At 46.8% G+C, this 72,089-nt stretch overlaps 2 protein-coding genes across 4 annotated transcripts; one reads left to right on the forward strand and one right to left on the reverse strand.

The window, feature by feature from the left end:
• Nucleotides 1-667: 667 nt before the first annotated feature.
• TP53I11 (tumor protein p53 inducible protein 11) lies at nucleotides 668-48,686 on the reverse strand. 3 transcript variants are annotated; one of them, XM_069968086.1, is made up of 7 exons: nucleotides 48,541-48,686; nucleotides 19,873-20,040; nucleotides 18,574-18,632; nucleotides 8,730-8,778; nucleotides 3,952-4,048; nucleotides 3,765-3,866; nucleotides 668-2,410 (listed from the first exon to the last, which is right to left on the reverse strand). In XM_069968086.1, exons 2-7 carry the CDS (start codon nucleotides 19,999-20,001, stop codon nucleotides 2,277-2,279), a joined length of 570 nt encoding a protein of 189 aa, XP_069824187.1. In that variant the 5' UTR covers nucleotides 20,002-20,040; nucleotides 48,541-48,686; the 3' UTR covers nucleotides 668-2,276. The 3 variants fall into 3 exon arrangements, with proteins under 3 accessions (XP_069824187.1, XP_069824189.1, XP_069824188.1); XM_069968088.1 differs by lacking the exon at nucleotides 48,541-48,686 and adding an exon at nucleotides 35,660-35,739; XM_069968087.1 differs by lacking the exon at nucleotides 48,541-48,686 and adding an exon at nucleotides 33,829-34,074.
• On the forward strand, nucleotides 11,045-15,836 carry LOC138789141 (uncharacterized). Its single transcript, XM_069967747.1, has one exon. The coding sequence runs from the start codon at nucleotides 11,094-11,096 to the stop codon at nucleotides 15,834-15,836; it is 4,743 nt and encodes a 1,580-aa protein (XP_069823848.1). The 5' UTR covers nucleotides 11,045-11,093.
• Nucleotides 48,687-72,089: the final 23,403 nt, after the last annotated feature.

Genomic DNA, 72,089 nt, shown 5'->3' on the forward strand with positions numbered 1-72,089 from the left:
GAGCAGGATCTCCTCTTCTGTGTATGCTATAGAGATATAGGGGAGCAGGATCTCCTCTTCTGTGTGTGCTATAGAGATATAGGGGAGCAGGATCTCCTCTTCTGTGTGTGCTATAGAGATATAGGGGGGCAGGATCTCCTCCTCTGTGTGTGAGTGCACCCCAAAGGGGTAATCCAGGATTCACAAATGCATATCGCCCCTGTTCAAGTAACAGCGCTGTCCTCCCTGTGCATGGTATTACAGCTTTGTACCATGGAGCAGGAGTTGTAATACCACTCACAACCTGAGGACAGGGGGTGATGCTGGCTGTTTATGGAAGAAAGTAGCTATGTTTTTCTAATCTTCAGTGTATTAGGCTCTAAGCAATGATTCTTATGATCAAATAGTCTGTATAGTAGAGGTTTACATATAAAAAAAAAGGTTCCTTTTTTCACCCAAGGAAACAGCACCACCCCTGTACATGGCTGTATCAGGTATTGCAGCTCACACCCATATAAATGGTTCAGTTTTGATAACGGATGTTTAATGAGTTGCATGGTGCTGCAGTGCCACCCTGTGGCCAAATAGTGTAAATGCATCTACAATTAAAAAAATAAAAAATATATAAGTTTACACCATAAATGAAGCAAAGAAAAAACTAAATAAGCAACAAATCAAGTCAGCTGCCTGTGTTGCTGAATGCATATTTTATTATGGAAGATACTGAGGTATTAAGTTTTTAAAACACAAAAGAGAAAAATATATATAATACAACAGTCTTCACAAGATCACAATAGAGTGACGGGAAGGGGAGATAAAGTGCACCTACAGGCTACACTATAGGGAACGGGCCGGGATCTGAGGGACTCTGCCTTGGGCCCCGCAGGAGGCCAATAAACCTAAAATCAGAAAAGTCTCTATTTTGGCTAATGGGCCTAGCGACAGGCAACGCTCAGGGGGAAGAAGAGTCCCTAGCTGCTGGAAGAGGAGGCAATGCACTATACATGAGGCTTTCAAGTTTGGGGGTGGGGTGGTGGTAGACGCTGCAGACCCCCAGCAGGGCTGGACTGTACGACCAATAAATCAATAAAAGACCCTTTACTGTCTGCAAGTATTATGGAGTTTGGTGCAAACATGGAAAATACATTTCTTTCCCTCCCATGATCATAAATCACATTCACAGCACTGGTGTCTACTGGGAATGTGGTCTGGACATTTTCCACTGCAGATTTCCTGCTCATGGCAGATCCATCCTGTGTCCCCTCCGGACAGGGAAATCTCCTCGTGAGGATGCAGGAAGCCGCTCTGTCCGTTATCATCCGTGCACCGTACACACCTGGCCATGCCCCATCCTGAGGGAAAACTTCTGCATTTCACTAGTCATCAGGGAACATGCATCTCATCCTATTACCATCAATGATGGCTGCAGTACACCCATGCAGCCAGGGGTGGCGCTGTGCAGCATATTTTTTTTTACTCTTTTTTTGCACAAACTTACCTGTGCATCCACTTAGGGGTGTAAGGTAACCCCTTGGCTGCCAGAGGGGGATAGAAGGCACTGCTTTGGCAGCCAAAGTGTTAATGTTGTCAGATTGGCGTACACGGCGGGCAGCGATTGTGCAGCATCAAGTAACCGTAAGCCCCCGAGTCGCCCAGTAAAATATACCATTCAGCGCAGCTATAAGAAGAAGAAAGCTGGATGTAAGCCCTGGTGCCACTGCAGCTGCCACCCAGCTTTCCCAGGCTCCAGAATGACAACTAGTTATGCAGCACTATTGTATAAGTGGGTGGTTTGGCCATTCAGGAGCATGGAAAAGTTGTGTAACACCTAACAGAGGCGGCCGCGGTCACCCAGATTTCCCCAAACAAAGGAGAGGGACTCAAATTCTTCTATTTACATGGGATGTCTTTAAAATGGGGAGGGGCGAAAAAATTAGAAACAACCCAAAAGGGCTGGGGGGGGGGAACATGCTGAGACTGGCCACGTGACTACTAAAGGGTTAATAGACAAAGTGGGTGTATATGCACAGCAATGGTGGATACGTTAAAATGCGTGCGCTGTTCACATTGTGCTTCACTCAGTCCTGACCGCACAGCGAGGGTGGAAGGGCCGTGGACCCTGCGCCGAGGGTGGGGGGAGGGTCGCAGAGTCTCTGAAAACCAAGTTGCCAACAGTTCTTGGTTCCCAATTAAAACAGTTACACCCCTCCTCCCAAAGGATGATGGGAGTTTTTTTGAGGGAGAAAAAAAAAAAAAAAAAAAAAGGCGTCCCAGTACCAAAAAGAAAATTCCAAGATTCACAGTTTCTTGGGTCGGCGGCCGACTTGGTAATAGAAGTAGATGCTGACGAGAACGAACAAGAGGCAACAGCAGACGAGGATGGACGCGGTGATGGTCGCGGAGCCGCTCTCGATCATGGTCACCATGGTAACTGCATAAGAAGGTAACATATTAGCATAAGCATATAATATAATATATAAAAACCTACAGCTAAACTCTCATCATTCAGGATCTCCGGTACCTAGACAGGAGCCAATCAAAATCCAAAACTTTTGGGATTCATTTCATCCTGAACACAGACTAAAGGCCCCATGCGCATGGCAGGAAAATCTACCCGGAATCAGGAGCGTTTGGTTTGACAGAGCGAAGAGCCATAGGCTCCCGGCCCTGTTAATCACTCTTCTGGCCCTAGGCAGCATTATCCTCTCTGCAGGAAAGGGAAAAACAAGAAGAGAGCACCGATGCAGAAGTTCAGTTCTTATGGTCAGGAAATACTGATGTTTCCTAAATCCTCCTGATCAGTATCTGTGAATATAAAAACGTGTACTGGACAGGAGCAAGGACTTCTCTTTCTCTGACAGGCGTCCCTGCTCCTGTACATTTACATGGGCAATTATAGACAAAACGGAGCTTTTTTTTTTGTTTCGGATTCAGATTTTCTAAAGTCAGCCCCAAAACAATTGGAAGATTTGCTCATCTGTGCATGGAACCCATGGAAGGCCATGGTGATCTTCTAGAATAATATTCTCCATTCACATGGAAGGTTCTATCGCATTGCAGTAGAGGAGTGCGGATTGGCTACAGCGCCGGCACCAATGGCGTTACAGTACATTGACTTCAGCAACCCTGTACGGCCCTATAGGCAAATGAGGTGTCTGGAAGCTATGATTCATCAACCAATCAGATTCCACCTTTCATTTTCCAAAGAGTCTGTGAGGAATAAAAAGTGGAATCTGATTGGTTGCCGGGGGCAACTGAGCCAGTTTCACTTTACACCATGTTTGATAAATCTCCCCCTACTTTTTTCAAAGGAACATGCTTGGGGTTTTTATCGGCCTCCTAGGCCGTAACTGCGTACACCCACTCTAGGTTTATACGCTATAGTCGTTTATGTTGCCTAGCAACCTCCTCACTTCCTGTCTGGGTGACTACTAGGTATCTGCCAGGTTGTAAACTCTTCTTTTGTACCATGAAGTCAAAATTGTAAGATTTTAGCCTTCTAGTAGTAAAGGGCCACAACCCTGAGGTACACATTATATATAAAGTATTCCTTTCAGAGAAACAGCGCCACTCATGTCCATAGGCCGTAACTGGTACTGCAACTTAGTGTCACCTAGTGATCTGAATACATAGCGTTCCCCATTCTGTGACTCACCAGCTGCTGCAAACTACAACTCCCATCATGCCCTGACAGCTTTCAGGGCATGATGGGAGTTGTAGTTTGCAGCAGCTGGTGACCCATAAGATGGGGTAACCCTGAAGTAGCGTCATTCTATGCCACTCACCAATGAGCTGTATACTTAAATAACACACTTCGGTCAGCAGCGTCCACCGGATGATCACCTTCTCCGCCGTATACATAGAGTTCCATAGAATTAAGGAGATACCTGCAAGAAACACACAGGGAGGTTTAGCATGGTCAGCGACTAGACGTGTATTATAAGCGGCTTATAATCTCCAGCAAATACTCACTGAACAAGGCTCCGCCATAGAGACGCGTGGAGGTTTTACTGCTCACTGTTCCTTTATCAAAGACCGCTTCATAGAGCTGATCTGGGAAGGCGAGCGCCTGCAGGACGGAGAGGAGTAAGTACAGCGGGTGGAGAGACAATCATACAAGCACACAGTGCGCCATTAACTATAGCACATCCCACTATTCTGCATCAGGAACAAGATTTTTTTTAAATTTTTTTTAATCAGGTTTTTGCCACTTCCGTGTGAGGTTCATATTATACTATGGTGCGTTGCAAAGTGGTTGTAGTGCTGCTGACTAGACAGACTGTTACTGTATTATTGTAGTGACCCGGAACGGGCCACTAAGTTCTATTGCACCTGAGTAAGGGTGGTATTACACGGGCCGATGGGGGCCCGATAATACCTGTAAACTAGCAGCGATCTGCTAGATCGTTGCTCGTTTACTGGGCCTATTACACGGCCCGATAATCGTTTGACAAGAGCTGCAAGGACATCGTTACCGATGTCCTTGCTAAACTGGCATACATTACCCATCCACGTTCCAGGGCTGCTCATGCCGGCCGACAGCTGAAAGGCCTGTTAAGCTAGAGCGCGCGTGGGACCCTGGGAGAAGCGGACGGCAGGAGCAGCCCTGGAACGTGGATGGGTAATGTATATCGTTAGTCGCCGACCACGCACCGCTATTACACGCAGCAGTGCGCGGTCGGCGCCCGACGAAAATAGGGTCTAACCTATATCAACGATCAGCCGATGATCGTTGTCATCGGCTGATCGTTGCATTTATTACACGGAGCGATAATCGGCCGAATCGGACCAATTCGGCCGATTATCGCTCCGTATAATGGTACCCTAAGGTAACTCCCTCGGGTAGGGTTTGGTTAGACCCCTGGAGTTAGTTCATTGTTGGGAGGAGTCAGTCTAGTTGGTACTAGTCGGTGTGTGAGGAAGCAACTAAAAACCAAATCTCTGCTGAAGGTTAAGCCAGGGGCCTGGCTTAGGCCAGGTCCTATGTCAGGAACAGATTCTCTGCATGAAAGCCACAGCAACTATGCAAGGCTAGAAAGTACCAAGGGGAGAGAAGCCACAGAAGGATCACCTTGTCCACGCCAGGAACCTTTCGAAAATGTGCAGGGCAGTTACCTCGGCATTCACAGGAACTGACCACTGTGGAACAAAGTTACTACTACAAGTCTAGGTATTTCACTGCGCATTGCAAGAAAACTACCCAGGTAGTTTTGGGAGTGCTTAGCCCAGATAACTAGACCTGGGGCTCATACTACCCAGCAGGACGGGTAGTCACAGTCAGTATGACACATCTTGTTTGGGCTGTTTTTAACAACATTTAGTTACTTGCTTTATGGTAAGCCTCCTCCATTTTTCAAGTGGTAGACTCTGGCCTATTCTTGCGGACCCGCACCTATACACACCTACACTTGGGTGAAACCTTCCTCTGCACGAGGGGCACCAAACTTTCCTGGGCGGGCCCTACACCATTCTAGGCTACCGTGACAAGTGCCCAAGTGACCCTAGACCCATTCAGCTACCACGGCAGTAAACCAAAACCCTGGGCCGCCTATCACATTATATCCTATAGGTGGTGCTGTTGGGTGGGAGACAAAGGCAGAAAGGAAGGAAAAAGGGCCGAATTACACAGCCAAATGAGGCAGATTATTGCTCCATGTAGTAAAGACAGCGATCAGCTGATAACCTGTGCTGCCTCTCCAGTTGCTGCAAAGCTACAATACCTAGCATGTCCTTCAACCGTCAGGGAATGCTGGGAGTTGTAGTTTTGCAACAGCTGAAGAGCCAATAGATGGAGGACACTGACCCAGAAGGATGCGGTTACTTACTGACATTATAAGTTTAGTGACATTCCAGTAATCAGATATCCGACAATCCGGTCCGAACTACAAAGGGACGTGCATGAACTTTCACGCTCTATGGTAACATGGGAGTAATCAATGATATCCATCTGATCCAGAATATATCATTACCCATCAGGTCCCATTCTTGTTTTATTAAAGGGGATATCCAGGTTTAGAAAAACAAAACCATAAATCTTACAAGCTAAAACAGCACCACCCCTTCTCCAAGGTTACAACCCAGCTCTATTCACATCAATGGAACTAATCTGCAATACCGCAGCCAGACTGAGGACAGGAGAGGAAACCTGGATAACTCCTTTAAAGGGGTTATCCGAGGCAGGACGCTGCTACGGCCGCTGAATGGCTGAGCTGCCTTGAGACGTGTCTCATGCGGCAGCTCACACCAGAAAGCGGCCGCGGGACAGGTGTACCGGGCGGCGCGAACCAGGACCCGGCGCAGGGAGGTAAGGGACCTCTGCCATCCATAACCACGGCCATAGCTTAAAAATACCCCCGGGCCGGAGTACCCCTTTAAGGAGGTTTGGCTGTACAATAAACTTTCAGAAACTTCCTGGATTCTTTAACGCTGTAAAAGTGATTGCAGAAATCAGTAGGATAAGCGATTTTAAGAAACTCTAATAAAAGGTTTTATTAGGCAAAAAGCCTCTTTCTGTACTCAAAAAGCAATTTCCCAGCCTCCCCCCCCTGACTTCTTATCTGTGCATTATCAGGCAAAGCAATCTTCATTAGGACCGGTTCACACTGAGCAAACACGGCGCAATTCCGCGGCGGAGATCTCTGCGCTCTCCCATTCGCTCAAAGCAGCACACTGAGCACGGCGGGATTCCGCGGCAGAGAGCTCCGCCGCGGAATTGCGCCGTGTTTGCTCAGTGTGAACCGGCCCTTACAGAGAAGTCAGTGAAGACGGGTTCTGCTGAATCCATTATATCCTATGAAGGGGGGAGGGACTGAGGGAGATGAGGGAGCAGGAAGAGGAGACATGTAGGTCAGCTGTTTGTAGACTGTCTGGGCACCTAAAACGCTGGATTCAGGGCTCAGAAAAGTCAGTGCTTATCTAGGAACTTGCTGAGAGAAGATTGCACGGTGTTGTGCTGTGCAGGACTGCTCCGTGCTCACTCACTCCTCTCAGCCCCTCCCCGCTCCATAGAGCATAATGGACACAGAAATCCTGCTTCTTCTGAAGTGAGGGGGGAGCTAGGAAAACAGCTTTTTCAGTACAGAAGGAAACGCTTTTTGTAAATAAAACCTATTACAAAGTTTCTTAAAATCGCTTGTACTATAGATATTTGTTTTCAGAACAATGACAGCTACGCTTTCACACCAGAAAGTTATACAACTTAGAGTCATCTTGTGTCTTAAGGTGGATTTGCCCCATAAAGGTGGAATTTCTTGACGTCAAGATCACACACCTGCAGGGAATTAATCAGCACCAAGGAAGGCCTCAGCTCTGCTTTTCCATACTTTTCGGCTCTTTTTGGAGGTGATCACTCAGCTTTCCCGGATGTAACCAAGAAACAGCAGGTACTCTGACTATGACTCATACAGAGGAGACAGCTTGATAGCAAATCTAGTATTCATCCATAATACAGACAGATTGAGAAGTGCCCCCCCCCCCAGCTATATACTCTGCCGCTGGAGATATTACATTTACAAAGGTCCCCGTGATGAGGAGGGGGAGAGGAGGCGATGACGTGGAGGCCCCTCAGCCCGACTTTAATATGAACAATAAAGCCCCTTAGATGATAAAGAAGCCGACAAGGAACAATAAGCAGCTCAGGAGCAAAGTGTATAAAAGCAGCATTAACCAGCGGGAGAAGCGGGAAGAGATGAGCGGATCTACAGAGAGGAGGCTTATCAATCCCTATCCATGATGAGAGTCATCTACCCCTCCCCCGTCCCTGATGATGGCGGCAGCACCAGCCACAAGCAGGCATTGCTGAGAGGTGATCAGGTCTATTTGCCCTTCTTATTCAGAGGACGGAGATAGGGGGTCAGCTTTCTGCATGGTTTCTCCCCTATGCTTTACACTGCAGCTCTGCTTCTTCAGATTGGCTGCTGTGTATTAGCACATGATCAAAGTAGCCCACCCCTCACGCTCAACTACCATACATAGACTGAGGAATAACAGCTTCCATAGAAGTGGTCATACTTTTCTAGACTGCCAACATAGAATATAACTTACTAGAATCAGAAAACAAAGGCTTTTTCTCCTAAAAAACAGCACCACTCCTGGCTACAGGTTGCATCCGGTATTGCAGCTCAGCACAATTCACTTGATTGGCCCTTTAAAAGGGTACACCAGCGAAAGTTTCTTTCAAATCAACTGGTGTCAGAAAGTTATACAGATTTGTAATTTACCTCTATTTAAAAATCTCCAGTCTTCCAGTACTTATCAACTGCTGTAGGTCCTGCAGGAAGTGGTGTATTCTCTCCAGTCTGACAGTGCTCTCTGCTGCCACCTCTGTCCATGTCAAGAACTGTCCAGAGTAGTAGAGGTTTTCTATGGGGATTTGCAGCTGGTCTGGACAGTTCCTGACATAGGCAGAAGGGGCGGCAGAGCGCACTGGAAAGAAAACACCACTTCCTGCAGGACATATAGCAGCTGATAAGTACCAGAAGACTGGAGATTTTAAAAATAAAAGTGAATTACAAATCTATATATAAAAATTTCCGGAATTCCCCTTTAAGCCCTGAATGCATACCTGTTATTGTTATGTCAGCCATATTGACAGTCATCCAAAACAGCGAAACAAAAATAGCAAATAAAAATTATTATTATAATATATATATATATATATATATATATATTATATATATATATATATCATACATATATATTAAATAAAATATAATAAATAAATAAAATAAAAATACATTTTTAAAACTCACCATGACAGCGACTCCTGTGAACATTACAGCGGAGAGGAACTGCCATACTCTGAAAGGAGAAGAAAAAAAAAAAAATCAGCAAAAAACAACCACCACTTATGGCCACTAGGTGGCAATATTGAGTCAAGTGAAGATTAATATTACTCTCTCTTTTTTTCACCCGAAACTTGAACTTCTGCTCTGCAGCTAGGACATAAGGGAACCGGTGATCCCCAGCGATGGCCGGTGGGATCCTGGAATTTGCCTCTCAGAGCAGCCGGCGGTCATAGAGCGGCTAATACCATTGCAGATGATGCATTCTCCAGATTGTGCAATGACTTCAAGACAAAGATAAGTCTGTTCTGTAATGTGAGATAATCTGCAGAGGAAGCCTCAGCGTATTCAGGGCTTACATAATAGATCATAGAGCTCTCAAAATGACTGGGATTGGATATAAATAGCACAAAGCTCATTCTTCAACGTACGCGACTGATGTGCGGCCGACAGAAGAATCCTCCTCGCAGATCTCCATCTTTACAAATCCACTATGCAGAATAAAGAAGAGGAGGGGGGGGTCTCATCTATTCTATGGAGTGTACCTGTAATGTATGTCCCCATTACATACATTGCCATTGATAATTGTGTAATACCCTATTCCCCCTGTAGGGGCGCTGAAGGGAAATTTATACTGTCATAAGATTGCAGGAGGGAGACCAATAAGGGACTCTGCTTAAAGGAATTGTTCACTTTGCAAACAACCTCCCTCCATGTGATCCTGAATATTCCTGTAAATCACCCCAATTATTCACTACATATGACTTCTTACTAGAGATGGGTAATACTAGAGCATACTTGATTGAAGGTGGTGGATGCAGCCCTAAGGCTGCCTGGAAAAGATGGTGTGAGGATGATCAATATATATTCACGATCTTGAATAAAATATCCCTGATCACTCATATTTGGCAAAGCTCCTCACCCCCCCCCCACACAAACACACTTTTTTTTGTTTCTTTTTGAAGCTGGTGTCCTGTTTTCCTTTGGGCACTAGATGTCATGGCTAGATGGATTGGGGCCATATAGTGAGAGTCCTGGATATTAACAGGTTCGCTTATCTCTTACCAGACTGGGGGCGCAATAAAACGTCCTCATGGCGTAATGGCTTTATGACAAGGGGTCTGGCTGCAATATGCATCCAGAGTTCACGCAGGAGACAATCAGAGGTCACTGTAGACGTCTATGGAGAAATTTGACCCCTTCAGAAAGATGACAAGTTGTCATATTCCAGAGGTGAGATTCGCTACAGGTCAGCAGGGTAGGGAGAGGGACCCACCATTGTAAAAGCAAGAAAGTGGCTCTAGGGGAACCCAGGGAAACCTGTAACTCCCCTAATCGGGTACACACCAGACCCATGGTTGGTATGCCCGTGACCGGCAGGTGATGCCCCGTAGTTTGATGCCCCTGGAATGCTGATCGGAAACGCGCCTGCCAAGTTATGAGGATTTGAAAATCTTCAGGCAAGCGTCTCCGGTCATAAAAGATGGACCATTAGCTCATTAGCATAGTCCCTGTCACCCCCCCTGTGAGGTCAGAGGAGGGAGGGAGACAACTGCTCTCACCATGCTTGATAAGGCAGGGAGTATGATGGGAGAGGGTTCAACACTTGGGGAACTTGTTATGAGTGTGTTGGCCCGCCGTTCCTGCTAATCCCCATAGCGTTCCAGTTCCAAACAGCCCGATAGCAAAGTAGGTTCTGGTTTTCTCCTTTTTATTTTAAGAACTGTTTTTACTGTGTATGTATGTGTCTGTATATTTTGTACCATCTCTTTTTTATTGTGACCTGTACTGTATGCACTGTTCTTTTTTATTTGATATTAAATTTCACTTTAATAAGAGCTTTCCTGTGTTCTAAAAAGGCCCTATGTCTCTGAAGTAAAACGTTACCAGGGGTAAGTGATTACCATAAGATTGTGATAGATGTAATTTGTAGTTGCCTTAGGTGTGCATAAGGGTAAGGTGTCACGTCAGCCTTATTGTGACGTGTGGTGGCAGCAGAAAAAGTGTAGCTTGGTGTTAGGTTCTGGTTGGTAGCTGATCCAAGACGGTCCGAGGTGAGCCCGGTTGCCTACTAGCCAGAACCTAAGTCACGGGGATCGTGACAAATTGGTGGCAGCGGTGGGATATCTTAGAACATTAAGTCTGTGGAGTAATAAATTGCTCTGTACACTTAAGGGCTGAGTTATCTGTAGCAGACTTTCTCAGTCTACAGGAAGGCTCTCAGTGCATACACTTGGTTATAACAAGACATATATATATGTGAAACAGTTTTTCCCCTCCCCTGTTCTCTGTTCTTCTATCCTATCTTTTATTTGGCAAATCCCTGCTAAAATGGCGGAGGCATATCGAAATTACACGAGAGATGGGCTACGCAGCCTTTGTGAGCAAAGAGGTCTGGAAGGAGGGAATCGCAGTAAAGACCAGCTGATCCAAGCATTGATGGAAGATGATGCCCGGCCAGAGCAGCCTGTGGTCTCCACACCATCATCGGAGGCAGCAGAGGGTCCGGTTCTGGAATCAATGGGGCACCAACGTACTGGTAGCGCCAGTCCGCAGAATGGTACGGACTCTCCTTTACCTTTGATTCTCCAACAGATGGCCGACTGCGACCCAGCTGTGCGGTTGGAGCTTATACGGGAATTTGCAGCAGCACGACAGCAGGAGGCTGATCGAGAATTCGCAGCACGCGAACGCCAAGCTGAACGAGAATTCACCGCACGACAGGCAGAGGCCGAGAGGCAGCATCAGCTGGAACTAGCACGTGCCCAGAGGTCCAGTAATTTCCCACCCAACCGTGAGTCCAGTGAGACGGGACACCTTAAACCCCGTTTAGATCACTTCCCGGTGATGGAGAAGGATGGGGACCTGGACACGTTTCTCAGAGGCTTTGAGAAAATTTGCAGACAGTACCAGTTGCCTTGTGAGCAGTGGGCGCGGTACTTGACCCCAGGACTGAGAGGCAAAGCCCTGGAGGTTTTTGTCTCCTTGCCCAGAGACAAGGACAGTGACTATGAGGCCATTAAGCAAGCCCTCATCCAGAAATACAATCTCTCGCCAGAGATGTATCGGAAACGATTCCGGGCTATGCAGCGTGGACCTCATGACAGTTACTCAGATGTCGTTGATGGATTGAACACCAACTTTCACCAGTGGATCGAAGGACTGTCTATCCACACCTTTGAGGATCTCAAAGACCTGATGGTCAAGGATCAGTTTTTGCACCTGTGTCCCGCAGAAGTTCGTCCGTTCATCTTGGACCGAGAACCCAGAGATGCCGCGCAAGCAGCCAAGCTGGCCGACACGTACACCGCCAATCGGGCCCCGCACTATCAGAAGCCGGCAGTGACCAGCTGGAAAGGGGGTAAGCAGACTTCTACCAACTCTGTCCCTGCTACTCGACCCTCTGGGGGTTTTACCCCTGTGGTCCCCACCAAACCTGTTGCTGATACCCGCATCTGTTTTATGTGTCGCAAAGGGGGACATATTAGTCGAGACTGTCCCGAGAGGAAGAAACCAACCCCTGTGCCCAAATCACCGGTTTCCCCATCTACTGTTTTGTTTGTGGGTGGACGGGGAGGGAAGCTCAGTGATAACATGCAGGCCGTTACCGTGGGTAACAAAATCACGATGGGCTTGAGGGACACTGGGGCGGAGATCACCCTGGTTCGCCCGGAACTGGTGAACGAAGAGGACTTAATCCCTGGGAAAACACGAACTGTGACTGGGATTGGAGGAGTGAGCCCCGCTTTGCCCATGGCGAGGGTATTTCTTGACTGGGGGGCTGGGAGTGGAATAAGGGAGGTGGGAGTGACGGATCATATTCCCACGGATGTCTTATTAGCCACTGATCTTGGTTCCTTAGTCTCCCACTATGTACCTGCTGATGTCAGGGAGGATTCACAGGTTCCTGGCATTTCATGTGCATCCCCCTCATTGGTTGGTGCTAGTGCGGAGGTCTATAAAGATGACCTCACTGTTTGTACTAACCCTGTAAATGTGATAAACATGAGTACTAATCCTGATGCCAATTACATAGGTAATGAATCTGATGTATATAACCAGGACTGTACCAGGCTTCCATCTGTCCCCCTCACCCCTGATCCTCAGCAGGTGGGCGGAACAGATTGTAAGTACATAGCTGTGGTGACGCGTAGTGGGCGGGGCCACTCTGACACAGTGAGTGGAAGCCCCCCTGCGGTGTGTATACCAGCAGCTGGAGGGTCAGCTGACAGCTCACAGCTGAATCAAGGCATCAGAGCAGACGAGGTGATGTCTGGCAACTCTCAAAGTGACTGGGCCCAATTTCAGGCAGCTTTGCTGACTGATGGGACGTTACAGAAACTGAGAGAGCTGGCTGATAGCACCCCGGCTGAATCGGATACCGAGCGGATAACCTGGGATCAGGGCCGTCTCTATAGGCAGATGATTCCCACCGAGGATCAACCGGAATGGGTGCAGAGTAGGCAGCTGGTAGTGCCTCGTCCATTCCGGGAGCGACTACTGCAAGTGGCCCATGAGATACCCCTCGCAGGCCACTTGGGTATCCGCAAGACCCAGGACCGGTTGAAACAGCGTTTCTATTGGCCGGGTATGGGAAAAGAAGTGGCTAACTTCTGCCGGTCATGTCTGGTCTGTCAAAGGATGGGAAAGCCTGGGCATGTTCCCAAGGCTCCCCTCATCCCTTTACCGATCATAGATGAGCCGTTCCAGCGGGTGGCCGTAGATATTGTAGGACCGTTAGCAGTACCCAGTAGTTCTGGCAAAAGCTACATTCTGACCGTGGTAGATTATGCTACTAGGTACCCAGAAGCAGTTGCCCTATCCTCCATCAGGGCCGATAAAGTTGCGGATGCACTTCTCACCATCTTTTCCCGAGTAGGATTTCCTAAGGAGATGCTGACGGATCAGGGAACACAGTTTATGTCTAACTTGATGGAGTGCCTCTGCAAGAAAATACAGGTGCAGCATCTGGTCGCCAGTGCCTATCACCCACAGACTAATGGTCTGTGTGAGCGGTTCAATGGCGTCCTCAAGCAGATGCTCAAGATGCTTGTGGAGTCCCACGGACGGGACTGGGAGCGGTACCTCCCGCACCTGCTATTTGCTTACAGAGAAGTACCTCAGGCATCCACTGGGTTCTCTCCGTTTGAGCTCCTCTATGGAAGACGAGTACGGGGTCCCCTAGATCTCATCAAGGAATCCTGGGAGGGAGAAGTGGGTCACCCTGACGCCTCGGTCGTAGACTATGTACTAAGATTCAGGGAGAGGATGGAAACCCTGACCGGCCTGGTTCAGGAGAACATGGCCCAGGCGCAGGATAGTCAGAAAAGGTGGTACGACCGAAATGCCCGAGAGCGCATTTACGCCGTCGGACAAAAGGTGTGGGTACTTGTACCCATGCCTCAAAACAAGCTGCAGGCCGCATGGGAAGGTCCTTACACCATTCACCAGCGGGTGAATGATGTGAACTATGTTGTCACTATTGATCATATTCGCAAGAAGCACAAAGTGTTTCATGTTAACATGATCAAGGCCCATGTGGAGCGTGACACGTGTGTCATGCCAGTGTGCAGTCTGCCAGAGGAAGGGGAGAGTGACAGTCTAGTTGACGTCGTAGCTGACGCAAAGACCGAGGGGACCCTAGCCGAGGCCCAGCTGAACCCACAGCTAACAGAGACCCAGAAGTCCCAGCTGTGGGCGGTGCTGAACCCTTTCCTGTCCATGTTCACGGGGAAACCAGGGAGGACTAGCCTTGCGGTGCACCATGTAGACACGGGTGCGCACCTCCCTATCCGACAGTCAGCCTACCGGGTCTCCTTAGAGGTGCGGGCGGACATGAAGAGGGAGATAGAGGAAATGTTGGGCATGGGCGTGATCCAGAGATCCCATAGCTCATGGGCCTCACCGGTTGTTCTTATCCCTAAGAAAGACCGGACAACTCGTTTTTGTGGGGACTATCGGAAACTGAATGCCATCACGGTGTTCGATGCGTATCCGATGCCCCGCATTGAAGAGTTACTGGATCAGCTCGCCGGTGCCCAATACATCACGATTATGGACTTAAGTAGGGGATACTGGCAGATTCCCATGTCCAAAGAAGCCCAGGAGAGGTCAGCCTTCATCACGCCATTTGGGCTGTACGAGTATGTCGTCATGCCCTTTGGCATGAAGAATGCCCCTGCCACATTTCAGCGCTTGGTTAACCAGCTGCTCGAGGGGTTTGAAGGGTTTGCAGTAGCTTACCTGGATGACATCGCTGTGTTTAGTCAGACCTGGGAGGATCACCTGTCCCACCTGTCACAGGTGCTACAGCGGATCCAAACAGCCGGGCTGACAATCAAGCCTGGAAAGTGTCAGATGGCCATGACAGAGGTCCAGTACCTTGGACACAGAGTAGGGGGAGGGACCTTGAGACCCGAACAAGGTAAGGTGGAGGCTATTGTAGCCTGGCCCACCCCCAAGACCAAAAAGCAGGTGATGTCCTTTCTAGGGACTGCAGGGTACTATAGGAAGTTCATTCCCAACTATAGCACCCTTGCAAAACCCTTAACGGACCTCACAAAAAAGAGATTGCCACAAGTGATTAGTTGGACCCCAGATTGTGAGCAAGCTCTAACGGCGCTAAAGCGGGCCCTGGCAAGCGCACCAGTCTTGCAAAGCCCCGACTTTAACCGCCAATTCATCGTCCAGACTGACGCCAGCGCATATGGCCTAGGCGCTGTGCTCAGTCAGGTCAATGCAGCAGGGGAAGAGCATCCCATACTTTACCTGAGTAGGAAACTGCTATCTGGGGAAGTAGCATACGCCACGGTGGAGAAAGAGTGCTTAGCCATCGTGTGGGCCCTGCAGAAGTTGCAGTCGTACCTGTATGGGCGCCGATTTACGGTCATTACTGATCACAACCCTCTGAGTTGGTTACACCGGGTAGCTGGTGACAACGGGAAGTTGCTGAGGTGGAGTTTGGCGCTGCAGCAGTATGAGTTCACCATCCAACACAAGAAGGGAAGTAATCATGGTAATGCTGACGGATTGTCCCGGCAGGGCGAAGTGGTCGAGGATGGCGTGGGATATTGATGGATGGATCAATAGTCCCGTGCCATATCTCAAAGGGGGAGGTGTGAGGATGATCAATATATATTCACGATCTTGAATAAAATATCCCTGATCACTCATATTTGGCAAAGCTCCTCACCCCCCCCCCCCCCCCCCACCCCCCACACACACACACTTTTTTTTGTTTCTTTTTGAAGCTGGTGTCCTGTTTTCCTTTGGGCACTAGATGTCATGGCTAGATGGATTGGGGCCATATAGTGAGAGTCCTGGATATTAACAGGTTCGCTTATCTCTTACCAGACTGGGGGCGCAATAAAACGTCCTCATGGCGTAATGGCTTTATGACAAGGGGTCTGGCTGCAATATGCATCCAGAGTTCACGCAGGAGACAATCAGAGGTCACTGTAGACATCTATGGAGAAATTTGACCCCTTCAGAAAGATGACAAGTTGTCATATTCCAGAGGTGAGATTCGCTACAGGTCAGCAGGGTAGGGAGAGGGACCCACCATTGTAAAAGCAAGAAAGTGGCTCTAGGGGAACCCAGGGAAACCTGTAACTCCCCTAATCGGGTACACACCAGACCCATGGTTGGTATGCCCGTGACCGGCAGGTGATGCCCCGTAGTTTGATGCCCCTGGAATGCTGATCGGAAACGCGCCTGCCAAGTTATGAGGATTTGAAAATCTTCAGGCAAGCGTCTCCGGTCATAAAAGATGGACCATTAGCTCATTAGCATAGTCCCTGTCACCCCCCCTGTGAGGTCAGAGGAGGGAGGGAGACAACTGCTCTCACCATGCTTGATAAGGCAGGGAGTATGATGGGAGAGTGTTCAACACTTGGGGAACTTGTTATGAGTGTGTTGGCCCGCCGTTCCTGCTAATCCCCATAGCGTTCCAGTTCCAAACAGCCCGATAGCAAAGTAGGTTCTGGTTTTCTCCTTTTTATTTTAAGAACTGTTTTTACTGTGTATGTATGTGTCTGTATATTTTGTACCATCTCTTTTTTATTGTGACCTGTACTGTATGCACTGTTCTTTTTTATTTGATATTAAATTTCACTTTAATAAGAGCTTTCCTGTGTTCTAAAAAGGCCCTATGTCTCTGAAGTAAAACGTTACCAGGGGTAAGTGATTACCATAAGATTGTGATAGATGTAATTTGTAGTTGCCTTAGGTGTGCATAAGGGTAAGGTGTCACGTCAGCCTTATTGTGACGTGTGGTGGCAGCAGAAAAAGTGTAGCTTGGTGTTAGGTTCTGGTTGGTAGCTGATCCAAGACGGTCCGAGGTGAGCCCGGTTGCCTACTAGCCAGAACCTAAGTCACGGGGATCGTGACAGATGGATATAGTCAATAGCTGGATACCCTACTGCTGCATCCATCTTCAGCTACTGATCCCATTCAGGCATGCGCAATCTATAATCCTTACCCAATAAAAAAAAAAAAAAAAAAAACAGCTACCACGGTTTGGCCACTAGGTGTCTCACTTCTCTGCAGTCGGCCATTCACAGACCATTAGGGACCATCAGTCTTGTAACAGAACAGGATGTGGGATATTGGAAAAGAGACTTTGCACTGTCCTGAAAGTGCCTGCCTGTTCAGTCCAATCCACTTCATCAATACTATGTAACTTGGTGGTGTTCTGTGATTGGCCAGAGAAGGGAAAGGAAGTACCTGTGCGTACCACTGGCTAACAGTGCAGCTCTGATCCCACCATATGCCTCATACCTCTGAGCACTGGCGTCTTTCTTGCTAAAACAGCGCCACAACTGTGCTCAGGTTGTGTGTGGTATTACAACTCAGCTCTATTCACTTCAATGGAACTGACCTGCAATACCACACCCAAACTGAGGACAGGGGTGGCGATGTTTCTGGTAGAAAGTGGAAATGGTGAGTTGAGGTTCCCTCCCAATGGGAGCACAGCCCGGTAACGCTGGATAGAACGGCGTCGCACACGGAAATGGGCCGCGACACCGGCTCCCCCATGAAGGCGCCGTTCTATTGGTGTGTTAAATTCAAGAGGATGTACCTGGTGGTACATCCTCTTTAAAGGTGTACTCAAACATCTTTCTTTCAAATCAACTGGTTTCAGAAAGTTACACAGATTTTTTAAATTTACTTCTATTTAAAAAATGTCAAGTCTTCCCATACTTATCAGCTGCTGTATGTCCTGCAGGAAGAGGTGTATTCTCTCCAGTCTGACAGTGCTCTCTGCTGCCACCTCTGTCCAGAGCAGTAACACATCCCCATAGAAAACCTCTCCTGCTCTGGACATTTCCTGACATGGACAAAGGTCAAAGGGGAACTCTGGCAAACATCTTTTTCCCCCCCCAAGAGTTCCCCTTTGACCTCTGTCCATGTCAGGAAATGTCCAGAGCAGGAGAGGTTTTCTATGGGGATGTGTTACTGCTCTGGACAAAAGTGGCAGCAGAGAGCACCGTGTCAGACAGAATCCGCCACTTCCTGTAGGACATACAGCAGCTGATAAGTACTGGAAGGTTAGAGTTGTTTTTTTTTATTTGTAATGACAAATCTCTGGCACGAGTTGATTTGAAATAAAGATTTTTTTGGGCTGGAGTATCCCTTTAAGAGCAGTGTAACCTTAGACTAGACAGTCTATAACTTTCCAGTCCAAGTTTAGACCACCTGTTCAGCATTCTGTTTTATGTACGTGGAAAAGCTGAAATGGCGGCAAGGAGGGGGATCACTGAGCTTTAGCAGAAACCCTGTAAGTCAGAACGGACGGGGTTGTCGCTCTCACCTTAGACCTAGAGGTTCTCGGACGGCAAACTTGATTTCGTTCCCTAGGACCTGGCTGATCTGCAGACAAGAACAAAGGGTTAAACATCCATCCAAATAAAACCCTACAAAGGGGACAATGAGGTCAACGGTGGCACGCAAGGCGCCATCCCCACTATCTGCGCAGCCGGATCAGGCATGACAATGATGGTGATCGCCCCGGCACGCAGGACGCAGCCGCTTCACGCGGAGAAGAGGAGCGGAAAAATAAATACTTCATGCCATAATTACAGGCCCGGCGGGGCACTTACCGCGGCGCTGGGGGGAGGATGGCGCCTGCACGCCCTAAGGGGTTAAGAAATCGCCAGTGATGGGATTCATTCCGACAGAGTCTGATGGGGAGATCCAGAAAAAAAGAGGAAGAGGAGGAGGCAGCGCGGAGAGGAGCGAGAAGAACCTAACGGGAGAGAGCGGCACTAGAGTGGAAAATCCTTCCTGCAGGGATCAGGGATGGTCTGCGATATATAGGGTATAAGCAGCAGTGCCCAGGACGGTGCCAGCCAGACACAGGATTAGCAGGGAATCATGGCAGAAACTTAGTGCCAACATCTGCTTAAAGGGGAAGTACATATAAAGTAGGCCAGCGATGCCGCTGTGAACAGATGTACAGGGAGGTCATGACTATTTGATGAGCTAAGCGATCGGAGAAGGGATTAAACACGGACATAGTGCTCCACCCTCGTCTTACAACCAGACATCTCTGGCAGTGCGCTGTGCCGAGACTGGATAAACTAACAGGAATATGCCAGATTTAATATATCTTATCCTATTCTTAAAGGGGTTGTTTGTTCACCTTTTTTTCTCTCCTTTCAAATCAGCTGGTGCCAGAGGTTTGGAATTTACTTTTATTAAAAAATCTCAAGTCTTCCTGTACTTATCAGCTGCTGTATGTCCTGCAGGAAGTGGTGTATGCTTTCCAGTCTTTTGCCACCTCTGTCCATGTCAGGAACTGTCCAGAGCAGGAGAGGATTTCTATGGGGATTTGCTGCTGCTCTGGACAGTTCCTGACATGGACAGAGGTGGCATAAGACTGGAAAGCACACACACCACTTCCTGCAGGACATACAGCAGCTGATAAGTATTGGAAAACTGGATATTTTTAAATAGAAGTAAATTGCAAATCTGTATAACTGACACCAGTTGCCTTGAGACTTCTTCCTACAGAGTACCCCTTTAATGCATCTGAGCTACAATACCAGACACAGCCCATAGACAGGTGCGGCACCAGTCACTGATCGCTACCTGCACAGCGGGCACTCACCTTAGATCTGTGCACCTCCCCCTCGTCATCTTCCCCTCCAACACCCAGAATCTTGCGCGTCTTCAGTCGGCTGACTAGGTCGGTCTGGCTGTGTTTCTTCATCAATGGCGGAGGCGATTTGGTGGCCATTGTGACCGATCAGTCCGGCTCTTTAACCAGCGACAAATCCTGAGGACGAACAAAGGACAAAAAGGGAGGTCAGAAGGGCTGCACAGGGATCCTCTAAGGATGCCAGATTACTGATCTGTATAGGGATTGTCACCCAGCTTTCCCAGGCTCCTGAATGACAGCCATGTAGTCAGATACATGCTGACTGTATGCCATTCAGAGTCTGGAAAAGCTGGGTCACATCGTCATGGCTGAATGGACTGTGACATGTGTGAACACACACACGTTCCTAATGTAACGAGAGCTGCAAAAAAAAAAAAAACACGCGCGTTTCCTGGTTTCCTCTTAATGGGAATCAAAATGGCGGAAACATCTGTTCTGCTATGAGCAGATTTCGAGGTGTGACCCACCGGAGCAGATGTTGGAATACAAAGATCGCTTCTTATCAGACATCACATGAGTAGCGAGAAATCCTTATCCTGCTCAGTATAAAGACTGGAGACAACTGTAGCAAACCCTCAGCTGTAAGAAACACTAGGCCACGCTAAACAATGCTCTGTGAGCGCTACAGCCTGGACTCCAGACTGATACATTGTACATAGCTAGTCCTGCTCTCAGCTGTATCCAGTGTAGACAATGCTCTGTGAGCTCCAGACTGCACATTGTATATAGCTAGTCCTGCTCTCAGCTGTATCCAGTGTAGACAATGCTCTGTGAGCTCCAGACTGATACATTGTACATAGCTAGTCCTGCTCTCAGCTGTATCCAGTGTAGACAATGCTCTGTGAGCTCCAGACTGATACATTGTACATAGCTAGTCCTGCTCTCAGCTGTATCCAGTGTAGACAATGCTCTGTGAGCTCCAGACTGATACATTGTACATAGCTAGTCCTGCTCTCAGCTGTATCCAGTGTAGACAATGCTCTGTGAGCTCTAGAGACTGATACATCTTGTCTAAATTGATACAGCTTATCAGACTATATTCTAAGCTGTTTAGCTCACAGAGCATGGTCTAGTGTGATACAATTGTGAGTGTCTCTCGTTGGGATGGGCGATCATTGATATGGTAACATGATGATTATTTTTCTGGATAGAACGTTTGGACGTTGCTGCCAGATTGGACGTGGATCCTCTCCATCCCAGATAATATACACAGTGCATTGTTCTGCGGGATTTCTGCATCTGCCGTCATTATTCTACACAATAAATCAGCCGGATGCCGAAAATAACCGCAGCGATGCCGCCTGCACCAGTGACTGCTGGGCACAGACTGGGAACGATGAGAGTCTTCTCCTCGAACACCAGAGCCAGTATAAGGCGTATGGCGTATAGTCATCCCGCACTCATGGCCTCTATACAAGGAGACACCTGCCTAACTCTGACAACATTCCTGTATCAGTAGATTGACCATCAGGAGTCTAGGAAAGCTGGGTATCACTAACTGCAGCCATATATACTGGTGGATACAAGAGTAAGATCTGCCATTCAGAAGTCTGGAAAAGCTGGGTGGCAACCTCTCCTAGATCTGTAATAGCAGCCACATAGGTGATGCCCCAGCTTTCTAGCAGGGGTAGGGAACTTTGGCTCTCCAGCTTTTGACTACAACCCCCATTATGCCTGGACAGCCAGAGCTTTAGCTTCATCCATATTACTACCCCCATCATCTACAGGCCCCTCCATCCTCCATCAATAATCTTATTGAATCCAGCTGTAAGACATTAGAAATAAGTCAGCAGCTGAACCACACCGAGCAGTGCTCATCCAGAGCCTCCTGATTCAGGAAGAGAATACCATACTTTCAGTAACAACTGACACACAGAAAACAGTAAGGGAACTGGGGCAGGAGGAAGTCATTTTGCTGAAGAATACTAACGTCTATGTCAAGCAACCCTCCCTCCCCTATGGGCACTGCCAGTAATACCCTCCCTCCCCTATGGGCACTGCCAGTAATACCCTCCATCCCCTATGGGCACTGCCAGTAATATCCTCCCTCCCCTATGGGCACTGCCAGTAATATCCTCCCTCCCCTATGGGCACTGCCAGTAATATCCTCCCTCCCCTATGGGCACTGCCAGTAATACCCTCCCTCCCCTATGGGCACTGCCACTGATGCCCCCTCCCCTATGGGCACTGCCACTTATGCCCCCTCCCCTATGGGCACTGCCAGTAATACCCTCCCTCCCCTATGGGCACTGCCACTTATGCCCCCTCCCCTATGGGCACTGCCAGTAATACCCTCCCTCCCCTATGGGCACTGCCACTGATGCCCCCTCCCCGAGGGGCACTGCCAGTAATACCCTCCCCTATGGGCACTGCCACTTATGCCCCCTCCCCTATGGGCACTGCCAGTAATACCCTGCCTCCCCTATGGGCACTGCCACTGATGCCCCCTCCCCTAGGGGCACTGCCAGTAATACCCTCCCCTATGGGCACTGCCACTGATGCCCCCCTCCCCTAGGGGCACTGCCAGTACAATACAACATCCCCCCTCATGTCGCCCTGTAAAGTGTTGGCTGTACCCCTGTCCATTATGCGGTGCCCCCTTGTTGCAGGAATCGACTCCTAATGACAGATGAGGATGTAATGGGCGCGTGTGCCGCGTGTGTCCGGGGGGAGGGTGGGCGAGCGCCTAATCAGCCCCCCTGCCAGGCGCCGGCTCTCTGCCCTGGGAATAAAGCGGATAATTAGGCTGCATGCCGCGGCTCGCTCGCCCCCACACGAGAGGCCGCCACTTGGCACGGGCCTGCAGCAGAAGCACGCTGGCACCGGACCCTGGCGGCATAAATCAATGCCCGTCTAATAACAGCCAACAAAGACTGCGGAACGCTGGGTGCCCGCTGGGAATGACATTAAAGGGGGACTGGGAAAAGCTGGAATTTCATGTTTGTAGGTTCTCTGCTTGCTGTCACTGAAAAACCATCCTGACCTACATTAGTGCTCACCAGCGGATGCAAAACTACAACTCCCAGCATGCCCGGACAGCCGAAGGCTGTCCAGGCATGCTGGGAGTTGTAGTTTTGCAACACAGGTTAGGGATCACAGTTTCAGTACTAAAGCAAACATAGTTGCTTTCTTCCTGAAACAGCGCCACCCCTGTTCTCAGGTTGTCTGCAGTACTGCACCTTACCTTAATTGAAGCCACACAACCTGCAAGAAAGCAACCATCTTTTTCTAGTGCTACATAACCCCTTAAAGGGGTAGTTCACAAAAAAAAAAAAAAAAAAAAAATTCTTTCAAATCAACTGGTTGGTCTGGGGGAGAAACCGCCTCTGATTCGGGCAGCATGAAAAATAATGACAGATTCTATCAACTGCAAAGCAGCTCTGTTATGGAGTAGCACTTGGAAGAGAAGGGATAAATAATAGAACAACTTACATTCAGGAGTCTAGGAAAGCTGGATTTTACTGCGATTACAGCTGTTATCACCCAGCTTTCCCAGGATGCTGAATGCCGATCCTGCACTGGAATTGGAGGGGGATGGGAGAGCCGGCTGTGCACTTAGTACATCAGAGTCTTGCAGAAAAGAAGGTCATAAGGGATCAAAAATCAAACTTTGATCTTTCCGAGAGCCGACCGTACTGAGCGAGAGAGACGGAGTGGATCAATGTCTGAGCTTTAAACTTCCAGGAAGAGACTTCTCTCGCCTCGCCTTTCAGATCTGCTAGCGGAAGGTCCGAGGCATCAGATCTCGACTCAATTATAAATGGGATGTACAAGATTGCAGGAGCGCCCTCTAACACGATGCTGCTGCAGAACCTCTTTCAGGAAGCATCAATGTCTATCACTTATGCATTAGCTAGAGAAGCACCTGGGAGCTTCACATCCATCATAGATTGATTGACATGATGTTCTGTAGCAGCTGGGGCAATTGTAGGACCTCAGGTTGATTTGTGATGATAATAAGATGTTCTGCAGCAGCTGAGCTGTGTACTTAAAAAAAAATTCTATATATATATATATATATATATATATATAATTTTTTTTTTAAAGTACACAGCTCAGCTGCTGCAGAACATCTTATGATCATCACAAATCAACCTGAGGTCCTACAATTGCCCCAGCTGCTATATATGTGCGCATGCATAGGTTTTCTTCCAGAAATGGTGCCACTCTTTTCTTCGGCCTGTGGTGTCCCACCACGGGTGTTGCTATTGTTACACCCTTCATAAAAGCCTGTACTTTTAAGAGTAAGTGGTAATATAGTAGTACCAAAGTTTTGCCACAAGATGTTATAACTATGTGTATCTAGATATTGCACAGCTGTAGTACCCAAAGGGTTATTGTTTGTTTATGCACCACATGGATCTGCACACCAATGAGAGTTCTTACTTCTCACCTATCATCTCTCTTATTTTCACTTACGCACTCCTCACTCACAGCACACCTTACATGCGCTGTAGGAAGGAAGTCACATGGGTAGAGTAAGTGTAGGGTCTTTTGCCTTTGGATTCTGTAGAGGAAGGACACAAGCCAGACACTCTACAGCAGTCCAGTTGGGCCCTGGCTCCTGCCAGATCCTTAGTCTAACTTGTGGTCTAGACGGACAGCACATGCAGCTAGACACCGTTTCTCAAGCAACCTCACGAACACTATACAGTGTTAAAGGGGTTATCCAGCGCTACAAAAACATGGCCACTTTTCCCCCTACTGTTGTCTCCAGTTCTGGCGCAGTTTGCAATTAAGCTCCATTTACTTCAATAGAACAGTTTCAAAACTGCACCCAAACTGGAGACAACAGTAGGGGGAAAGGGGCCATGTTTTTGTAGCACTGGATAACCCCTTTAAGTTTCCATTAGAGAGGAAAAGTCGGGGATCATCCTCACCCACACCGTGAACCAGAGGAACACAATGCAGGACAGTATCCATAAAGTAGTAAGGAACTGATCCGGATAGAGCAAAGTTGCTAGAAGCCTATGAACTCTATCTTGCAGCGCGGGTGTAAGCAGGGAACCCTCAGCATCCCATGTAATAAAGTCTGGGGCTTGTGTCACCCTCTAGGACAGGTCCCAAGACACTGGTGGGCAATAGGTGGTGCAAAGACCAAAGAGTCAACACACAGGCACAAGTATTCTCTCTATTCTCAAGTATTCGTCTATTTCCACCTCTGAAGTTCTGGCAGAGCACAGTGCTACATGGGATGATACTCTCAACATCCTCCAAACCGGGGGTCACCACAAGTCTGTGCATGGTATTGCAGTTTAGCTTCAATGAAATGAATGGAGCAGAGTTGTAATACCTCACATAACCCGAGGACGGGGGGGTGGCGCTGTTTTTGCAATAAAATTTAAAGATTATAAAAAAAAAAAGTTAAAAAATTGCAAAACTACAACTCCCAGCATGCCCGAACAGCCGCTGGCTGTTCGGGCATGCTGGGAGTTGTAGTTTTGCAACAGCTGGAAAGTAATATCCTGGATACTACAAATATTTATATAAAATTCCAGAACTGAACAGGTTAACTCTTGAAATTGAACAAAAACTTTGGATCAGTCGGCAGCGTCGCCGCGGCTAAAAAAAGCAGCCGCTTAATTAAGTCTTTAATTGCTTTTTTGTGTGGCCCCTCCCCCACAGCCGGAGATCTGCCGCGCTAATTGCAATACGTGTTTCTCGCCGCCGCTCACCTTACAAGAGGCTCCGCTCACATTCTGGGGTCTAATTTCAATAACGCCGCTTCTTGCACATTGTGGCGGCGGGGCACTTACCCCCTTCATTTTTTTATTTTATTTTTTTTTTAAACACCAAGGCAGATATTAGACCTGAAACATTCTTTAAAGGTTTTTTTCCCCTTCAAAAGACAGCGCCACTTCCACCTTCAGGTTGGGTGCGGTATTGCAACTCATGCCCATTGAAGTCAATAGAATTGAGTTGTAAATACACACACACACACACACCACCTGAGGACAGGGGTGGCGCTGTTTGGAAACAAAAGCTGCTGTTTCTTTAGCCCTTAAAGGGGTATTCTATACACTACAAACATCTGGTAGGTGGAATATAAGTCCCAAAAAGGTAAAGAATGGAGTCCTCCATTTTCTTAAAGGGGTAGTTCACCAAAAAAAAATTCTTTCAAATCAACTGGCACCAGAAAGTATCAGATTTGTAACTTAGTTCAGTTATAAAAATCTCCAGTCTTCCGGTACTTATAAAAATCTCCAGTCTTCCTGCACTACATACAGAAGCTGATAAGTACCGGAAGTGGTGGACTCTTTCCAGTCTGGGGAGCAGGAGAGGTTATCTATGGGGACAGTTCCTGACATGGACAGAGGTGGCAGCAAAGAGCACTGTGTCAGACTAAAGAGAACACAACCCCTTCCTGCAGGACATACAGCAGCTGATAAGTCTGGTGAGGCTCTATACAAGTTCATAAAGATACAGCACACAGATGAGGGGAATATCAGAGCAGGAAATATTTCTGAGACTGACGGAAACCCATCGGATTCTGTCATCCCAGAGTCTGTTTTCTACCTGTCTGATGAGGAGAAGCATCTGGCAGCGGCCGCCGTGTAGAGGAGCAGACTGTGGAGGCCAGGGAGGCAGTTTTCCTTTCAATCAGGTGAGGCCTGGCAGTGACGTGACCCCCGCCCCCCCCACACACACACACACACACTCCTGGGAGCCGATGCCAGAGAGTACACAAGTGCCATCTGTCTGACAGAACACAGACACAGAAGTCATCCGGCCTGGGCGCTCTGCAATAACTTTATATACCTGCAGTGAGCCCGAGCTGCATATACATGAAGTATGGGGGGCACAGGGGACTCGCTGTGCTAGATACTACTCCTCCATGTACAGTATATAAGGGTATGCACTGTACTAGAGACTGCTCCTCCATGTATATAAGGGGTATGCACTGTACTAGAGACTGCTCCTCCATGTATATATAGGGTATGCACTGTACTAGAGACTGCTCCTCCATGTATATAGGGTGTATGCACTGTATTAGAGACTGCTCCTCCATGTATATAAGGGGTATGCACTGTACTAGAGACTGCTCCTCCATGTATATAAGGGTATGCACTGTATTAGAGACTGCTCCTCCATGTATATAAGGGGTATGCACTGTACTAGAGACTGCTCCTCCATGTATATAAGGTGTATGCACTGCACTAGAGACTGCTCCTCCATGTATATAGGATATGCACTGTACTAGAGACTGCTCCTCCATGTATATAGGGTATGCACTGTACTAGAGACTGCTCCTCCATGTATATAGGGTATGCACTGTACTAGAGACTGCTCCTCCATGTATATAGGGTATGCACTGTACTAGAGACTGCTCCTCCATGTATATAGGGTATGCACTGTACTAGAGACTGCTCCTCCATGTACAGTATATAGGGTATGCACTGTACTAGAGACTGCTCCTCCATGTATATAGGGTATGCACTGTACTAGAGACTGCTCCTCCATGTATATAAGGTGTATGCACTGTACTAGAGACTGCTCCTCCATGTATATAAGGGGTATGCACTGTACTAGAGACTGCTCCTCCATGTATATATGGGGTATGCACTGTACTAGAGACTGCTCCTCCATGTATATAAGGGATATGCACTGTACTAGAGACTGCTCCTCCATGTATATAAGGGATATGCACTGTACTAGAGACTGCTCCTCCATGTATATATGGGGTATGCACTGTACTAGAGACTGCTCCTCCATGTATATAAGGGATATGCACTGTACTAGAGACTGCTCCTCCATGTATATAAGGGTATGCACTGTACTAGAGACTGCTCCTCCATGTATATAAGGGGTATGCACTGTACTAGAGACTGCTCCTCCATGTATATAAGGGGTATGCACTGTACTAGAGACTGCTCCTCCATGTATATAAGGGTATGCACTGTACTAGAGACTGCTCCTCCATGTATATAAGGGGTATGCACTGTACTAGAGACTGCTCCTCCATGTATATAAGGGGTATGCACTGTACTAGAGACTGCTCCTCCATGTATATAAGGGTATGCACTGTACTAGAGACTGCTCCTCCATGTATATAGGATATGCACTGTACTAGATACTGCTCCTCCATGTATATAAGGGGTATGCACTGTACTAGAGACTGCTCCTCCATGTATATAAGGGGTATGCACTGTACTAGACTGCTCCTCCATGTATATAAGGGGTATGCACTGTACTAGAGACTGCTCCTCCATGTATATAGGATATGCACTGTACTAGATACTGCTCCTCCATGTATATAAGGGGTATGCACTGTACTAGAGACTGCTCCTCCATGTATATAGGATATGCACTGTACTAGAGACTGCTCCTCCATGTATATAAGGATATGCACTGTACTAGAGACTGCTCCTCCATGTATATAAGGGGTATGCACTTGAAGTGACTATCTTTTTTTTTTTTTTTAAACTGGTGTCAAAGTTTTATACAGATTTGTAATTTACTTCTATTTACAAATCTCCAGTCTTCCAGTACTTATCAGCTGCTGTATGTCCAGGAAGTGGTGGATTCTTTCCAGTCTGACACAGTGCTCTCTGCTGCCACCTCAGTCCATGTCAGGAACTGTCCAGAGCAGGAGAGGTTTCCTATGGGGATTTGCTGCTGCTCTGGACAGTTCCTGACATGGACAGAGGTGGCAGCAGAGAGCACTGTGTCAGACTGGAAAGAATCCACCACTTCCTGCAGGACATACAGCAGCTGATAAGTACTGGAAGAATGCAGATTTTTTTTTTATAAAAGCAAGTTACAAATCTATAGAACTTTCTGACATCAGTTGATTTGACAAGTTGAGTCCCCCTTTAATCACCCACTCTAGGCTGAGCATGCATCTGTAGACAAGATAGTGGGTAAGCCGGACTTGTCTGATAGGTCCAATTCCGAGACAATAAGGACAGTAGCCTATAGGAGGTGCAGATATAGATCCCATAATACTGGGGTGGTCTTGGGACGTGGGGGTCCCATTATAGATTTTGCACTGTGGCCCTGAAGCTTCAGGTCACACCTTCTGTACACCCTGTATTCTGGGTATAGTCTCCTCCACAGTACACAGGGTGTTCTATGTTCTTCTCAAAAATTTTTTTTATAAAAATGGACAATTAAATATTTTAAGAAAAAAAAAAAAAAAAAAAAAAAAACTCCACAGCATCTGCATAAAAAGACGAGGGAGACAGATTGCGCTGATGTGCGGCCCCTCGTCCTCCGCGCCGGCCCACCATTCACGCGCTGTAATTAGCATCTGTCGGATTCTTTGTATCCGCAGCGACAGAGCGAGAATCATTAACATAATCCCAGCGCTGCAAAAAAAAAAAAAAAAAAAAAAAAAAAAAAAAAAAAAACCACGCACAACCCCTGGGTGGCATCTCGCACTTTTCTTTCGTGCAGCTGGGGAGACGACTGCGGTGAAGCCTCCGCATTAGCCGCCCTCCCGCACGCCGCAGACACAAGAGACTTGCTAAGTGTGCAGGAAAGTAGAAGCCATGGTTATTAGCAGGAAGAAAAGATCTACGAGCAGGAATCACAATGTTACTGACAGAACATGGCGGGGGAGGGGGGGGCACGTACTCCGAGCATCGTGCAAATAAATCACCAATCAATATGGCGCAATCACAACCTATTTGGAAAATTTATTCTGTAGTCCAGAATATCTGATAATCTGGCACTGAGCCGGGAGAACCTATTGCTTAAGCTTTGGCTGTCCAGGCATGATGGGAGTTGTAGTTCGTAGCAGTTGGAGGGCCAAAAGTTTCTTGTCCCCGCTATAGGGACACATAGTAGACAAAAGGGAATGGTCTAAATGGAGTCAGGCACGTGCATCACTGACAACTGGAGAAACTTTCAAAATCAAACTGGTGTCAGAAAGTTAGATAGATTTGTAAAAAATTTAAAAAATCTTCAGTACTTATCAGCTGCTGTATGTGTGGTGTCCCACTGTTAAGTGCCCTAGGCACCTGTTGTAAAGTTCCTCATTTCAGGCAGTATTCTGTAGTTTCACCACTAGGTGTCAGTGTTATTTCTAGGTCTTGTTATTTCATGCATAGCTGAAGTTAGGAATGGGTTACTGTTATGTTTACTATGTGTTCAGTTCTGGCCTATAGGAGAAGTTCTTTCTTCTTCTGCCTATCCTTGCTCTCCGCACACACAGCTCAGTAGGAGGAGTTCATTAGCTCATTGGACAAGTCAATGTACTTCAGTGGGATGAATCTAAGACACGTGTGGTTAGATACAGCTAGAGACAACCAGTTCTTCTATGCAGAGCTAAACACTACAAAAGGGAGAGGAGTCCTAGCTCACGCAGTGAACCAGTCTAAAAGTGCCTGAGACATAAAGAGGAACTAGCCTGGATAGGACAAAGCTACCATGAAGGTCTACGTATCCTATCTTGCAGAGAATTTAACTGGGACACCCCCGGGTGCTTCACCCAGGTAACAACGACTGTGGCTTGTATCACCCTATTAGAACAGGTCTCTCGACACTGTAGAGAAGGTGGTCAAACTAAGGTCTATACACAGGTACAAGTAACTTCTCACTACAAGTATTCTCTCAAGTTCCGGCAGAGTACATTGTCAAGGGAGTCCTAACTCAGTGTAGCAAACTCCAATCCTCTCCTCTACTTCCTCAAGCATCTCCTAAGCACAGGTTGTAGGGACCCACTACAACCTGGCAGATCACCGACCATTTGGGGGACACTACGGACCGGCCACACTAAACCAATTACCAACATCACATGTGTGTGCTGGACTAGCACTGGTGTTACCATCCCCAGTTGAATAGTACCAGCAACAGAAGCCTACCACATATGTCCTGCAGGAAGTGTATTCTTTCCAGTCTGACACAGTGCTCTCTGCTGCCACCTCTGTCCGTGCCAGGAACTGTCCAGAGCAGGAGAGATTTTCTATAGGGATTTGCTTTTGCTCTGGACAGTTCCTGAGATGGACAGAGGTGGCAGCAGAGAGTACTGTGTCAGACTGGAGAGAATACATTCCTTCTTGCAGGACATACAGCAGATGATAAGTATGGGAAGACTGGAGATTTGAAGATATAAGTAATTTACAAACCTACATAACCTTCTCAGACTATCCAGATATTACAGATTAATGGATGGTAGAACAAAAGGATATCAAGCTTACTAGTATAGACAGATTCCAGGGTGGTGGGCCCTTAGGACCCCCCATGATGAACTAACCACAGGGGCCACAGCTCACTCTGAACCACAGCGGCCCCCACAATGTTTCTCCAGGCGCGGAAGCAAATAAGTACATAATGTTACATAAAAAACCCAAAGCAAAACAAACAATCTGCAGGAAACAGACGCTGGGGGATGACACCTGGTTATTAAGTGCGTCCCCATGGATACAGGGGAATGTCAGTATACAGTATATAATCTACACCCCCATTACTGTATACAGCACTGGGCGCCTCCCTGACAGCTGAATACAGATCCCGGTACTGTGCGTAACCCTCTGCGGGCCTCATCTTATATACAGAGCGATAGAGGTGTAAACATACGGAGCTCGGCACGATGCATCAGCCCTGTATTCCCAATCCAACCAGGAGAGTATTTGCCTACATGCTCACTGCTGCCCCCTAGTGTCCTATATAAAGTCAAAAAATATTATAATTATAATATTATAAAGCTGGGCAAGCTTTCCAGCAGCAGATGAACCATAAGTACCAGCAGGGCACAGCTAGATGTCTGCCCTTACAAAGATATGGATGGGCATTCCATGTTCCGTACATACAAATTCAAACCTAAGCTATAGATCGACACCTATCAATTGCTAGAGGAGGTTCTGTATTATGTGCATGAACCAGGAGGCTCAGGATGAACATAAAGGAAGCAATAGGAGTACAAGCGTCAAACTCATGGCCCTCTAGCTCTTGCAAAACTACAACTCCCATCATGCCTGGTATAGAGCTTTAGCTTTGGCTGTCCAGGCATGATGAGAGTTGTAGTTTTGCAACAGCTGGAGGGCTGGAGTTTGATACCACAATTGCTCAACCATTTCCCAGTGTGTTCACCAGATGTTGCTGTACTACAACTCCCATCATGCCCTGAGTTACACACCTTACAATGCATTAATCGGATCATGCTGTCTGCCATTGGCGGAACACGGAAGCTGTAACCCATCCTTCCAGAAATTCCCTGGATTTCGTCCCCGAAATAAGGATTTCCTTGCACGCATAGATTTTTCCTGTTTTACTTAACCAGACGGCAGCTTTTTTTTTTTTTTTTTTTAAAAAGTCTAGGATTGCGCAACACCCGACCCCGGCACGTAACCCCCCGCAGCAGGAGCCGCCTGTATACAGTGATAACATTGTATACAACTTATCTGCACAAATCAAGATGAAGCTGTGTTCACTTAAAACTGGAAAACAAAAATTTACGTTTGAAACTTTGTAACAAACTTTATAAGAGGGGAAAAAAAAAAAAAAAAAAAATTATATTATTAAATAAATATATATAATATATATATATATATATATATATATATATATATATATATATATATATATATATATATATAATATAGTTTATTTTTTGTTTTATTATATTAATAAACCATAATAAAAATTAGAATTTTTTTATAACAAAAATGGTGTGTATGTATGTATGAGTGTGTATATATATATATATATATATATATATATATATATATATATATATATATATATATATATATATATATATATATACACACTCATACATACATACACACACACCATTTTTGTTATAAAAAAATTCTAATTTTTATTATGGTTTATTAATATAATAAAACAAAAAATAAACTATATTATATATTATATATTATATATATATATATATATATATATATATATATATATATATATATATATATATATATATATATATATATATATATATATATATATATATATATATACACACACACACACATATATATATCCCTTCCCCCTCCCCAGTGCACCTCAAATGCCAGATAGTATCCCTCTGACAACGCTATCACTAGGGTGGTTGCTGTGCCCAGTAATCTGCAGGGACCATGGGCCCGTTCTGCAGGTCCGCACCACCATCCACACCACTGTCCTCATCCTAAGCTATTCTAACATGGACAGTGATGCTGACGGCCACTTGGGACCCTCAGAATGTCCTGAAGTCAACCCTGAATCACTGCAACCCACAAGTGGCAGAACTGTAAGACGCCGCTTCATATGTGCTGACAGCTTCCAACGTCAGTCTCACAAAAATTCAGACTTTTTTTTTTTCACATTTGTCCAAAGAAGCCTTAAAGGGAACGTGTCACGTTGAAAACCCAGTCTAATCTGCCATCATCATGTTATAGATCGAGAGAAGCTGAGCAGATTGATATATAACTTCGAATAAAAAAAATTTAGCAGAACTTGAAATTTCTGCCTCTAAACTGATCTTGGGACCGCCCACTTGACTCTGAAGCCCAGAATGAGCATAGTTTAGATGACTAAATGACAATATTTTCCCACTAAACTATATATCAATCCGCTCAGCTCTTCCTGCTCTATATCAATCTGCCCATAGATGAGAGCATTTTTTTGGTTACTGGTTCCCTTTAAAAGGAATTGTCCACTGGATATTGTTAGGACATAGAGCAATGGTATTCGAGATTACCGCCAGAGCTATGATAACATCTGATTTCTCGGACCCGATAAGTAGGTGATCAGTCAAACAAACGTTATTTAAAGTGGACAGTCCCTCGAATTATAATGTGAGTGCACAGTTTTAGCATAACCCCCCTCCCCACCCCTTGGGTTTAGGACAAGTCTTAGAGGAAAACATCACAATCACAAGTCTCATCTAGGTTAAAGGTTACACTACAACCCCCTCCTCCTCTGGACACTTCACCGTCACTTACACTTGCACACACAGATACTCACGTGGAACAGGAGCCCCTGGCAGACGTGACAGCTCACCAATTCCTCCCTGGCAGCGGCATGGGCTGGCACTTACGCAGAGACACAGGAGCACATCTACAAACAGCTCTGCCTTAACTCTTCCGTCTCCTCCTAGCAGACACTCACAGCCCGCAATAACCTAGGAAGAGGCCTGGCGCTGTACACACAGTGACTCATACACGGGGCAGGATATCCTCCGGCTCCTGGGGTCCCTACAATGCAGCACATTCAGCTCGGTTATTCCACGTTTCAGCCAGCCAAGCAGTGTGTTATCTGGTACGGCCCACAATGAGATCACACAGATTCCCATACAACTAGTGAGTGCACAGGAGTAATGATGAGGGATTACATAGGAGTCCCATACACTGATGTAGCAGAGCTGAATTGGTCAATGATGCATTTATGTGTTTTTCTGCAGTCCTATGTAAAAACAAGATAGAAGTAGCCTGCCACCCTCCAGCTGTTGCAAAACTACAATTCCCATCATGCCTGGACAGCCGAAGGCTGTCCAGGCATGATGGGAATTGTAGTTTTGCAACAGCTGGAGGGTCCCTACCACTGATGTAACCAATTATATCCCTGACATCTTTATAACTGACATCTGCTGCAGCACATCGCTCCTGCCCAGTATGTGGGACGTCGCTGTCATCTGTCATGGACGTGAGAGTGCAGGATGGAGGAGAAGTGTCATCACTTTATCGAGTCTGTCCGTGGCTTCAGAGGAACCAGGGACGGCAAGTAAATCCCTGTGCTGTCCCTGTAACTAATATATACTCAGTGACCCCACCAGCAGAATAGTGAGTGCAGCTCTGGGGTATAATATAGGATGTAACTCAGGATCAGTAATGTAATGTATGTACACAGTGACCCCACCAGCAGAATAGTGAGTGCAGCTCTGGAGTATAATACAGGATTAGTAATGTAATGTAATGTACACAGTGACCCCACCAGCAGAATAGTGAGTGCAGCTCTGGAGTATATTACAGGATTAGTAATGTATGTACACAGTGACCCCACCAGTAGAATAGTGAGTGCAGCTCTGGAGTATAATACAGGATTAGTAATGTAATGTACACAGTGACCCCACCAGCAGAATAGTGAGTGCAGCTCTGGAGTATAATACAGGATTAGTAATGTATGTACACAGTGACCCCACCAGTAGAATAGTGAGTGCAGCTCTGGAGTATAATACAGGATGTAACTCAGGATCAGTAATGTATGTACACAGTGACCCCACCAGCAGAATAGTGACTGCAGCTCTGGAGTATAATACAGGATTAGTAATGTACACAGTGACCCCACCAGCAGAATAGTGACTGCAGCTCTGGAGTATAATACAGGATGTAACTCAGGATCAGTAATTTAGTTTATGAACACAGTGACCCCACCAGCACAATAGTGACTGCAGCCTCCAGCTCGGAGCGTCGCTCACCATGATGCCAATGTCAATACTCTACCCATCGTCATATCCTCCATTGGCAGAAAGCATGGAGCGTGCCCACGGCCAATCATAGGGCAAACATAGGTGTTTACAGAGAATATCTAAAGGTTACCTGCGGTCGTCGGCCTCATGCGCCCCTCCTTCCCCTCCCCCATATTGTATGTCACACCAGTAAATAACAAACCGCACTTCCAGGAAACCAGATCAGAACATTCATTCAGAAATCCGATAACCTGCGCTGGTTACACAGAGGAGAAATACTTTTTAATTTTGCAAAAAAACGTAGATGGGTGAAACGCAAACTGGCTCTGGCCATGCTGGGGGTTGTAGTTCCACCACAGATAGGAGATTGGTGTATTGATGAAACCTTACCGGTCTAGAGATTTCTTTACACGTATTGTCCGGTGGAATGGATCAGCTGATCCCGGTCATCCTGACATCAGTGATAACAGAGCTGTGGCGCCCCCCTCCTCTCCGCGCTCACCGCTCCTCCCCCGCCCCTCTCTATTCTGGATCTGTCACAGTAACACTCGGCTGGCAGACATGTCGGCACTAGACCGTCATGAATATTCGCCAGCCGTATGGCGGCATTCTAGCTCTCGGTTGGCAACACCTGGCAGGGGATTGGAGACACTATTTCTCAGGCGCAAATAAAAGCGCAGCAACATGAAGTGCCGGCCAGATATACAAGTATTGTGCACAATATACAGCGGATTTCCTTAAAGGGGTATTCCGCTCAAATATCAAAGATTATGGTGCTGCGGCTCAAGACACAAAAGTCTGTGTGTGAGCTTTTCTCTCTGTCTCCCCCTCCCTTCTGAGACAGCTGATGTATACAAGTCCCTGGCTGGCTGTATCTGCAACATTGTAGCTTCTTTATAATTCTCTGAGTTCAGTGAAAATTTTCTTCAAATCAACTGGTTATACACATTTGTAATTTACTTCTATTTAAAAGTCTCAAGACTTCCAGTACTTATCAGCTGCTGTATGTCCTGCGGGAAGTAGTGATTTCTTTTCAGTCTGGAAGACTAGACAATTTTAAAATCGAAAATAAATTACAAGTCTATATAACTTTCTGAAACCAGTTGATTTGAAAGAAGAGGATTTTTACTGGAGTACCCCTTTAATCTGAGGTAAAGCTGTTAATGAACTCACTGTGATTAACCTGCCCAGCGTTACAAAGAAGCTAAAAAGTTGCAGATAAAGCCAGCCAGGGACTTGTTTACATCAGCCATCTCAAAAGGGAGGGGGGAGGGAGACAGAGAAAGGATCACACAGATTTTTGTGTCTTCAGCAGAAAGCAGCAGCTGTGAACTGGGGGAAGGAGACTGAATAGATAATACAAAGTATGGAAGGAATTGTTAGTCTCACCATGGGCAGAAACATATCAAAAGTTATGTTTTAGTGGAGTACCCCTTTAAATTCAACATCTGAGAACTGGACTGTAGTTCTGGAGATCCATAAGAGAAGCAACTGTGGATCACATTAGAGAATATAGTCTTCTTTCTAGCAAAAACATCGCCGCAGTTGGTGGTGTGTGGTACCACAACTCAGCTGTATCTTCAATGGACTTGAGCTGCAATACCGCACATGACCTGAGAACAAGGGCGGCGCCTTTCTGGAAGAGAGCAATTTCTCTGTATGAGATGATGATGGGCGGCAGAAGCCTGGGAGTCGCTTCAGTCACCGTCCTACAAGTCCTTAGGGGTTCACAGAGCAGAACTTCATGCTGTGAGATAGAGGACTGTATCTCATCAACTATAACCAATATTCACCCCAGAGGTCGCCTCCACCCCCTTTCCTTCCGAGAAACTGGAGTTTTAATTCATCATTTTACATCCAAATTCTGGAATATTTCCAGCCCGCACTTCAATGACGCCGTGTTCCAGATTCACTCCACAACCCCCCCTAGTCCTGAGCCGAGTCATATCCAGTAAGACTGACCGCAACTCTGCGCACAGCCATATAATCCACTGTGCCATAGTTACAATGTATACTGCATACTAGTTCTTCAAATCAGCCGGTGTCGGAAAATTATAGATTTATATATTACTTCAATTAAAATTCTCCAGTCTTCCAGTACTTATCAGCTGCTGTATGCCATGCAGAAGGTGCCATTTTCTTTTCAGTTTGACACAGTGCTCTCTGCTGCCACCTCTGTCCATGTCAGGAACTGTCCAGAGCAGGAGAGGTTTTCTATGGGGATTTGCTGCTGCTCTGGACAGTTCCTGACATGGACAGAGGTGGCAGCAGAGAGCATTGCGTCAGACTGAAGAGAATACACCACTTCCTGCAGCTGATAAGTATTGGAAGACTGGAGATTTTTATATAGAAGTAAATTACAAATCTATATAACTTTACAGCAGTTGATTTGAAAGAAAAAGATTTTCGCTGGACAACCCCTTTATCTATAGTAAGTGCTGAGAGCAACCTGTCAATCATAATATAGTCCCTCCCACAAGGGACTATACCACCATCATAAAGGGAATTGCACTTTTGCAAACAGCTGGAAAGCCAAACTGTCTAACAGTGTTCCCTAACTGGTGAAAAACTACATCTCCCAGCATGCCTGGCAGTTTTGCAACAGGTTGTAAAGCAATAATGTAGTCTTAAAGCTGTATACACGCCAGAAGTAAAAGAGCATAGCTAATTTGGTCTTACAACAGCGCCACACCAGTGCACAGGTAGTGCCTGGAATAGCAGCTCTACTGAAACACACCAGATATTGACAAGTATAGAGCTGTATATGGTAGACACTTTTTTTAATCCTTTTGGGTCTGTAGGCTTTGATTCCATGGAAGGGGAAGGGGTAGATATCCAAAATTATACAAGTGTGTATATAACCTTCATCAACACCTGCAAGAGCGTAGATAGCAAACAGCGAGTTCCCACAAGAACCGCTCCTTCCAGACACTATGCAACCCAGCCGGGATTGGCTATCTTCCTAACAAAACATGATACAGGGGACGGCATAAACATACATGACAGGGCGCTGTCCTGCTGCCAGGACAGAATTAGGACAGCACGGCGCCATCTTAAAGCTGAATCATTGTGCATCATTTACCAGATTACTGGCCCTTTAAGGGGTTCTCCAGAATTAGAAAACAGAAACAGCGCCACCCTTGTCTTCAGGTTGTGTGCGGTATTACAATTCAGCTCTTATGAAACTGAACTGCAATACCGCACCCAACCTGAGGACAGGGGTGGCGCTGTTTTTTGGAAGCCATCACTATTACTCATAATCCTCCTTATCCCTCCAAAGCTCCTCGCAGTGTAATACGCCGTATACAGGACAGGTCAGGCGTGTAAATCCCAGTCTGGAGGCATCCCTAATAATATCAGGGCTGCCATAATGGCTTTCCGCACATTCAGGAGATTTACCCTATAATTGGAAAACCTCCCGTCTCTTCTGTCAAAGAAATCCGGCTTATTGCCAATATGGCCGTTCATGTGGAACCGACACATTGTAACGAATCATTGCACCTTATACACTGTAAGACTCGTTACAATGTATCAATGATCCGGCACCTGTGTCAGTTCACTATGATCCTAATGGTGTACAGCCGCTCTTACTCCCATTGGTGTTTATGGAGGCCTCCCCCCCCCCCCCCACTATCTCACCCAACAGCGGTTCAGATGATTCAGTAAATCCCCATAGAAAACCTCTCCGGCTCTGGACAGTTCCTGACATGGACAGAGGTGGCAGCAGTGAGCACTGTCAGACTGGAAAGAATACATCACTACCTGCAGGACATACAGCAGATTATAAGTACTGAAAGTCTGGACATGTTTAAATAGAAGTAAATTACAAATCTGTGGCACTTTCTGAAATCAATTGATTTGAAAGAGATTTTCGCTGGAGTGCCCCTTTAAAAAGGAAAAGTCCAGCAAAATTCATATGTACACTGCAGGCAGGGGGTGGAGGGGAACATAAGAACCTAGAGTTACAGGTCCTCGTGCCCAGTCCCAGTAAACAAGTCCCTGGCTGGCTTTATCTGCAACACTGTTGCTTCTTTGTAACGCTGTGAAGGTTATTTTGAGGTCAAGTTTCTAATGAACTCACTGTGATCAATCCTCCCAGCATTACAAAGAAGCTACAATGTTGCAGATACAGCCAGACAGGAACTTGTTTAGATCAGTCACCTCAGAAGGGAGGGGGAGACAGAGAGAAAGGCTCACACACAGATTTGTGTGTCTTCAGCAGAAAGCAGCAGCTGAGAACTGGAGGAAGGAGACTTAATAGATGATATAAAGTATGGAAGGAATTGTTAGTCTCACCATGGGCAGTAACATATCAAAAGTTATGTGTGAGTGGAATACCCCTTTAACTAGTGCCAGGGACCAAAAGACTCTCCACTGCCCAATGCTAAAGCTTTGGCTGTCCAGACAAGATGGGAATTGTAGTTCTGCAACAGCTGGAGGGCCGCAGGTTCCCCATCCCAGTAGAAGATTTGGCTGCCAGGAGCAGCGGACGATCAGCTGATCCTTCCTCCGGCATATACTATACAGATCTACGGGGTGCGGCCCCAGGGGTGACGCATGCGGAGAGTCGCCGCAATGATTAATGACACAATTTGCGCTGCTCATCCATTTATAGCTTATTCTTCACACAAAATCAGATTTCCTGAGCCAAAGCCGCAGCAAAGTGTTGATCACATGCAGCAAGTGTGAGGAGCGGAGATCACAGACAAGGAAGCCGCCACCCAGTACCAGCTTTTAACACTCTCCCCTTATACCACTGGGCACACTCCAGCATATCAAGAGAGGACTCCCAGATTTCCATCCAATCACCAGGACTTCTCTTCTAGTATCAGCAATCCCATCACTAATACCTTAAAGGGATTATCCAGCGCTACAAAAACATAGCCACTTTTCTCCCCTCTCTTGTCTCCAGCTCAGGTGTGGTTTGCAATTAAGCTCCATTTACTTCAATGGAACCGAATTCCAAACCCCACCCAAACTGGAGACGAGAGGGGAAAAAGTGGCCGTGTTTTTGTAGCGCTGGATAACCCCTTTAACCAAGGCTTGCCTTATGTTTCCTGCTTCCTTCCAACCTTGCTGGACATTCTCCCTGTATGTGAATAAGTGTTAAAAGGGGCAAAAAAAAGGTTTTTTCTTTCAAAACAAAATCGTGACAGATTTGTAATTTACTTTGATTTAAAAAAAAAAAAAAAAATCTCCGCTCTTCTCGTGCTTATCAGCTGCTGTATGCCCTGCAGGAAGCGGTGTTTTCTTTCCAATCTGACACAGTGCTCTCTGCTGCCACCTCTGTCCAGAGCAGGAGAGGTTTTCTATGGGGATTTGCTGCTGCTCTGGACAGTTCCTGACATGGACAGAGGTGGCAGCAGAGAGCACTATGTCAGACTGGAAAAAATACACCACTACCTGCAGGACATACAGCAGCTGATAAGTACTGGAAGACTGGAGATTTTTAAAGAGACGTAAATTACAAATCTCTGTCACCGTTACAGGCATTCCACATCAGTGTAGAACACGGAACGTGTGAATGCAGCCTTACAGTGATGCGCCTATCCCAGTGTCGTTGGGTTCTCCCAGTCTGCCCTGTTCTCTCCCAGTCTAAGAGCAGAATTTTCCAGTGCCCCCTCATGTTCTCTTCCAGTATCAGCATAGAGATTTCCACTGACCACCAGTTCTCTTCTTCCAAATCCTTGGGTTTCTCCCAGTGCTGTCCCCAGTAGTCTCTTTAGGGTTCCCCCCCAGATCCAGCCCCCCTAGATTGCCACCTAGTGTCGTCAATCCAACAGGAGCCCCTGCATTCTATTTCTATGGGGTTTCTCAACGCCACCATAAAAGGGGTTGTTGACCAAATTTTTTTTTTTCTTTCAAATCAACTGTTGCCAGAAAGTGACAGAGTTGTAGTTTACTTCTATTAAAAAAATCTCAAGTCTTCCAGTACTTATCAGCCGCTGTATGTCCTGCAGGAAGTGGTGTGTTCTTTCCAGTCTGACACAGTGCTCTCTGCTGCCACCTCTGTCTATGTCAGGGACTGCCCAGAGCAGCAGCAAATCCCATAAAAAAAAAAACAAAAAACTCTCCTGCTCTCCATACTGGAAAGATGACACCACCTCCTGCAGGACATACAGCAGCTGATAAGTACTGGATGACTGGAGTTTTTTTTTTTTTTAAAGTAAATTACTAATCCCTGGCAACAGTTGATTTAAAATAAAAGTTTTTTGTGAGCAACCCCTTTAATGTCCTATAGGGTCTCATGCCTGTACCCCACACCTTGCCCTCCTACCTGCCTCACTGAATGCAGTAGACGGGATGTCTAGAAGATGTGCGCACATCACCAGCTAGCGGTGTAGCAGAGCGCAGCGGAAGCTGTGGGATTTAAGACGTTCTGCAATGAAGCGCGTGGGGCGATATTTTTCTGCACCTGGCACTCTCCTCGCTGTTAACCCTTTCTGGTACCACAATGCTTATCACATTCTCAACTCAGACACATACACAGCAGTACTGAGGACACAGGGATGGTGTGTGGGTCATCTCCAGCTTTTACTAGGGCAGGGGTAGGGAACCCTGGCTCTCCAGCTGTTGCAAAACTACAACTCCCATCATGCCTGGACAGCCAAAGCTAAAGCTCTATACCAGGCATGATGGGAGTTGTAGTTTTGCAACAGCTGGAGAGCCAGGGTTCCCTACCCCTGTACTAAGGTTTTTCTCAGTCTTCATGCAACAGGTACAGATGTAGCAGAGCTGAGTTGGTCTTGCGTGCTGATGTGATGTTAGTTTAAGTTGTTGTGAGTCTCACATAACTGCATAGATGGCATACATAATCTGGAGTCTATTGTCTTCCCTTACTTAAAGGGGTAGTTCACTTAAAAAAATAAAAATTCTTTCAAATCAACTGGTGTCAGAAAGTGACAGAGATTTGTAATTTACTTCTATAAAAAAAAAAAAAAAACTCCAGTCTTCCTGTACTTATCAGCTGGCGTATGTCCTACACGAAACAGTGTATTCTTTCCAGTCTGGAGAGAAGGAGAGGTTTTCTATGAGGATTTGCTACTACTCTGGACAGTTCCTGACATGGACAGAGGTGCACTGTGTCAGACTGGAAAGAATACAACCCTTCCTGCAGGACATACAGCAGCTGATAAGTACTGGAAGACTGGAGATTTTTTAATAGAAGTAAATTACAACACTCTGGCCCCAGTTGATTTGAAAAAAAAAAAAATGGTGGTGTTGAGAAACCCCATAGAAATAGAATGCATTGCCGACACTGGGTGACAATCTAGGGGGGCTGGATCTGGTGAACCCCAAAGAGACTACTGGGGACAGCACTGGGAGAAACCCAAGGATTTGGAAGAAGAGAACTGGTGGTCAGTGGAAATCTCTATGCTGATACTGGAAGAGGACATGAGGGGGCACTGGAAATGTCTGCTATTAGACTGGGAGAGAACAGGGCAGACTGGGAGAACCCAATGACACTGGTATGGAAGAATCACTTTAAGGCCGCATTCACAGTTTTCACACAGAACACTGACATGGAATGCCTGTAACAGAGACAAAGATTTGTAGTTACTTCTATTTAAAAATCTCCTGCCATTACTTATCAACTGCTGTATGCCTTGCCATTACTTATCAACTGCTGTATTCTCTCTAGTCTAGCACAGTGCTCTCTGCTGCCACCTCTGTCCCAGATCAAGAACTGTTCAAAGCAGCAGCAAACCCCCATAGAGGTTAACAGCTCTCCTCCTTGTGCAAAAAATTTTGGTGAACCGCCCCTTTAAGGTTCTCCAGCCAAAAACTCGTCTAGTGCGGAGATTATCTGTGGGTGGAAGACGTCTACAATTAAACACTGCAATCCCTTGGGGTGATCTGTCTCCGCAAGCCTGCCTGATCTGATGGCTCACTGGCAGCAGGTGTCGGGCACGTTCTGAATGGGGGGGGGGAGGGGGGACGTCTACTAGTTGGCATCGCAGGTGGCCAACGTAACATTAGATTTCGCATGGATGCAAGTCTAGGTGAATCTTTTGGCTGCTTGCTGTCATATAAAGCAAGGGTAGGGAACTTTGGCTCTCCAGCTGTTGCAAAACTACAACTCCCATCATGCCTGGACAGCCGAAGGCTGTCCAGGCATGATGGGAATTGTAGTTTTGCAACAGCTGGAGGGCCAAGGTTCCCTACCCCTGACATACAGGATTTGTTACAGTGTGCAGGAAAAGCATCCAAGTCTCCGCCTGTCACTTTAAGACTTCTGCCTGGCATCGCCCGCAGCCAATTTCCACTAAGAACAATTGTGAAGATGCATCATCCCAGCGCAGACGAATACGACCGATCCCCTGGAAACTTGTAGACTTGTCTCTTTCAATGGAGAAGGAGTTGGGGGCAACGGAGGACAAGGATTACATAAAAAGACGGACCCTTCTATGCAAAGCAGATGGGTGCGCGGCTCCAGCCTGTGACCGATTCATTAACCCATGAAAATCCCAAAGTGACGGCTGTTAGCGCTGGGTACGGATTATGCAAACAAGAGACAGACACAAGGAAGCCCCCCATTCCCTGGAGTCCCCCCCGAGAAGGAACAACGAGGACAAAGGGACGAGGAGTCCTTAACCCCAAACACAGAGACATCCCTATTACAATGGGAAAAAAAACAAAACACAGCTATAAATCCTTAGAAACCCTTAAAGAGGTTATCCAGCACTACAAAAACATGGCCACTTTCCTCCTACTGTTATATAGATTTGTAATTTACTTCTAATTTATTTCTATTTAAAAATATTGTGTTCCAGTACTTATCAGCTGTTGTATGTCCTGCAGGAAGTAGTGTATTCTTTCCAGTCTGACACAGTGCTCTCTGCTGCCACCTCTGTCCATGTCAGGAACTGTCCAGAGCAGGAGAGGTTCTCTATGGGGATTTGCTACTGCTCTGGACAGTTCCTGACATGGACAGAGGTGGCAGCAGAGAGCACTGTCATTCTGGAAAGAATACACCACTTCCTGCAGGACATACAGCAGCTGATAAGTACTGGAAGAGTGGAGAACTTTCTGAAACCAGTGTTTTTTTTAAAAGGGGGGGGAGAGAATTGCTGGAGTACCCCTTTAAATGATTAATTGCTGTATATTCCATTCATTTAAGACCCCAGAATGGCAGATATGCAACAATACAGGCCAAGTTTAAGTATAAGGAGGTTTGTCATTCTGGAATCTAGAGAAGCTGGGTGATGACCTCTCTGAGTAGAAAAGGCCGTACTATTGTCATCCTGCTCCTGAGAATTGCAAATTTGAATCTATACAAACTGTCGGACTGTGTCACCTAGCTTTCCTAAGCTCCAGACCAACACAACAACACATCCCATATTAGATCTATTACTACCTGTTGCTGCAGAAATCTAAAGCAGCTGGGTGATGCCCCATATGAAGATGGCTCTGCCAGTTATCACCCAGCTTTCCCTGGCTCCTGAGATAATATGCACCTATACATCCCGCTACGTATAGCACTACCTATGCATGCAGGGATCTGGGAAAGCTGGGTGACGGCAGTGGAGTTGTTGTACCCCCCCCCCCCCCCATAGAATCCAACAGTGTAAATATTTACATACATGCAGGATGTTTGGTAAACAACCACAGTAAATATTTTACCACATAATAAACACCTGCAATAACTCAGACCAGCACAGGACCCTCGGGGGACACCGGGGTACATGGGAGAACATCACCCCAACTTCATGAAAAGACGACTATTTGCTCACACCCCGGGGTACCGGGTCTGATCCGCACTGAGAATCTGGAGGGGAAGCCGTTCCCACACTGAGGATCCTGAGGAGACGAGGTTAGAGGTTGGGAACCGTCACCGTCTATAGATGTAATTGCTGGTGACAAACCGGCAGGGCAGATGTTACATCCGGGGTAACCACATCCCAGTATAGATGTAGCAGAGCCCACTTTGTACCAACCATAGCCAACACCTCATTCTTTACAGCTGTGAGGACGCACAAGCAGAGTAACACATCCAGCTCTGCTACATCTCCTGACATCCTTACCGCCATGCTCGATGGTCTGATGCCGGATACGCTGTCTCTCTGTGACAGCATGATGCATTCACCCTGTAAACATCCACGATTAGCCCAGATTGGTTTCCATTATAATCAGATTCCATAGGGGGCATTACCGAGCGCACCAACATCCGTCTCAGACAGGGAGATGGAAAAACAAGAGGTGGGAGGGCGCAGTCCAATGAAGGGGGGTGCACCATGCTGTGGGGGGCAGCACCCCTGCATACACTTATGTGGGCGATGGGCACAGCAACCAAGAAGAGGGGTGTACCCTCATGTGTGCAGGTTACAGTGCTATCAGCCTGCCATGGTCAGACCTAGTCGGCTGCACTATGGGGGTGCTTAGAGTCAATGTTAGGGGCTCAGTACTATCATAACATCCAGCTGTTCAAGTATAAGAGATACAGTAAAGAGCTATGTGGGATATAGGACCCAGACATAGAGAGAGGTGGGAGATCAGTAACCAGAGCAGAGAGAAGGGGGTAAAGAGCCAAGGATAAGAGAGAGAAGGGGGTAAAGAGCCAAGGATAAGAGAGAGAAGGGGGTAAAGAGCCAAGGATAAGAGAGAGAAGGGGGTAAAGAGCCAAGGATAAGAGAGAGAAGGGGGTAAAGAGCCAAGGATAAGAGAGAGAAGGGGGTAAAGAGCCAAGGATAAGAGAGAGAAGGGGTAAAGAGCCAAGGATAAGAGAGAGAAGGGGTAAAGAGCCAAGGATAAGAGAGAGAAGGGGTAAAGAGCCAAGGATAAGAGAGAGAAGGGGTAAAGAGCCAAGGATAAGAGAGAGAAGGGGTAAAGAGCCAAGGATAAGAGAGAGAAGGGGTAAAGAGCCAAGGATAAGAGAGAGAAGGGGTAAAGAGCCAAGGATAAGAGAGAGAAGGGGTAAAGAGCCAAGGATAAGAGAGAGAAGGGGTAAAGAGCCAAGGATAAGAGAGAGAAGGGGTAAAGAGCCAAGGATAAGAGAGAGAAGGGGTAAAGAGCCAAGGATAAGAGAGAGAAGGGGTAAAGAGCCAAGGATAAGAGAGAGAAGGGGTAAAGAGCCAAGGATAAGAGAGAAGGGGGTAAAGAGCTAAGGATAAGAGAGAAGGGGGTAAAGAGCTAAGGATAAGAGAGAAGGGGTAAAGAGCCAAGGATAAGAGAGAAGGGGTAAAGAGCTAAGGATAAGAGAGAAGGGGTAAAGAGCTAAGGATAAGAGAGAAGGTCCGGCACCTCCACAGTGAGAGAGCGCAGGCAGCAGACATATACATATACATATTATATATATATACACACACACACAGAGCAGGACAAACAATGGAGCAATATACAGGAATAGGTATACAGCAACTATAGAGGGGTACAGCACCCCAAACATAGAGGGGTACAACACCCCAAATATATGAGCCTGATATAGGCTGGAAATGGTGAGGAAGAAACAGAGGGGGTGCAGCACCCAGCAACATACCGGAGGAGAGAGGGTGCCGCATCCTGACACATACACTAGAAGTGGGGTGCACAACACACACCAACATATAGTGGGGTACAACACTTCAGAAAACATTCAGGGGTGCAGTACTCAGATACATACACTAGTGGGGGTCAGCACACGGAGGTGCACTCAGGGGGGCAGTACTGGGCTACATACATTAGTGGGGGGCAATAAATACTTGGCTTCATAGAATAGTGGGGTACAGTAGTCAGGAGGAAAGTACTCTGCTACATACACTATTGGAGGACAGATTACGGGGTGGCAGCACTTGGATACATAAACTATATAGGGGGTAGCACTCAAGGGGGGGGCGGCAGCACTCAGCTACATACACTAGTGGGGGACAGCACTCGGCTCCATACACTATATAGGGGGGGGGGGGGGGCAGTACTCCATACACAATATAGGGGGGGGGGCAGTACCCCATACACTATATAGGGGGGGCAGTGCTCCATATACTATATAGGGGGGGGGCAGTACTCCATATACTATATATAGGGGGGGGGGGCAGTACTCCATACACTATATAGGGGGGGGCAGTACTCCATACACTATATATAGGGGGGGGGGGCAGTACTCCATACACTATATATAGGGGGGGGGGGGCAGTACTCCATATACTATATATAGGGGGGGGGGGGCAGTACTCCATATACTATATATAGGGGGGGGGGGCAGTACTCCATATACTATATATAGGGGGGGGGGCAGTACTCCATACACTATATATAGGGGGGGGGGGCAGTACTCCATACACTATATATAGGGGGGGGGGGGCAGTACTCCATATACTATATATAGGGGGGGGGCAGTACTCCATACACTATATATAGGGGGGGGCAGTACTCCATATACTATATATAGGGGGGGGGCAGTACTCCATAAACTATATATAGGGGGGGGGGGGCAGTACTCCATATACTATATATAGGGGGGGGGGCAGTACTCCATACACTATATAGGGGGGGCAGTACTCCATACACTATATATAGGGGGGGGCAGTACTCCATACACTATATATAGGGGGGGGGGCAGTACTCCATACACTATATATAGGGGGGGGGGGCAGTACTCCATACACTATATATAGGGGGGGGGCAGTACTCCATACACTATATATAGGGGGGGGGCAGCACTCCATACACTATATATAGGGGGGGGGGGCAGGGGGAGTACTCCATACACTATATAGGGGGGGGGGGGGGGGGCAGCACTCCATACACTATATATAGGGGGGGGCAGCACTCCATACACTATATAGGGGGGGGCACTACTCCATACACTATATAGGGGGGGGGGGCACTACTCCATACACTATGTAGGGGGGGGGGGCAGTACTCCATATACTATATAGGGGGGGGGGCAGTACTCCATATACTATATAGGGAGGGGGGCACTCCATACACTATATAGGGGGGGGGGGCACTCCATACACTATATAGGGGGGGGGGCAGTACCCCATACACTATATAGGGGGGGGGCAGTACTCCATACACTATATAGGGGGGGGGGGCAGTACTCCATACACTATATAGGGGGGGGGCAGTACTCCATACACTATATAGGGGGGGGGGCAGTACTCCATACACTATATAGGGGGGGGCAGTACTCCATACACTATATAGGGGGGGGGGGGCAGTACTCCATATAGGGGGGGGGGGGCAGTACTCCATACACTATATAGGGGGGGGGCAGTACTCGGGGGTCGCACGCGGCAGCAGGTAACCCCTGAGCCGCAGTCACACAGGAGTAGTAGATGCAGTGCTCCTACCCCACACGCAGCTCCTCGTCCCGCCCGGGCTCCTCGGCTCCTCTCCCCGGTCACAGCTCCGCACTATCCCGGGAGCACATCTGCCGCTCACACCGAGACTCCCCGGTGTCTCCTGCAGCCGCAGCTCCGAGTCACAACATGCTGGAGCTCCGCACCGTAATCACTGCCGCTGCGCACTCCTTACCGTAATATACCGCCCAGAGCGCAGCAGCCCCCTCCCCCCACCTCGGAGCCGGTGACATAACCCGGGCACGGTGCGGCGGCTGAGGGGCCTCCTCTCCTCACCTCATCGCTGCTTATCACTGCTTGTCTCTGGGAAAGCTGGGTGACACCAACAGAGCTCCATGGAGGATGTCACCCAGCTTTCCTGTGTACTCCCAAACATCACTGTAATGTACAGGTATAACTAGAGAGCTGCCATTCAGGGGTCTAGGAAAGATGGGTGACACCAATGGAGCTCCATGGAGGATCTCACCCAGCTTTCTTATGTACTCCCAAACATCACTGTAATGTACAGGAATAACTAGAAGAGCTGCCATTCAGGGGTCTAGGAAAGATTCTAGTTCTAGTTATATTTGTATTTAGAAAAGTGACCCCCAATATACCATAAAAACATAGGGATAGTGACTCAGCTTTTCTAGAACACTGAATGGCAGATCATTGTAACCACTGCTATACCATCACACATCTTATAAGGATAGTCACCCAGCTTTTCTAGAACACTGAATAGCAGATCTGGTTGACCACCACTGTACCACGACACCTTGGTAGTCACCCAGCTTTTCTAGAACACTAAATGGAAGATAAGGGTGGCCAGCAATATGCCATAAACCTTTTATAGGGATATTCACCCATCTTTTCTGGAACACTGAATGGCAGATCATTGTAACCACAGCTATACTATCACACATCTTATAAGGATAGTCACTCAGCTTTTCTAGAACACTGAATGGAAGATAAGGATGACCACCAATATGTCATAATAACTTACATAGGGATAGTCACCCAGCTTTTCTGGAACACTGAATAGCAGATCATTGTAACCACAGCTATACTATCACATATCTTATAAGGATAGTCACCCAGCTTTTCTGGAACACTGAATGGCAGATCATTGTAACCACAGCTATACTATCACATATCTTATAAGGATAGTCACCCAGCTTTTCTGGAACACTGAATGGCAGATCATTGTAACCACCGCTATACTATCACATATCTTATAAGGATAGTCACCCAGCTTTTCTAGAACACTGAATGGCAAATCCCTTATATGACATCACAGGGTCAGGGCCATAGCTATAGGGAGTGCAGAGGTGGTGCTTCTACCAAGTCCCTGGTCTCAGCGACAGCTGGTGCGGGTGCAGGGGGTGCACTGGGCGGCATACTCTGCCCTCTGGGTTATGTGTATTCATGCAGACTGTTATGTAAAGATTTTCATGTTTGTTCAGGGGTCTGGCTGCTCGGTGGAGCTTGCGCCCTCGGGGGGCTGTGGGACGCTGGGGTTGGCGATGCCGCTGCACCATGTTGGTTCTGTTTCCATCTTCACTCTAGACCACCTGCCCTTATATTATTATTATTATTATTATTATTATTACAGATTTATATTTATAACAGATTTACATTCACTTACTATACATTTACCAACCAGATCTGCTGGAAGTTTGTTCCAAGTATCTACTACTCTTTCACTGGTTATCCTGGGGTTATGTGTGGTGGATACCTTCTGCGCTGTAGCGTGGTGCTGTAACATGTTAGTAGCATTGGGTAGCATTGAGAGACCCGATAGCCAATCAGGAGTCTGGAAAAGCTGGGTGACCGCTCTTTAGGTAACTAGCTTCACTGATCATTCCTTAATGTATACTTTCTTCCAAGCAATAAGAAACAATGTAACAGCCTCTTCCCGCTCATGTACTTAGACATGGGGAAGTGCATTAGGCCCTGACACGAGGAGTGCCCGCGGGCAGCGCCAGCCTTCTCTCCGTGTGGCTTCTCTCAGTGCATTAGGCGGCTTTGTTCAGACGTTGTTGAGAAAATCCACATATCCCAAGGGTTGGGTATACAGGGAGCATGTATGTTATATAATATCCGGAGCAGGACTGCTAGATGTGAGGCCTCATGTGAAAGATTCTATTCAGACATTCTGTTCCTGGGAAAGCTGGGTGAAGGTGTATACCAGCCATTACAGTGATTGCCACCCAGCTTTCCCTCACCCCTGTGCAGTAAATCTGGAGCTCCGCACTCACAACATCACCAGGTAGATTTGCCATTCAGGAATCTGGGAAAGCTGAGTGACTGCGCCTATGGGAGTTACAATGTCTTCCGTATTTGTTATAATCCAGCTGTCCCAGATTGCTGAATCAAATTTTTATCAACTTGACAGAAGAGGATGACTCAAGGACTTAAATATTCATCTGGGAATCTTCGATGAGAGGCGAGGGAGGTTCTTCATTTAGTCTGAATTTTCATTAGGTTATTTTAATTTTTCTTTTAAATCCGCGGCATTCCTTTAGGAGAGTTCGGGAACAGTCACTAAGGAGTCGGGTCCTGACAGAGAACAGTCCTGCGCCCAGCAGCCCTCCATGGCACCGCAAAACTGGGTACCTGCCAGACTGGTAACATTACCAGTTTATTGCTGTTATATATCATTGTATTCCTGCCAGGAGAGAGATGATTGATAATGCCCAGGGTCAGCCAGTGTATGAAGGAAATAAATAATAGTGTCATACCGTGCATAAAAGATACTGCCATACTATGTATAAATAATACTGTCATACTGTGCATAAATTATACTGAGACACTATGTATAAATATTGCTGCCATACTGTGCATAAATAATACTGTCATACCGTGCATAAACAATACTGCCATACTATGTATAAATAATAATGTCATACTATATATAAATAATTCTGCCATACTGTGTATAAACAATGCTGCCATACTGTGCATGAATAATACTGTAATACTGTGCATAAATAATGCTGCCATACTTTGTATAAATATAACTACCGCACTGTGCATAAATAATGCTGCTATACTGTGCATGAATAATATTGCTATATTATGTATAAATAATACAGATATACTATGTATACAAAATGTTGCCATACTGTGCATAAAAAATACTGTCATACTTAGGGGCATAACTAGAAAGGGCTGGCCCTCATAGCAAACTTTTCATTGGGCCCACAGTAGGGAATCCCCCTGTTTGTTAGCCCTCCGCCCAGTAGACAGCATATGTTAGGCATCTCCCCTGGTATAGTGTCCCCCATGGTAGGCATCTCCCCTAGTGTCCCCCATGGTAGGCATCTCCCCTAGTGTCCCCCATGGTAGGCATCTCCCCTAGTGTCCTCCATGGTAGGCATCTCCCCTAGTGTCCCCCATGGTAGGCATCTCCCCTAGTGTCCTCCATGGTAGGCATCTCCCCAAGTGTCCTCCATGGTAGGCATCTCCCCTAGTGTCCTCCATGGTAGGCATCTCCCCTAGTGTCCTCCATGGTAGGCATCTCCCCTAGTGTCCCCCATGGTAGGCATCTCCCCTAGTGTCCCCCATGGTAGGCATCTCCCCTAGTGTCCCCCATGGTAGAGATCTCCCCTAGTGTCCCCCATGGTAGAGATCTCCCCTAGTGTCCCCCATGGTAGACATCTCCCCTAGTGTCCCCCATGGTAGGCATCTCCCCTAGTGTCCCCCATGGTAGGCATCTCCCCTAGTGTCCCCCATGGTAGTCATCCCCCTAGTGTCCTCCATGGTAGAGATCTCCCCTAGTGTCCCCCATGGTAGAGATCAGGGCCGGACTGGGACTTAAAATCAGCCCTGGCAATCAGACCCCAGCAGCCCACATACCATATCATGGATATCCGTGTAAAATACGCGCTATAGCAAATTCTGCTTCATTTAGCCATGTCCCCACTACTCCCTTAAACATGTGAACCCAGCACCAGCACCTAAAAATAATGCTATAACATAATCTGCTGTGGATTTGATGCGGCATATATATGCATTTATTTTAACTGATTAAATCAGAAGCATCAAAACCGCAATGGATTAGGTATGAACGTGCCCTTAAAGGGAACCTGTGAGGTCTATACCAGGTGCACAGCTGTAGATCCCAGCGTACAGGTCAGGGACTGGACCTTTAGTCCATTGTAAACTATTATAATCATTCTTTTAATTACCAGCTGAAGTGTCAGAGAGGCGGAGCTCAGTCACAGCAGCACCCTCTGCCCCCGCCCCTTCCTGCTCTGACTGATGGACGTATAGGTTAGTGCTGCTGCTGCGGCTGCCGTTGTAAAACTTTAGTTGGTAATGAAAAGGACAATTATAAAAGTTTACACTGGACTAAAGGTCCTGTCACTCCTGTCTGCTGAGATCTACAGCCCTAGACCAGGTATGGACCTCACAGATTCCCTTTAAAGGAGAAAAATATAGCCACTTTCTTCCAGAAACAGTGCCACACTCTTCTTCAGTTTGTGTGAGGTATTGCAGCTCAATTCCATTGAAGTGAATGGAGTGAAGTTGTAATACCTTTACATAACCTGAAACCAGGGATGGTGCTGTTTTTGGACAAAAGTTACTATATTTTTTAAATCCCTTTTATCCTGACTATGTCTGCACTCCATATAATGGCGGTATAAGCAGTAAGGTTTTAATTATTGAAATGTGTCTGGTTATGATCTCGTGTGTAATCAAAGCTACAAAATAAGCTGCTAGATAGATATTTCCTAATGGATATCTATCTTCTATCTATCTATTTATCTCCTGTCTGTCTATCTATCTATCTAGAATTTTCTGTGCATGATAATACTGTCATAGTTAATAACACCAGTAAGCAAATATTATCACCATACTGTACACATTACTGCCATACTGTTACTAAGCAAACCCACAAATATTGCCAATACTACCAGTATATAAGTAACAAATAATATCACCCCACCATGAGCACGGCCATTATCACCACATAATGAATAATACAGTTACACTGTGACTGAATACAATCCACTATATACAACACTAATATTACCAATAATACGAGTAATACCATCACACCATGCCCACTACTCCCACCATACAGTGACTGGATAATACCACTATACCATCACACCATGCCCACTACCCTTACCATACAGTGACTGGATAATACCACTATACCATCACACCATGCCCACTACCCTCAGCATACAGTGACTGGATAATACCACTATACTGGCACCAAATAACAGCCACTATATAAAGACCAATATTCACCCAGAACAGTGACCATAGAACACAGGTGTCACACTCCAGCTGTTACAGAACTACAAATCCCATCATGCCTGGTCAGCTAAAGCATGACGGGAATTGTAGTTTTGTAACACCTGGAGGGCCGGAGTGTGACACCCCTGATACAGAAGTAGATCCCAGCTGTATAATGGTCCTGCAGACCTTAAAAGTGATGATTACAATTACATTCCGGACTCACAGTAGGCGTCTTCTCTGCATGAAGAGACGTCCACTTTTCCTTTTCTTCTCCATCTGGCTCCGGCCATCATGAAGGCTTCTCTGGCCAGGACTCCTCTCCACGGGATCTGCCAGACAGACATTTTAGGCTTCATGCTCCAGCAACATCCTCATCATACATCCCCCCATATAGAATAGCCCCCCCCCTCCACTGCACATCCTTCCATATAGAATAGCCCCTCCTTGCATCCCCCATATAGAATAGCCCCCTGTGCATCCCCCCATATAGAATACCCCTCCTTGCACCTCCCCTATAGAATACCCCCTCCTTGCATCCCCCCTATAGAATACCCCCTCCTTGCATCTCCCCTATAGAATACCCCTCCTTGCATCCCCCCCTATAGAATACCCCCTCCTTGCATCTCCCCTATAGAATACCCTCTCCTTGCATCCCCCCTATAGAATACCCCCTCCTTGCATCTCCCCTATAGAATACCCTCTCCTTGCATCCCCCCTATAGAATACCCCCTCCTTGCATCCCCCCTATAGAATACCCCTCCTTGCATCCCCCCCTATAGAATACCCCCTCCTTGCATCTCCCCTATAGAATACCCTCTCCTTGCATCCCCCCTATAGAATACCCCTCCTTGCATCCCCCCCTATAGAATACCCCCTCCTTGCATCCCCCCTATAGAATACCCTCTCCTTGCATCCCCCCTATAGAATACCCCTCCTTGCATCCCCCCCCTATAGAATACCCCCTCCTTGCATCCCCCCTATAGAATACCCCCTCCTTGCATCCCCCCTATAGAATACCCCCTCCTTGCATCCCCCCTATAGAATATCCCCCCTACATCCCTCCATATAGAATACCCCCCCTGCATCCCCCATATAGAATACCCCACCTGCATCCCCCCATATAGAATACCCCCTCCTTGCATCCCCCATATAGAATACCCCCTCCTTGCATCCCCCCTATAGAATACCCCCTCCTTGCATCCCCCCTATAGAATACCCCTCCTTGCATCCCCCCTATAGAATACCCCCTCCTTGCATCCCCCCTATAGAATATCCCCCCTACATCCCTCCATATAGAATACCCCCCCTGCATCCCCCATATAGAATACCCCACCTGCATCCCCCCATATAGAATACCCCCTCCTTGCATCCCCCATATAGAATACCCCCTCCTTGCATCCCCCCATATAGAATACCCCCCCTGCATCCCACCCATATAGAATACCCCCTCCTTGCATCCCCCCATATAGAATACCCCACCTGCATCCCCCCATATAGAATACCCCCTCCTTGCATCCCCCCTATAGAATACATCCTCCTTGCATCCCCCCTATAGAATACATCCTCCTTGCATCCCCCCCCTATAGAATACCCCCTCCTTGCACCTCCCCTATAGAATACCCCCTCCTTGCATCCCCCTATAGAATACCCCCTCCTTGCATCCCCCCTATAGAATACCCCCTCCTTGCACCTCCCCTATAGAATACCCCCTCCTTGCATCCCCCCATATAGAATACCCCCCCTGCATCCCACCCATATAGAATACCCCCTCCTTGCATCCCCTCATATAGAATACCCCCTCCTTGCATCCCCCCTATAGAATACCCCTCCTTGCATCCCCCCCTATAGAATACCCCCTCCTTGCATCCCCCCCTATAGAATACCCCCTCCTTGCATCTCCCCTATAGAATACCCCTCCTTGCATCCCCCCCTCATATAGAATACCCCCCCTGCATCCCACCCATATAGAATACCCCCTCCTTGCATCCCCTCATATAGAATACCCCCCCCTGCATCCCACTCATATAGAATACCCCCCCTGCATCCCACCCATATAGAATACCCCCCCCTGCATCCCCTCATATAGAATACCCCCTTCTCCTTGCATCCCACCCATATAGAATACCCCCGCCCCCCATCTTCCCATATAGAATACCCCCCCCCCCCCCCCCCCCCCCCATGGCCACTAGTGAAAGAGGTAAAAAAAAAACACACATTTTCACCTTTCACCTCGCTCCCCAGCAGCTTCTTCTTCCCGGATGTTCGGTCCACAGCTCTTCCCCCCTGTGCAGAGCGGAGGCAGCTCCTCTCCTGTTTCTGCTCCCAGGTCCTCAGCGGCGCGTCAGGGAAGTGACGTCAGCCGCTGGGGACCTGGCAGAGGTGCCTGCAGACGTGCCTGCGCGCGGCACGTCTGCGGCCCCGGGCCGGCCCTGACACCTTCTAGATGCCGGAGGGGGCTGAAGACCAGCCCCCCTGCTCTCCGGCCCAGCCCGCTCCTTACTAGCAGTGCCGGGGGCCAATGGAGCGCAGCCGCTACAAGCTGTGAGCGTTCATCTTGAACGCTCACAGTTAAAGGGCCAGGGCGCCGGCCCTCTGCACAGGCTGAATGAATAGCGCAGCGGCCGGCTGCGCTATTCTTGCAGCCACTGCTGAGGGCCGGTGCACATGGGGGCAAGGAGCGGCGGCCCCCGGATTGGTAATACTGGCAGCCCAGCGGGCATTTGCCCGCTTTGCCAGATTACCAATCCGGGCCTGGTAGAGATCTCCCCTAGTGTCCCCCATGGTAGAGATCTCCCCTAGTGTCCCCCATGGTAGGCATCTCCCCTAGTGTCCTCCATGGTAGAGATCTCCCCTAGTGTCCCCCATAGTAGTCATCCCCCTAGTGTCCCCCATGGTAGGCATCTCCCCTAGTGTCCCCCATGGTAGGCATCTCCCCTAGTGTCCCCCATGGTAGGCATCTCCCCTAGTGTCCCCCATGGTAGTCATCCCCCTAGTGTCCTCCATGGTAGAGATCTCCCCTAGTGTCCCCCATGGTAGGCATCTCCCCTAGTGTCCCCCATGGTAGGCATCTCCCTTGGTAGTATGATGACAGCTCTGGGGGCTCAGTGTATTGCAGGTATGGGCCCCCTGATGTGGTGGGCCCCATATCAGTTGCTATGGCTGCTACAGTGGTAGTTATGCCCCTGGTCATACTGTGCATGAATAATACTGCCATACTGTACACAATAATGCCGCTATACTGTGCCTATATTATAATAATAAGAAGAAGATAACTCGGCCATCTGTTCACGACTGCCCTGATGTATCACCCCAATGTCTACACACACACACACAAACACACACCATAGCTCCAATAGTAGTGCCAGCCTCAGACCCCCTATAACAGTGCCAGCTTCAGATGCCCCATAGCAGTCAAGCCACAGAGTACAAACATCAGACCCCTCATTACAGTCCAGCCTCAGAACCCGCATAACAGTGTCAGCCCCAGATCCTCCATAATACTGCCAGCTGCACAGCCCCTATAACAGTGCCAGCCTCAGAGGCTCCATAGCAGTGCCAGCCTCCAACTCCCCATAGTAGTGCAGCCTCAAAGCCTCCATAATACTGCAAGCCACACAGCCCCATAACAGTCCAGCTACAGAGCCCCCATAGTAATGCCAACCTCATCCTAATAGTCACCCTAACAGAACAGCCACAGCATCTCTATAGCAGGGCCAGCCACAGAGCCCTTATAACAGTGCCCTGATAGCAAAGCCAGCCATACATCCAGTGTAGAGAAAGCTACAGTGCTAACATACAAGAATCCTATAACAGTCAAAAGCTCCCATTACATCAATCATGGCCCTATACTATATAACAGATACCTATCCCCAACAACAGAGACAGCAACATAGAAGAACTGTCATTAGGTTACTATAACATAGTGCCTCTATACCACATCCAGAGTGCCCCCATAACATAGTGCCTCTATACCACATCCAGAGTGCCCCCATAACATAGTGCCTCTATACCACATCCAGAGTGCCCCCATAACATAGTGCCTCTATACCACATCCAGAGTGCCCCCATAACATAGTGCCTCTATACCACATCCAGAGTGCCCCCATAACATAGTGCCTCTATACCACATCCAGAGTGCCCCCATAACATAGTGCCTCTATACCACATCCAGAGTGCCCCCATAACATAGTGCCTCTATACCACATCCAGAGTGCCCCCATAACATAGTGCCTCTATACCACATCCACAGTGCCCCCATAACATAGTGCCTCTATACCACATCCAGAGTGCCCCCATAACATAGTGCCTCTATACCACATCCAGAGTGCCCCCATAACATAGTGCCTCTATACCACATCCACAGTGCCCCCATAACATAGTGCCTCTATACCACATCCACAGTGCCCCCATAACATAGTGCCTCTATACCACATCCAGAGTGCCCCCATAACACAGTGCCTCTATACCACATCCAGAGTGCCCCCATAACATAGTGCCTCTATACCACATCCAGAGTGCCCCCATAACCAAGCCAGACACTGTGGGGGGATGTAACCAATACATTTACTCCATGCTTTCCTTATCTTGGGGTCTTATGAACACCTGGCCCCTATACTGTATACACCTGTGTACACCTGGAACCTATACACCTGTATACACCCGACACCTTTACACCTGTATACACCTAGGACCTATACACCTTAACACACCTGACACCTATATACCTGGATACACATGTCACCTATACACCTGGATACACCTATACACCTGTTTACACATGTCACCTTTACACCTCTATACACCTGGCACTTTTACACCTGTATACACCTAGGACCTATATACTTGAATACACATTTCACCTATACACTTGAATACACGTCACCTATACACCTGGCACCTATACACCTGTATGCACTTATACACCTGGCACATATACACCTGTATACGCCTAGGACCTATATACCTGAATACACATTTCACCTATACACTTGAATACACGTCACCTATACACCTGGCACCTATACACCTGTATATGCCTAGGACCTATATACCTGAATAGACATGTCACCTTTACACCTGTATACACCTGGCACCCTTACACCTGTATACACCTATACACCTGGCACATATACACCTGTATACACCTAGGATCTATATACCTGAATACACCTGGCACCTATACGGCTGAATATACACATTACCCATACATCTGTATACACCTAGGACCTATGTACCTGAATACAAATGTTATGTATACACCTGGCACCTATACACCTGAATATACACATTACCCATACATCTGTATACACCTAGGACCTATGTACCTGAATACAAATGTTATGTATACACCTGGCACCTATACACCTGAATATACACATTACCCATACATCTGTATACACCTAGGACCTATATCCCTGAATAAACCCATAGATCTGTATACACCTAGGACCTATGTACCTGAATACAAATGTCACCTATGCACCTGTATACACCTGGCACCTATACACCTGAATATACACGTTACCCATACACCTGTATACACCTAGGACCTATATACCTGAATAAACCCATAGATCTGTATACACCTAGGACCTATGTACCTGAATACAAATGTCACCTATACACCTGTATACACCTGGCACCTATACACCTGAATATACATGTTACCCATACACCTGTATACACCTGGCACCTATACTGACTCCTATGTAGGGGCTCCCATACACCTGACAAGGTTGTCACTGCTGTAATGTCACTGGACCTCTACTTAAGTCCTAATACACACTAAGGGAAATGCAGACAGAGCCAGGAACACTGTGTCCTCCCCGAGACAGCGACAGATTAGAGGAGCCCGAATATCGATCTCGTCTGATCATCTAATAGCAAACACCGGGCTCCGCGGAGATGGCAGCCATACTCCGGGGCACCAAGCTGCTCCATCAGGTGCCAACCTGTCTTCAGTGGGAAAAACACAAAACCACCGGCTTGTCATAAAACATAACATGCAACAGAAGATGTAATAGAAGAAAAGGAACATCTGCCATTAAAACGTAACTTGTCAGGATTCTGGGAAAGCTGGGTGACAACCGAAACTGAGCTCCCATAGTAAATATATATATATATATATATATATATATATATATGACTTTTCTAAGGAAGAAACCAGAGTCAATGCCAGCTGCTAGACAGAAGGATGTGTGATTGTATAACTAGGCAGGTTAGCCATTCAGGATGATGGGAAAGCTGAATGACGGTCATTGTCTATCTCCCTCTTTTCCATTAATGCATACCACAATACAAGTGAATGAGAAATTTAGTTTGATAGCTCAGGTATGCCAGGATCATGGAAAAACTGGGTGACCGTCACCTTATTGTAGCCATATCCGCTACCACTCTGATCTTGCAGCTGCTAAAGTAGTCAGGAGTCTGAGATGGTTAAAGGAGTACTCTGGCAGAAATCTTCTTCTTTCAAATCAATTGGTTTCAGAAAGTTATATAGATTTGTATTTGACTTCTATTTAAAAATCTCCTGTCTTCCAGTACTTATCAGCTGCTGTATGTCCTGCAGGAAGTGGTGCATTCATTCCAGTTCAACACAGTGCTCTCTGCATATCTCAGCATATTACTATAATTTACTTTCTGTTCTTCCATACTATTTAAAGGGCTTATCCAGGATGAGAAATATAACTGCTACTTTCTTGCAAAAACAGCGCCACCCCTTGTCCTGAGGTGGTGTGTGGTATTGCAGTTCAGCTCCATTCACTTCAATTAAACTGAACTGCAAAACTCCACACCCAAACTGGAGACAAGTGTGGTGTTGTTTCTGGAAAAAGGAAGCCATGTTTTTCCAGTCCTGGATAACCCCTTTAAAGGGGTGCTCCGGTGAAAATATTTTTCTTTTAAATCAACTGCTTTCAGAAAGTAATATAGATTTGTAATTTACTTCTATTTAAATATCTCCAGTCTCCCAGTACTTATCAGCTGCTGTATGCCCTGCAGGAAGTGGTGTATTATTTTCAGTCTGACACACTGCTCTCTGCTGCCACCTCTGTCCATGTCAGGAACTGTCCAGAGCAGCAGCAAACCCCCATAGAAAACCTCTCCTGCTCTGGACAGTTCCTGACATGACAGCAGAGAGAACTGTGTCAGACTGTAAAGAATACATCCCTTCCTGCAGGACATACAGCAGCTGATAAGTACAGGAACGCTTGAGATTTTTTAAAATAGAAATAAATTACAAATCTATATAACTTTCTGAACCCCCCTTTAATAGCACCCCACCCCATCCCCCGGGGAACTAATTGATGACACTTATAATTAGACATGCAGAATTAATTTTTATATTCATATAAACGTTTATAATAATATTACACAATATTTTGTAAACATTTGGATGAAATCAAATAAACGACAAATAACCTTTTTATTGGGGGGGGGGGGACGTGTTATAGCATTTCCATGGTACAGACGGGTAATTTAGCAGCCGCCTCGGTAACAGAGCGGCCGCCAGTGTCTCTTTTATTGCTTTGATGCCTCCTCATTATTTAGTCCTCTGTGTTTTCGGGAGATTAAACCGTTCTCGGTGAATCCAGAATGTACAATTGTTTCATATTATTCCGGAGGTTTTATCCGCATAGGTAATAGTCTATTACAGGCTGATTGTCTTCCTTCCACTTTCTCCTCTTTAATAACAGGATGCACTTTGTATTTTAAAGGGCTTTTCCCACGACTAACATTTAAGAGAGTGATCTGTAACCCGCGTCTCTCCAGCTGGGGGGGATGAGGATGATATCGAAAGGATCAACATCAAATGTCCAGGTAACCTAGTGGCCGGGACAGGACACAACTGTGCTTGAGGTTATGGTGGTCCCAGCAGTCCCCAGACTCCATGCTCTCTATTCCCAGTCCAGTGGTCTGCAACCCTAGTCCCTGGTGTTCAGTGGTCTATAACCCTAGTCCCTGGTGTCCAGTGGTCTATAACCCTTGTCCATTGTGTCCAGTGGTCTATAACCGTGGTTTCTGGTGTCCAGTGGTCTATAACCCTAGTCCCTGTTGTCCAGCGGTCTATAACCCTAGTCCCTGGTGTCCAGTGGTCTATAACCCTAGTCCCTGGTGTCCAGTGGTCTATAACCCTAGTCCCTGGTGTCCAATTGTCTATAACACTTGTCCATTGTGTCCAGTGGTCTATAATCGTGGTTCCTGGTGTCCAGTGGTCTATAACCCTAGTCCCTGTTGTCCAGTGGTCTATAACCCTAGTCCCTAGTGTCCAGTGGTCTATATCCCTAGTCCCGGGTGTCCAATGGTCTGTAATTCTTGTCCCTGGTGTCCAGTGGTCTATAACCCTAGTCCCTGGTGTCCAGTGGTCTATAACCCTAGTCCCTGTGTCCAGTGGTCTATAACCCTAGTCCCTGGTGTCCAGTGGTCTATAACCCTTGTCCCTGGTGTCCAGTAGTCTATATCCCTAGTCCTAGGTGTGCATTGGTCTATATCCCTAGTTCCGGGTATCCAGTGGTCTATAACCCTGGTCCCTGTTGTCTAGTAGTCTATAACCCTAGTCCCTGGTGTCCAGTGGTCTATATCCCTAGTCCCGGGTGTCCAGTGGTCTTAACCCTAGTCCCAGGTGTCCAGTGGTCAATAACTCTAGTCCCTGGTGTCCTGTGGTCTATAACTCTAGTCCCTGGTGTCCAGTGGTCTATAACCCTAGTCCCTGGTGTCCAGTGGTCTATAACCCTTGTCCATTGTGTCCAGTGGTCTATAACCGTGGTTTCTGGTGTCCAGTGGTCTATAACCCTAGTCCCTGGTGTCCAGTGGTCTTAACCCTAGTCCCAGGTGTCCAGTGGTCAATAACTCTAGTCCTTGGTGTCCTGTGGTCTATAACTCTAGTCCCTGGTGTCCAGTGGTCTATAACCCTAGTCCCTGGTGTCCAGTGGTCTATAACCCTAGTCCCTGGTGTCCAGTGGTCTATAACCCTGGTCCCTGGTGTCCAGTGGTCCCTGGGTGTCCCTGGGAGGCAGCCGCCTCCCTCGGTGTTGACTCTTTTTGCTCTCTCTCGCGCAAGGTGTGTGCGTGTTACTCGGACACAGTCTTTACATCACAGTCTATTAGCGGTTACTATCTCTATTATAATGGAGCGCCGCGGTCATAATATAGCACTTTACCTAGGATAAAGCGTAAAATGAAGGCCATTAGCTCCTGTACTTATGTACAATGCCGCCACTCACCGGCCCCATCACTCAGAGTAATTGGCTGCAATAGACTCCGACCTCATGGATGAATGGGAATATTAACCAATATGCCATTTGGCCCCCATGTTGGGATCACAGATGGATTGTGGGAGGCGCGTGGCAGCGGCAGGGCACGGGGACACTGACGGAGCACTCAGTTTATTTTTGGAGCCGATATCCTTTACTCTTACACCTTCAGTTTCCCCCGATTGTCACTGCTCCGGCTTCATGTGACAGTGGATGTACCGGCCCAGATCCTCATCCTGTCGCCATGATTTCCTCTAAGTGAGCCAAGAGGATTAAGGAGGAGGGGGAGGGGGAGCGACGACTATTTAAGCTATGTGACTTCATGGATGATGAATGTTAGGATCGGTGTCATCACATATAAACAATTGTTCTTCATTTCCAGGAAAATTCCCGGGATGGTTTCATTCCTTACAATGTGTACGGATGACCTGTGCAGGGAATGTGTCACCCTCTTAAAGGGTCAACCACTTCAATGCCGCAATCACAATTTGACCGCAGCATCTAAGGGGTTAAACTGCAAAGGTCAAAGGTTTCGCTGCTACCGGTAGGGGTCATGCAAGAGCAGGAGACCGTTGCTGGAGTGAAGGTACCTGGTCCCTTTTGTCTTTTCCTCTGGATACTGACATGTTTATTTACAAACAGTGCTGCAAATCCAAACAGCGGGGTGCAGGTTTTCACAGTTTGTAGTTTAACAGCCACACTGTACTAGGCAGGGGTGTGGCCAGGATATGTGGGGCCCCATAGCAAGAAACTGTAACCCTATAATGCACATACTCACAGAACCCGGTGGCCGACACAGTCCCGCGCCATTCTGTTCTCTCAGACTCCGGTGACGGCACTAATGCGCAAGGATGCTGGGAGAATGGAATGATGCAGGACTGCCAGATCCTGCGAGTATGTGCATCATGGGAGTGGGGGGGCTCTTGCAACTCGAGGTGCAATGCTACCTTTGGTCACAGGAGAGATTGGCAGGGCAGGAAGCCAATGTGTGCTGTGAGCCATAACAACCATACAGGCAGACTATGCTTCACTTGGGAAGCCTGAACTCCCCTATGGTACAGGCCCTGTAGCAGTTGCATGGTCTGCCTCTAGTACTAGGTCTGGCCAGAAACCCAATGAGGTCCAGGGTTTTTCTGGGGGAGGGGGGGGGGGGGGAGTTGTGCAGCTTCTTCCCAAAGTTTGTCTCTCCTTCACTTTTTTCTGCTTTCAGGTGGGGAACCAGGTTGAAGTGGCTCTGGACTTGGTATTACCCCAAGTAGAAGAGGCTGGTGCACTCCTGTCTCTTTCATACCCTTCACTAAACTCCACAGAATTCTATCTACCTCTCAGCAGTGAGGCCTCCCTTTCCCCCTGGAAGGGTTCTAGCTAAATGTATGTGTGCAAGTTAACCCTTTCATGTATGTGTTATTGTTTAAAAAAAGGAAAGGGTTTATGTTCAATGGTAGTTTATAGATGCTCCTTGGGGGCGGGGCTTCTCATTTTCCACTTTTCAGATGTATGCACGCTTTGCTTCCCTTTGGCTTGGAAGGCACTAGCTCTTGGTCCTTAGCTGCTGGGACTATAGTAACACCAGCATACTCACCATCAGTCCCAATTTTAGTGGGGTGTTAAAAGGACAGGGTTTAAGTACAATGGTAGCTTGTAGGTGCTCCTCGGGGGCGGGGCTTCTCATTTTCCACTTTTCATATGTATGCACGCTTTTCTTCCCTTTGGCTTGAGAGGCGCTATCTCTTGGTCCCTAGCTGCCGGGACTATAGTAGCACCAGCATACTCGTCATCAGTCTCAATTTTACTGGGTAGGGTTTATGTTGAATGGTAGTTTGTAGATACTCCTAGGGGGCGGGGCTTCTCATTTTCCACTTTTCAGATGTATGCACACTTTTCTTCCCTTTGGCTTGGGAGGCGCTATCTCTTGGTCCCTAGCTGCCGGGACTATAGTAGCACCAGCATACTCGTCATCAGTCACGATTTTACTGGTCTGTAAAAAAGGACAGGGTTTATGTACAATTGTAGTGTGTAGGTGCTCCTCGGGGGCGGAGCTTTTCAATTTCCCACTTATCATGGTTCCCCTATGGATAGTGTATTGGTGGCCTACCCTGATCTAATTTCCTAGCCACCCCAAGGTCCATGAAGGACATGGACCTTATTTATCAAAAATGGCTGGCAGGAAATTTGACCTGGTTGCTCATACGGCCACAGCAGCTTACTGGTGAGTGTATTGGAGAGGAGCGGATGTTTGTCTGATTAAGGACTCCGCCGGCATTGTTATACGACTATATAGAGAAATAGGCCAGTAGTGTACACAGCGGAGCCGCAATTCATTTACTGCTCCACTCTCCAATAAACTTCTCTCCTTGTTACAGAACAGATTGATAGACTGACATTAAACATATAGGAGCGGAGGCCGCCGCGCGCCGGCACAACACCCGGCGGAATCCATGTGTACACAACAAAAGGCTCAGGGTACGTCTCAGCGGCTGCTGTGCTAAACTCATCCAGCCTGTCTCTCTAGGATACAGCTCATGCCACTATCTGGACGCTTTGCATCCTGGGAGACCAGACAGGATTACTATGGCAGACAACAGACTTTTTATTTTAATTGTAACATTTTAAAAAGAATACTCAGCTATGATTTTTTGTCAGTGTATAAATCTTCCTGCAACTTTTATCAGTATGAACCCTCCTGCAACTTTTATCAGTATGAGCCCTCCTGCAAATTTTATCAGTATGAACCCTCCTGCAAATTTTATCAGTATGAACCCTCCTGCAACTTTTATCAGTATGAACCCTCCTGCAACTTTTATCAGTATGAACCCTCCTGCAACTTTTATCAGTATGAACCCTCCTGCAACTTTTCGTAAATACACCAATGAATTGATATAGCATTTAGCAGCTTGGTATATTACTCTAATCGGTATAAACTCTCTGGCTACTTGGTAAAAATATTCAAAGGTATTGCAGTGTATTGTCCATATTAGCGTGAACCCTCCTGCAACCTTATCTAAATACACAAAGGAACTGGTTTGCATTGAGCAGCTTAAATTCTTCTCTCTACTCTACTTGAAAGTTGAAAGATTTTTTTTTATTTTTATTTTTTAGATATTTTAGCATATTACCCTAATCAATATGAACCCTCCTGCGACTTTTTCTAGATACACTAGAGAATGTGTATGGTGTTTGGCGGTTTAATATATAACTGTTCTCAAACTTATAAATGCACTAAGGCATCTTATGGCATTTGTTACTTTAATCAGTATAAACCCTCCTACAACTTTTTCTAAATACTTAAACATTTGTATGACATTTGGCAGTGCAATGTATTCCCTTTATTAGTATGAACCCTCCTGTAACTTTGGCAGTGTGATGTATTATACAAATCACTGAACCCTCCAGCAACCTTTTCTATATAATAAGATATGATATTTGTATAGTATTTGGCAGTGCAATGTATTATCCGAATCACTATAAACCCTCCTGCAACCTTTTCTATATACAGTACTAAGATATTTGTATGGTATTTGGCATTGCAATGTATTCTGCATATCAATATAAACCCTCCTGCAACTTATTATAAATGTACTAAGGCATTTGTATGGCATTTGAAAGTTCAATGTATTACTCTTATCTCTGTTTTCTCCAGGGTATTTGTATGGCAAATGGCATCCCAATATATAATGAACCCTCCTGCGATTTTTTTCACCCCCAAAACATACAAGGGATTTGCACGGCATTTGGCAGTGCAATTTATTACCCTTGACCGTATAAACCCTCCTGATATTTTTCTCAACGTACCATGGCATTTGTATGGCAGCTGGCTTTGCAATCTATTACCCTTACTAGTATATACCCTCTTGCAACTTTTTCCTAAAAAAAAAAAAAAAAATACTACTAAAGGTAAATTATCACTCCAAAATTTTTTTGGGAAGGATTTAGTGAAATCAGCAGTTGCATTATATTCAGATTTAATGTCTAATAGGGATTTGTACAGGATCAGGGACTTTCAAAAGACAGGTGTCCCTGCTCCTGTACACTTAGCTGTAACAATTACTGGCTGTTGACCTTTGCTGGGCAGGCTGTCTCTGCACCTTTTCTCCACTTTGACCTTTATATGCATGACTATTCTTTATTGTGTTTACATGTCTTGTCTCGTTCTGTGTTTCACTTACCTAATGAAGGAAACAGTGCCTGGTTGTCGCCGACCATCTCTGGTAAGGCTGGCAAGTAGGCACGGACAGCACTATGGTACTTGTATGGCTTTTGTCGGTCTTATGTTTATATTGAAAGTAGAGATGAGTGAGCCGAGCCTCCCTAACCTAGATTTGTTCCGAACTTTGCAAAAAGTTTGGTTAGCTACCGAAACAAACTCTTTGCAAAGTTCGGACAGGTTCGGAAATTGTGGCCGCACATCTGAAAAAAAAAGTTATTCTCACCTGTCCGTGCTCCCCCGGTGTCTTCTTGTGGTCCCCCGATCCCGTCTTATCCTCTTCTCCAGTGACAGCCCGGTCAGCCAATCACAACCTGACTGGAACGGGACAGCACCGCGGCCTGTGATTGGTTGAGCGGGCTGTCACTCTTGTCTCTAGAGTGACAGCCCGCTCAACCAATCACAGGCCATGGTGCTGTCCCATCCCAGTGAGCCTGTGACTGGCTAAGCGGGCTGTCACTCCTGAAACAAGAGTGACAGCCCGTTCAACCAGTCACAGGCTGACTGGGACTGGACAGCACCGCGGCCTGTGATTAGCTTAGCAGGCTGTTACTCTAGAGACGAGAGTGACAGCCCGCTCAACCAATCACAGGCCGCGGTGCTGTCCCATCCCAGTCAGGTTGTGATTGGCTGACACCGGAGAAAATGACAGAACCGGACCGGAGAAGTAGGACCCCGGAGGAGCACAGACATGTAAGTATAATGAGCCGCTCATTACGTTATAGTTCAGCGAACCTGCCGAACATTGCCCCTAGCAACCAATCAGATTCCACTTTTCATTCCTCACAGACTCTTTGGAAAATGAAAGGTGGAATCTGATTGGTTGCTAGGGGCAACTGAGCCAGTTTTACTTTACTCCATGTTGGATAAATCTCCCCCATTATCTACAATCCATACACATTACACTATAGATTTATGTATAGGCCGTTCTGTTAACAAGACGATGACCTTAGTGGACGTCATCACATCCGTACTACCCCTTCATCTAATCCTGCTTTTCTATGCGCCAAGGTGGACTATGGGCTCCTAAGCTATAGAATCCTGAATGATCAAACGGTGATGTCAACCTTCTATATGAATAAAACAACAAGTCTCAGGGCTGTATGGGCATGAAGTACTGTGCTATTTGCATTGTACATTGATCTCATGTAGTTCATGTAATGAGCCGTGTACATGACGATCAATATATACACATCCCAGGAACAATAGGAAGCGCACAGATTAGTAGGAGGAGGAACGGGAGTCCAGAACAGTAGCAAATTCAACTAGAAAACCTCATTGGCTAATTGAATTCCTGAGTGTGGCCACAAAAATGGGCCACACATTGTCCTGTGTGCACACATGTATGTCTCACCACTCAGTGCCCACTCATTCAGAAATTCCTGCTGGAAGTTATGGGATTTCCTGCTTCTTTACACACTTTCCATGGCACCAAGGGCATCATTGACAGGTGTCCCTGCTCCTATAGGTGCAGAGTGGTGAGGCGTCATTGACAGGTGTCCAAAATCCTGTAGACGAAAAGTGTTGAGGCATCATTGACAGGTGTCTTCACTCCTGTAGGTGAGGAGTGGTGAGGCATAATTGACAGTTGTCCCAACTCCTATAGGTGCAGAGTCGTGAGGCATCATTGACAGGTGCCCCCGCTCCTATAGGTGCAGCGTGGTGAGGCATCATTGCAAGGTTTCCCCGCTCCTATAGGTGCAGAGTCGTGAGGCATCATTGACAGGTGCCCCCGCTCCTATAGGTGCAGCGTGGTGAGGCATCATTGAAAGGTGTCCCCGCTCCTATAGGTGCAGAGTAGTGAGGCATCATTGACAGGTGTCCACAGTCCTGTAGATGAAAAGTGGTGAGGCATCATTGACAGGTGTCCCCAATCTTATAGATGAAGAGTGTTGAGGCATAATTGACAGGAGTCCCCGCTACTGTAGGTGAGGAGTGGTGAGACATCCTTGACAGGTCTCCCTGCTCATGTAGGTGCCGAGTGGTGAAGCATCATTGACTGGTGTCCCTACTTCTGTAGATGCAGAGTGGTGAGGCATCATTGACTGGTGTCCCTGCTTCTGTAGACATAGGGTGGTAAGGCATCAATGACAGGTATCTGTGTTCTATAAGTGCAAAATGCTGAGGTATTATTAACAGGTGTACCTCCTGCTCCTGTAGTTAAAGAGTGGTGAAGCATTATTGACTGGTGTCCCTGCTTTTGTAGATGCAGAGTGGTGAGGCATCGTTGACATATATTCTCCTTTCTGTAGGTGCAGAGTGGTGAGGCATCTTTGACAGGTGCCCCTGCTTCTGTAGGTGAAGAGTGGTAAGGCAAGTCCCTGACTTGAAGTGGATCCCAAAGATTTAGGATAAATCTGAATTTTTTTTTTTACCAAACTCAGATGAACTGATTCACTCATATAATTATTTTACATTCAAGTACAAGAATTTTACAGGTACTAGGCACGGCGATGGGGGCGACGCGTGCACCCTCATACACCACTTTATTAAGGCTTTGCAATCTCTGACTCATCCAGGGATGATGACTATTCCCGGGATGAGATTCTTAGATGATATCTTGTTTCGGTGGCAGTAAGACAGGTTTATTGTCTTTTACTGGAGCTGCTCCACAACAATAACAAGAATGTACGCCTTAGCCGTGAAATTACACAAGAATCTATAAACGTTCTCGATTTGGAAATGATAGTGGATGGATTGGGACTATATCACACTACAGAGACTCAAACCAACATTAATGGCAAAAAATGGAACCATTAAGAAGTCTATTCGATCAAGGCTAATTTCTCAGTCAAGGGGTCCGCAGTGCGGGTTTATTCCTGCAACAATTGTTCTGCCTGTAAGAATGTGATTAAAAGCCTGGGAACAGTCGCCTCCACAGGTACTCGACATACCAGGATTATCCATCATATCACCTGCAGCAGCCAAAGCAGCAGATCTCATGCTACCTGTCCTTGTGGCTGGATTTATAGTGACAGAGATGCTCGTGTTTTTATTGCTTTTTGATCCATGTGATTTGGGATGTGATCAAAAACATTTCTGGCATCGGAATTTTTTTTTTTTTATTAAGACGGTTGTCATACTGGGGGATAGATATAAATATTTGTAAAAATGACAATTACTTTTATGTTTATTGTTTATATGATGAACAGGAAATGGGATGTGCATTATTTTTTTTAATATTTTTGTTTTTATTATAATTTCAAACAATATATATTTTTTAGCTTTTTATTGAATTTTCTTTTAGGTACCTAGGGGACTTGAAGATGTGATCGCTTGAAGAATACATTGCCATACTAATGAACTGCATTGTACTGATGCTCTGTTAGTACATGCTAAGCATACTATACAGTATTCTATGCATACTACTACAGTACTTATCAGCTGCTGTATGTCCTGCAGGAAATAGTTTATTCTTTCCAGTCTGAGATGATGCTCTCTGCTGCCACCTCTGTCCATGTTAGGAACTGTCCAGAGCAGTAGCAAATCCCCATAGAAAACATCTGCTCTGGACACTTCCTGACATGGACAGAGGTGGCAGCAGAGAGCACTGTGTCAGACTGAAAAACAAAACAACAATTCCTGCATGACATACAGCAGCTAATACGTATGGGAAGACTTGAGATTTTTAAATAGAAGTAAATTACAAACCTATATAACTTTCTGACCCCAGTTGATATGAAGGAAAAATATTTTTTCTGGACAGCCCCTTAAAGGTGTTGTTCAGCCAAACCCAGCTCCCATACACAGACAGTCTAAGCTCAGCTCAGCATGCATGTGTTCTCAGTAGGGGAAGAGAATGAGTCAGTGCTATGATTTAGTCCAGGCTCCATTCAGTCCGTATGAAATTACCCGGCATAAATCATTGCATGCAGCATTTCTTAATCCTGTTACGCTCCTATAAAATGATGGACCTGAATGGAAAACATGATGGATCCCATTAAAATCAGCTTCTGTTGGGGCAGCGGGTTCTTTCGGCTCCATCTGTCAGTGCTTAACGGCTGATTGGAGCCTCTGATGTAGTGTGAACCCGGCCTTAGAGAACAAGGGATCAGCATATTGAAGTACAACCATTGAGACACATTATATAGTCAGCCGATCCTACTGACATGGCCGACATTCATGCACTGTGTATTGTTACCTATAATATTCCTGACAATGAGGTGGGACTCCCATTAACGTATATCTCATGACTCATCCCGTCTTTGGGATGTAAGATAATGCACAGCAGAAGCCATTTAAGCAGATAATAGTGGTGCGCCATTGTGTGACTAGACACGGGCCCCATAGGGAGGGCTGCATTGTCTTAATCCCACAATGACAGAACTTAATAATCGTACCAGCGGCTGATTGTAAACTTCAGTAATAGATATCCTGGGGGTGCATGATGAACCCCCGATGTTCCACAATTGTCTCTTTCTAGGAGAGATGATTTTTCCGAGACAGTCACCTGCGCTTTTTGCGACTGGTGCGAGATGACTCACTTACTGGAGAAAGTCACATGAATACTAATGTATCTGCAGGTTAGGGAGGACGCCCAGGCCTGACGTGAGACTAATAGAGAGCTCAATCACATACAGCCATAGCAATTTCATTGTAGACGTCGGCCATGATGACCTTTACCCATCTCCACACGGGTACATTTCTGCATCAAATCTGCCGAAACAAATCTTTCCAGCTTAGGCCCGACATGAAGCAGACCTGACGTAAAGGTTTTATAAATCACCCTCCATTTTTTTACCACCTTATTTCTGGGCTGAGAGATAGTCACTTGAAGGTGTAGGCCCAAAGCCTGAGGCTGCACTACTGATAACATTTCTTACACTGGGAAAGTCCTTTGTTGCTCATGGCAA

This window comes from Dendropsophus ebraccatus, chromosome 4, assembly GCF_027789765.1.
Source record: "Dendropsophus ebraccatus isolate aDenEbr1 chromosome 4, aDenEbr1.pat, whole genome shotgun sequence".
NCBI lineage: Eukaryota > Metazoa > Chordata > Amphibia > Anura > Hylidae > Dendropsophus > Dendropsophus ebraccatus.

Excerpts from the sequence above, each read along its gene's own strand:
- TP53I11 (XM_069968086.1), bottom strand. The coding sequence starts at position 20,001 with ATGGCCACCAAATCGCCTCCGCCATTGATGAAGAAACACAGCCAGACC. Across the intron at positions 3,867-3,951 it reads CTATGGCGGAGCCTTGTTCA|GTATCTCCTTAATTCTATGG; the intron begins GTGAGTATTTGC and ends TGTTTCTTGCAG. Across the intron at positions 2,411-3,764 it reads TTTAAGTATACAGCTCATTG|TTACCATGGTGACCATGATC; the intron begins GTGAGTGGCATA and ends CTTCTTATGCAG.
- LOC138789141 (XM_069967747.1), top strand. The coding sequence starts at position 11,094 with ATGGCGGAGGCATATCGAAATTACACGAGAGATGGGCTACGCAGCCTT.